The sequence below is a fragment of the Heteronotia binoei genome, chromosome 21 (genome assembly GCF_032191835.1).
Source record: "Heteronotia binoei isolate CCM8104 ecotype False Entrance Well chromosome 21, APGP_CSIRO_Hbin_v1, whole genome shotgun sequence".
NCBI lineage: Eukaryota > Metazoa > Chordata > Lepidosauria > Squamata > Gekkonidae > Heteronotia > Heteronotia binoei.
In genome coordinates, this window is record NC_083243.1 from 171,396,836 (window position 1) to 171,468,924 (window position 72,089).

A 72,089-nucleotide genomic window follows, 5' to 3' on the forward strand; every position below is an offset into this window, starting at 1 on the left:
AATATGTAAAGGTTAAACTGCACACAAAGGTCAGCCAGGTAATGGCTGGTCTGACTCACAAAAGGATCTATGGAATAAAAGGGAATTAAGAATGAAAGGGGTATATGTTCCTCTTCACCCCAATTCAGATGATTGCTTAACTGGGTGTTACAGGAACCTATCCTAGTTTTGAAATCACCTATTAGGAGCAGGGCAGCATCAGGAGCTTTTCCTGAGAGCCTATCTAAGTAAGCACTTAGTGACTTCCAAACAGACATAGATTTAGATACAGAAACATGAGGGGGCATGTAAACATTAATTAATAGAATTGGGGAGTCCTTGGTAGAAAGATAGAAAGCCTGAGCCAGAGGAGGGCAGAGATCTAATTGGGTAATCTGTAAATTGGATAGCTGATTGACTAGGCAGCACATGCCGGCTTTATAGCGGCCCTTAGTATTCATTTTCACAGCAGGTAGGGAGAAGGAAGAAAAACTATTAATCCAGATGTCTTTTGTTGACCAAGTTTCCTGTAATATAATAATGTCAAAGTCTTTCAAAAACCTCATTAGGTCAAAATAGTCACTTTTGCCCTCACAGCGTTAATGTTCCAGGAAATAAGGCGGACCGGCCTGTTCTGGGATTGCTTGTAATCCAATTTTAAAAAGTTTAGTCAATCTAATTCAGATTTCAGGTCCGTAGAAAAGTTGTCTGCAGGGCAGACACAACCGTTTTACACAGGTCTTGGAGATAAGCAATTTAATGAAATTGGTTGCGGCATCAGAAGGGATTGGGCTGGTTGATCATTTGTGGAATAATAATAATAATAATAATAATAATAATAATAATAATAATAATAATAATAATAATAATAATAATAATAATAATAATAATAATAACTTTTATTTGTATCCCGCCCTCCCCGCCTAGGCGGCTCAGGGCGGCTAACAACCTTTTATACATGTACAATAATAAATAAAAACTTTAAGTTTAACAATAAAAGCATTTAAACATTATAAAAACCAGTTAATAATTAAAAATACATAATTTAAATTAATTTAAGTTAATCTGGCAGCAGTGGTGGCATTCTGACGCTGATCTGCCAGTTTAAATAGTTCTATGATAATGTAGGTCCTTGAAACAGGACCATGCTGGCGGGTCCTTAATTCACAGTAATTCAGCAGCCGGTGTATGCTCGTTTGAAGAGGACAGTTCCGCAGGGCCCGCACCTCCTCCAGAAGCTGATTCCATAAGGCAGGGGCCGCAGCTGAGAAGGCCCGTGATCTGGTGTTCTGGAGCTTGACCTCTCTCAGCCCAGGGATAGTCATTTTATTTTTTCCGACTGACCTCAGTGCCCTCTGGGGTTCATATGAGGAGAGACGGTCCTTCAGGTAGGCTGGTCCTTGGCCATACAAGGCTTTAAAGGTAATAACCAACACTTTGTACTGGACTCGGTATGTAATTGGCAGCCAGTGCAGTTCGCGCAGCCCCGGCCATATGTGCTCCCATTTCGGGAGCCCTAACAGTAGCCTGGCCGCCGCGTTCTGCACTAGCTGCAACTTCCGGGTCCGGCACAAAGGTAGCCCCAAGTAGAGGGCATTGCAGTAGTCCAATCTTGAGGCGACCATTGCATGGATCACTGTTGCGAGGTCGCGACGCTCCAGGAAAGGGGCCAACTGCCTTGCCCGCTTCAGATGGAAGAATGCTGACTTGGCAGTGGCTGCTATCTGGGCCTCCATTGATAATGAAGGCTCCAGTAAAACACCCAGACTCTTTACCTGGCGCGCTGGTTTCAATGGCGCGCCATCGAAGGCTGGGAGAATCAGTTGGGGACTTGACAAAATCAGTTTTGGAGTTGTGGATTTGAGAGGCACACCCATGAGGTTGATCATGAAGAGGCTTCTTTTGACAATGAAGATCCATATCCACTGAAGGATTTAATTCCAAGGGGTCTACTGGAGCAAGTGGGGTTTTATGTGAGGCTGAGGCATCAGAGGACTGATGTTCCAGGATTTGGAGACCATTCAGTTGGTTCTTCACAGATTCTAGCCTAGCAATTATTGACTGCTGTTCCTTATGACACAGTTTCCCAAAGGAGCTGAGGAGATCTTCTTCAAGGTGTGCCGTCAGATGGTCAATTGTCAGTTTTTCAAAGTTTGGTGGAGATGAATCTATTCCATGTTCCAGCCGGGTACGCTGCAATTTATTTCCAACCTTTCTCCTCTAAGTGGCTTACATCATTCCCCTCTCCTTTGTTTCACACTCACAACAATCCCATGAGGTTGGTTAGGCTGAGGATGTGCGTTTGGCCCAAGGCCACCCACCTCACTTCCATGGTACAAATGGGAATGGAATCTGGGTCTCCCAGCTGGCTCATTCACGCAGACCACCATCTAGCCCACCATCTAGCCCTTTCCCTCCTTCACACAGAAGCCTGTGAGGTGACAGGGGAAACTTGTCTGTGCTGATGTGTTCATGCTGTTTGGCAGTGACTATGTGGGACCTGCACAACCACCTACAGCCATCCAAGGCATCCAAGAGTCCTCAGGGGTAGTGACAAATGGAGTGGGGAGGGAGTGGAGAAGGGAGGAGTGTGGAGCGTCTGTCATGTAGTCAAAACCAAACTGGCAGAGACACAGGTGCGGCACAACACAGACTTTATTGAACTACAAACCATAGTGAGGAGTGAAGACTCTGGACACTTCGTCCTTGTTGCCACAGGACTGAGGGTTCTTGGTATGGCATGCATCTCAGCAGGATGGCATTGCAGGTGGAACTTGGAAGGACTGGCCAGGTTTCATATGAACATATGAAGTTGCCTTACACCGAATCAAAGTAATATGATGGAAGTCCATCAAAGTAATATGATGGAAGGCTTAAAGATAGTGGCTAAACGTAAAAACTGTGTCGTAATAGGTGATTTTAACTACCCACAAATTGATTGGGTCAATATGTGTTCTGGTCAAGAGAAAGAGATTGAGTTTCTAGATGCTCTCAATGACTGTGCTATGGAGCAGATGGTCTCAGAACCTACCAGGGGTGGGGCGATCCTGGATTTGGTCCTAAGTAATAGCCAAGACTTGGTGAGAGATGTAAAAGTGATTGCACCGCTTGGGAGCAGTGACGATAATGTTATTGATTTCACCGTTTGTATAAATAGGGAGTTGCCCAAAAAGACGGCCACAACCACGTTTAACTTTAAAAGGGGTAAATTCTCTGAGATGAGGATGCATGTGAGGAGGAAACTGAAAGAAAAGGTAAATATGATCAAAACCCTTGGGGAAGCTTGGAGACTATTTAAAACTATAATCCTAGAAGCTCAGATAAAATACATACCACAAGTTAGGAAAGGCACAAACAGGCATAAGAAAAGGCCTGCATGGTTAACAAACAAAGTAATGGAAGCTGTAAAAGGTAACAAGGGGTACGGTCACACTCACCATTAAATCCATCTGCAACGCGCCTGTATTATAATCCACACAACCAATTTTCCGATCAGACAACAGCCAGGCTCCCGTTCTATCCCATGTGGGTCCTGTCGCTGGTTGATCAGATTGCTCTACCGGACCTTGTTTCATGAGACGTCAATCTGCATTAGCGCAGGTGCAGTGATGCCAGCTATCTGCAGCGCGTCGCTTTTGAATGGGTCAGATCACTAAAGTTTTGCTAGTCCGTTGGCACTACTTTTCCAGCACGAGCACTACACGTGCAGAAAAGAACCCAGGAATTCAAATCAGTTCACATCTACTTTCAAAAGTGATTTTTGTTTCTGGACATAAGGGCGGGTAAACGATTTATCGAGCCAACATTCGCTCGCTCATTCACTGGCACAGTGATATCACTTGCAGGGGCTTTGGGAGGGCAGCGGTGGTGCGCTTCTGACGAGTCACCAATGATGGAGTGTTCAAACAGAGAAACTCCGCTCAGGAACCGTCAGAAGGATTTTGTTCCTGATTTAAGGCAGTATCAAATTAGTCCGTGCCCCAGTCGTCTCAACACGGGACTCGAACGAGCTAACCACCATTCGCAGATGCTGACGTTTGGACAACTGCTTAAAATCCGACATGCTTCCAGACTCCACTCATGCTCGCAGCGGGATTTTATGAACGTCTGACCTCACCCAAGGACTCTTTTAAGTGGTGGAAAACCAGTCCAAGTGAGATTAGTAAAAGGGAACACAGGCTGTGGCAAATCAAATGCAAGACTGTGATCAGGCAGGCAAAAAGGGACTATGAGGAGCATATTGCAAAAAACATAAAGACCAACAATACAAATTTCTTCAAATATATTAGAAGTAGGAAGCCAGCCAGGGAGGCAGTGGGGCCCTTGGATGACCATGGGGTAAAAGGATTACTGAAGGAGGATAGGGAAATGGCTGAGAAGCTGAATGAATTTTTTGCCTCCGTCTTCACTGTAGAAGATGAGAACTTTTTGCCCGCCCCAGAGCCCTGCATTGGACCCTTGCCACTGGGCCCTCACCAAGGTCACCATGAGTGAACAGTCTGTTGAGTTGCCTGCAGTCTGAGGCCAGGGACACACACAAGCATCCAACGGCCAGGTACTCTCAGGGCTAGGTGAACCCACCATCTGTGAGATGGGTGCATGGGGCTGACACTGTAATGGGAGCAGCTATCTGTGCAGGTTCCTTCACAAACCCCAGAACCTTAATTAGAATGACCAATCACTCTGAAAACAGCCTTAGACAGCGGTTGTCCAGGATAATCAGAGATAAGGCCTTGTCCATTTGTCAAATGGTTCACCCCTCTCAGTAACTGTGCAAATATCTAGCTCCACTGTCACTGTTCAGAGGAGGGCTCAGAGGTGCAAAGGTAGAAAGCAAAAGATTGGGCAGGGGCAAGGAAGCCCCAGCTGCTCATCCGCCTGCCCATCGAGCTGCCACCCATGTACTGTTTGATGATGAATGGTCACACATTCATAGGGACACATGCCTCTAGTGGGCCATCAGGATGTTTGGGCCAAGAGCAACCCCCAACTCTATGGCATTATACCCCACTGAGGTAGGATTGCCAGGTTGCCCCAGGCCAGTGGGAGATGGGGGAATAAGATTGCCAGATCCAAGTTGAGAAACTCCTAAATATTTGGGGATAAAGCCTTAGGAGGACAGCGACATCAGTGGGGTACAATGCCAAAGAGTTGACCCTCCAAAACATCAATTTTTTCCAGGGGAACTTAAATTTAGTCTGGAGATGAGCCATAATTTTGGGGGGATATCCAGGTTTCACCTGGATGTTGGAATCCCTACAATGTATATGACAGATCATGAATAAAAATTTTCAGGAAATGACAGTTCAGGAGGGACATGGTCTAGACCATTTAAAAGAGTTATTAAGATTATAAATGGCCTTGGAGATGTCAAAAATGTTGGCATAAAGTACAACTATCTTGCTAGGAATGGATAAATGTCTCTGTGTTTTCTTATGGCTCAGTCAGTCAGTGATCACTGATGGAAGACAGCAGTCAGTACTACTGGCCAACTTTGATCTAAGCTTCTGGAATAGAGCTGGAGTACTGAAAGCCCCCTCCTCCTTTTTGACAGTATATGTCACGTTAAGGCTTCATAATACTGTGTAAGGATTATGTAACTCCCACTATATAGCTGTAACTAGAAGCATGCGAGCAACATGTGAAACTCATTAGCTAATTGAGCAAAGGGATTGGCTAATGGATGTATAACAACAGTGGCCACACTACTAACTCTTGTGGGTGAATATTGGAGGAGAGACGTGGAGAGGAGTTGGAGAGTGGCTTGTTATTCTGTTGGATTGATTGACTGTATTGGATTGATGGACTGGTAAATGACTATTCTTCTGGACTGTGATATTGTACCATTGAACTGGCTGGACTGAATGTGAGTGACCTGACCATTGGACTGACTTTGACTTATGCTTATTGCCTGAACCCTAATATACTTGTTGAACTGGCTGTTGTTGAGTTTGTCTTCACTAGAACTATAACTGGGGCTGGGCTGACCAGAGTGCTCTACACAAGGAACTTCCTACACTCTGACACTTTTTCAGAAGAACTTCTGGAGCAAGACAGCAATAGTTGCATCCTACTGGCACTTGCACTACCCCCTGGTTTTTCCCTTGAGGCAGTGGCACTGCTATAATTTTTAACGCCATCTTTTTAGGTTGACTGCTGTGTATTTACTAGTTTTAAACTTTTAATTCTGTATTATGAATTACTATGTAGTGCACAGCCTGAGCCCTGCTTTGGCAGGGGAGGGTGGTTAAAATGCAATGAATGCAGTTACCCTGACAAATGGGATTCTTACCATTTATTGATGGGGATTTGTTTTCCATGAATTATACTTACTTACTTACTTATTTATTTATTTATTTATTTATTTTTCACATTTATATCCTGCCCTCCCTGCCGAAGCAGGCTCAGGGCGGCTAACAACATCATAATATCAGCAGTAAAACAATCACAAATCAATTAAGAAGTTAAAACAGGTTACAATTTAAAATTATTAGTACAGTTTTAAAACAACAGTTTGGTGCTAACATCATGCCATTCTTCAGTGGTGTTGGGCATCTACACACTTTGGTTGAAGGCCATTTGAAATAATGTTGTTTTGCAGGCCTTGCAGAACTGGGGAAGGTCCCGCAAGGCTCTAACATCGTCCGGGAGTTGGTTCCACCAGTGCGGGGCCGCAATAGAGAAGGCTCTTTCTCTAGTAGCCTTCAATGTCACCTCCCTCGACCCAGGGATTACTAATAGGTTGTGCGATCCAGATCTAAGTACCCTCTGGGGAATATATGGGGAGAGACGGTCCCTAAGGTAGGCAGGTCCTTGGCCATTCAGGGCTTTAAAGGTAATAACCAGCATCTTGTAGCGAATCCGGAATACTATCAGCAGCCAGTGCAGTCTCCTCAGCCCCGGCTGTATATGGTCCCAACTAGGGAGGCCCAGTAACAGCCTGGCTGCTGCATTCTGCACCAGCTGCAGCTTCCGAATTTGAGACATGGGCAGCCCCATGTAGAGGGCATTACAGTAGTCTAATCTCGAGGTGACCGTCGCATGAATCACTGTTGCTAAATTGCTGTGCTCTGGGAAGGGGACCAACTATCATGCCCGCCTAAGGTGGAAAAAGGCGGATCTCTTGGGGGTGCTATCTGGGCCTCCATGGCCAATGTGGGCTCCAGTAGCACCCCCAAGCTCTTGACTTTGGGTGCTGATATCAGTGGTGCCCCATCAAAGGCTGGTAGAGGGATTTTCCTTCCCAGACCACCACAGCTCAGACAAAGGACTTACGTCTTCGTTGGATTCAGCTTCAGACGACTCAGCCTGAGCCACCCCGCCACGGCTTGTAACTCCAGGGCCAGATTTTCTGGAGCAGAGGCAGGCCGGCCATCCATCAGCAGATAGAGCTGGGTGTCATCAGCGTACTGATGGCAACCCAGTCCAAATCTCCGGACAATCTGGGCAAGGGGGCGCATATAGATATTAAACAACATTGGGGAAAGCACCACTCCCTGAGGCACCCATCACCAGGGGTCGTTTTGTAAAAAAATAGGTGGTAGAGTTCATTAACATAACTCATTAGCATATGCCACCACCACCCACCAGTCAAAAGCAACCCAACACAAGAAAGGAGAGCCCCAGGAGAATGAGGCTTGCTTGGGCTGGCTAGAGATCCAGCCAGCCCAAGCAGGCCTCGCTCACCTGGGGCTCTCCTTGGCCAACGCCCCCTCCCCCCACAGTCAAAAGGCTAGCAAGCTACCCGCCACCTGAAATCTCATAAGATGTGGAGAAAGAGTGGCATGGGCTTTAATCCCTGGAGAAGGGCGGCTGAGTATGTGGCAAAGCTCCTGGTGGCTGGCTGCCTGCCTGCTCTCCTAATTCAAGGATTGTTATGCAGCTGCACCTACTATTCAATGGACAAGGTAGATGGGGAGAGGAGGAGGGCGAACCCTCAGAAAGGTTCAGGAGCTGTGCTCCTGTGAGCTCCTGCTGAATTCAAGGCATGCCCATCGCCATGTAAAAGTCATACCGAACTTACTGCTGGAGTTTATATTTTCAAAAGCAGACCAACTACAGCAAGATTTTCTGTTCAGGAACTCTACGTGCAACCTGAAATTTGCTTTGCATTGTTTTTGCTAGTTTAACCTGAAAACATCATCTGTGTGTTATTTAAAAACTATTACAAACTGCATAATGAATTTTAGCCGCATGCTGTGACCTTTGTCTCTCTCTTCTTTTGAAAGAAAATAAATACAAAGAAGAGTTCTGGAAAACTGGAAAGTTTGTTCACTACTTTGTGACTTTTAATTTGACCTAATAAAATAGATTCCATTATTGTTGCTTTTAGATCTTATTTTCTAATGGACCAGTACAGCTACTGTATGGTTGGTTAGTTTCAGGTAGGTAGGCATGTTTGTCTGCAGTAGAAGTGCTCTGTATTGTTGGTTAGTATTCATAAGATTGTGTGCATGTAGAATTATTTCAGTCTTCAAATTTGATACTAGACTTCCTAATTTCAGGACATAAATATATATGTTCTTTGTTATTGCCTTTCTTCTCCCCATGTGGTGATTTTTCTGACAGCATGATGTATCAGAGGGTAGGACCCTCCAGCACATATGCCAATAGTAACACACCTGACAAGGTTGCTTGGCATCCACTTCTAGATCTCCATGCAAACAACTAAGGCACTAGAACACTGCTGGGGTCGGTGGTGTGGAAAATAGCAGCTGGCATGGTTTATAATAATAATAATATTTTATTTTTATCCCGCCCTCCCCACCTCGGCAGGCTCAGGGCGACTAACAACATTTCATAAAAACATACAATAATAATCAAAACAGTTAACTTTAACAATATAAAACAGTATAAGACATTAAACTTAACAATTTTAAAAACCAGTCAATACAGTTGATACAGTTAATAACTTCATCTTCATCTGCCAGTACTGATGGAAATTGACGCTAGTTCTACTAGTACCAGCAGTGCGGTGTAGATCTTTAAACCGCATTTGGCGGATCCCTGATTTACGGTCCTCTCTGGCAGTCTGAATGTGCAAGTCTAAAAAGGGAGGTCTTGCAGGCCCTGCGGAACTGATCAAGGTTCCGCAGGGCCCGCACCTCCTCAGGGAGTTGGTTCCAAAGGGCGGCGGCCGCTATTGAGAAGGCCCGTGCTCTGGTCTTTTGATATCTAATCTCTCTCGGCCCCGGGATAGTCATTAGATTTTTCCCGGTTGACCTCAGTGCTCTCTGGGGCTCATATGGGGAAAGACGGTCCCTCAGGTAGGCGGGTCCTCGGCCATATAAGGCTTTAAAGGTAATAACCAACACTTTGTACTGGACCCGGTATATAATCGGCAGCCAGTGCAGTTCACACAGCCCCGGCTGTATATGTTCCCATTTTGGGAACATATACAGCCTGGCCGCTGCGTTCTGCACTAGCTGCAGTTTCCGAGTCCGGCACAGAGGTAGCCCCAAGTAGAGGGCGTTACAGTAGTCCAATCTTGACTATGCCCATCATTACCTTCCAGAACTGCTCAGCAGTCAGCTGAGTCCAAGGTGAATCCATAATACTACCAGCACCTCTGGGACCTGTCTTGCTCAAAGTGTGTCTGACTGGCCAAGTATGACCCCACACTCTTATTTTGCCGGTGCACCAAAATCCTCATTGCATTTTTAGATACTTGTACAAAAAAAAGGGTTCCTTTATTCACTGGACTGAGGGGCTTCTAACATTACCTTGTAACAGGTAATGAAGAGAGGGCGGAACTGCTCAATTCCTACTTTTCCTCAGTCTCCTCTTCTGAGGGGAACGGTGCTCAACATGGCAAAAACAGAACATATAAGGAGGGTATGAAGTTCCAACCTAGGATCAGCATAGGGGTAGTACATAAACACCTAGTTTCTTTAAATGAAACTAAGTCCTCAGGGCCAGATGAATTGCATCCAAGGGTTCTAAAAGAGCTTGAGGATGTAATTTCTGAGCCTCTGGCTATTATTTTTGAAAATTCTTGGAGAACAGGAGAGGTGCCAGAAGACTGGAGGCGGGCAAATGTTGTCCCCATCTTCAAGAAGAGGAAAAAAGAGGATCCGGGTAACTACCAACCCGTCAGCTTGATGTCTATACCTGGAAAAGTTTTAGAACAAATCATCAAACAGTCAGTCCTGGAACATTTAGAAAGAATGGATGTGATTACTAAGAGCCAGCATGGTTTTCTCAAGAACAAGTCATGTCAGACTAACCTGATCTCTTTTTTTGAGAAAGTGACTACCTTGCTGGATCGGGGGAGTGCTGTAGACATTGTTTATCTTGATTCCAGTAAGGCTTTTGATAAGATTCCACATACTATCCTTGTTGACAAGTTGGTCAAATGTGGTTTGGTTAGGTGGATCTGTTATTGTTAGGTGGATGTGTAACTGGTTGACAGATTGCACCCAAAGAGTGCTTGTGAATGGTTCCTCATCCTCTTGGAGAGGAGTGACAAGTGGAGTGCCTCAAGGATCTGTCCTGGGACCTGTTTTGTTCAACATCTTTATCAATGATTTGGATGAAGGAATACAGGGAATGATTATTAAATTTGCAGATGATACTAAATTGGGAGGGGTTGTAAACACAGAAAAAGACAGAAACAGGATACAGAATGACCTTGATAGACTGGAAAACTGGGCTAAAATCAATAAAATGAATTTTAACAGGGATAAATGTAAAGTTCTGCATTTAGGTAGGAAAAATCCAATGCATGGTTATAGAATGGGGGAGACTTGTCTTAGCAGTACTATGTGCGAAAAGGATCTAGGGGTGTTAGTGGATCATATGCTGAACATGAGTCAACAGTGTGATGCGGTGGCTAAAAAGGTAAATGCAATTTTGGGCTGCATCAACAGAAGTATAGTGTCCAGATCACATGATGTGATGGTATCGCTTTACTCTGCTCTGGTAAGACCTCACCTGGAGTATTGTGTTCAGTTTTGGGCACCACATTTTAAGAAGGATATAGACAAGCTGGAGGTGATCTGGGCACCCTGCGGGTTCAATACAGAGGACTTAGTTTTTGGGGGTGCCCCAGCATGGATCCCAGCCTGGGTTACCCAAGTGTTGGGGTCAGTTATGTATGAGATCACCACATTGGCCAGTTACGGTCACACGAGGCCCCTGGGGATGAGATCAAGAATTACAGCCCCAATTACCTGCCAACCCTCTGGACTTCCCCATCGACCGAACCAGCCAAAGCAGAGGCCCTAGCTCCTGCTGTCCTGATCGAACCAGAGACCTCTGGGGACTCCAAACCACCAGCCGAAACCCCAGCACCACTGGCCCCTTCACTCACCGCGCAGGAAGTAGCGACCGCTCCTCATCCCACTCCTGAACTCAGGTGGTCGACGCGGGAGCACTGCAAGCCCACCTACCTGAGAGACTATGTTTGCTGAAGCTTGCGAACTGAGGGGGAGGGATGTTGTGTAAGTGGACCTGAATGAAGACTCTTGTGTGTGTGTGTTTCTGCCCAGCTCATTGGAGCCATAAGGACAGAGCTTGGGGACTCAGGAACAATGGACAGCAGGATACAAGTATCTGTTGCCCTGATCCAATCACGAGCCCCTGGCCTATTTGAATGATCCAATAACGTGCAAGAGCATGGGAATCCTGAGTTGTATATAGTTGGCCCCGTTGGCCCAGTTCTCCAGTCTTAGAGTGCAGCCCTTTACTAAGCTGTGATAATAAATAACAATAAAAAGCTATGTTCACTACCACCTCGCCTCTTCTTTGCATTGAACCCACTTTATTATAAGAAGATTAATATGTACACGGATGAAATATAAGAAATTGAAAATGTTCATAGTTAAATAAAAATATTGTTTCTTTTTCTGGTGGAAGCATCTATACAAAACCAATGTAACCCTGCAAGAAGAACAACCAAAATGAAGTACCTCAAGTATTCAGAATTACTTTGAGATCAAAAAATGCCCTTATGTCAAAACATACCACTGGGAGAAGACTTAATTGTCTTGTATGTGCATTAGGGATGTTTTTGACTGTCAGGGATTTGACTGTAATCTACTTAAACTGAATATAAGCTTTCATTAAATCATACATCATTTCACGAATGAAAATCGAAGCTTCTGAATATGTTCTCATTCTCTTGCAAGTAGGTTTTGTACCTTTAACTATTTCTCCAAGATCTGTCTCTTTTTCAGGTTTAGATAAATATTTTGTATAGTATATCTATACGTACACTTGTAGTAGATGTGGTAAAATGGTTCATTTAATCCATAGCTAAATCACAACTTCATTTATCACATACTTAAGAATCACAAATGCTTGATCTCTTCTTAGGTTTGTTCAAACCAAATGAAGGACACCAACTTCATATGTTGGCCCACCAGATGATCAATAAAATGTGTGTATTTGCTGCTTGCCTCAAAAAAGAGAGAAGCTGGCAAGCACATGAGATGATACACTATATGACATGGAAAGAGTCTGCATTCACTGTGGTGAAAGACAAGTTCTGTTGGCTTGCCCCATATTACAGTATCTCCCATCCTGCATTAATAATTGCTGTAGTCATCTGATGGCAGATTCATGTAGTACTTTTGATGTCTTTAAGATACACTTTAAGATAGGTGAAATTTGTTTTATTTCATCTGGTAATTATGCTTTAAGAAAGCTGCTTTATAAATGTTGCATATGTCGCTCCTTCATAGTAGTGTATGCTGAATATAGATCTCAGAAAATAAATAAATGTATAATCATGTGAGCACTTGCTGTCTGCAGTGCACATAGCAACAATATTTTTAACCAGATTTAGGGATGAAAAAATGTGCATTTGTGATTCATGTTGGGTTGCCAGGTCCTCCCTGGACACCAGGAAGGGATGGGGGTAAAATTGCCAGATCCAGATTGGGAAACATCTAGAGATTTGGGGGTGGAGCCTGTGGAAAACAGGGATCTTAGTGGGTATGATGCCCTTAGTGGGATACAATGGCCACTCTCCAAAGCAGCCATTTCCTCCAGGGGAACTGATCTCTATAATGTGGAGATGAGCTGTAATTGCAGGGGATCCCCAGGTCCCATCTGGAAACTGGCATCTCTAGATTCATGGTACTTACAATTCAATCATATGAGGAGTTACAGTCTTCTAAACCACTTCAATAACCTTAGAAGGGTGTAACTCTGCTTGGGTCTGAACTACTCTACCTATTTAGAAGGCTCAAAGTAACTTAAGTCTCCCAGAGGTGTTTCATTCAGATTCATGCCAACTATACTTTGCTACATTATTAAATATTCTCACATCATTTCTGAATAGTATTTTCAACTAAATGAGATTTATAAAAATATTTTTTGTAACCTGCTAATCAGATCTCAATGTTTGGACACAACTAAGAATTAAATTATAGTTTTATTCTACCCCAGTTTGTCTTTTTCATCATATTAATTATGGGTAGATGGTAGAGTCTTTATTGTTCTGTTATGGTTTTACTTTTAACTGCTTTGTAATTAAAAAAAATAGGGTTTGTAAAATCTTTCGAGCTCAAGTGCCGTGTTCTACTGGAGAAAGTTTTTCTTCCAGACGTTTCGTTCTCAGCTGTGGAGAACATCCTCAGTGGTGTTGCAGCCGGAGCAGGCGCTCTGACCTTCTTGGCTGCTGTGCATTGACTCAATGCACAGCAGCCAAGAAGGTCAGAGCACCTGCTCCGGCTGCAACGCCACTGAGGATGTTCTCCGCAGCTGAGAACGAAACGTCTGGAAGAAAAACTTTCTCCAGTAGAAACGGCACTTGAGCCCGAAAGATTCTACAAACCCTAATGATGTTACCAGCCGTGAAAACCTGAAATCTTTGATTAAAAAAAAATACTGTAACAGTATTGAGAACCCCAAAACTCAAATCTATTTCAGTGATTTTTGTTCACTTTTAGCTTTATTGAGAAAATGTGATTCAGTCAGTAAATACACAAACTTTAAATCAGGGATGTCAAACATGTGGCCCATGGGCCAAACTGCCCCGAGGGCTTCTACCAAGCCCGTGGGGCTCTCTTCCCCCCCCCCTCCTGTTCTCACCCTACAAAGCTCCAATGCTGGTGATGACATTCCCTGCTCCTTCTGCCTTCTCTTTGCAGAGGCTAAAGCAGGAGTGAAGTTGCAAAGAACATGTGGAATGGATTTCCCATTCTGGCCCATTGGCAGAGCAGACTGAAATGATAAGTCCACTCCACGTTTTTCTTGCAACTTTGTTTCAATGGAGAGGTTTAACTTCCCAGCATTCCTATGGCCAGCTGAAGCTTCCTGGAGTTGTGCGCCTACAAATCAAGCATCCATGCTCTAAGTCAACTTTGTCTCTTCTCAGTGGAGTGAGAACTAGTGCCTAGTGAGTACTCTAACTCGGGAACCCACAGCCAAAGAGGGATATTATACAGGAGAGCCATTACTAATCTTAGTAGACCCGGGGGGTGGGGAGAGGGGGGAAGCTTGCAATGCCTTGCCATTTCATGTTTTCCCAGGCTGAGAGCATTTTATTTCATTTTACTTTTCTGCTGTGTGATCCTTGTGGTTTTCCTTAATGTTTTATTTTTAAAATTACATTGTAAAATCCCACTATTCCCCTACTTTTCCATTTTAAACAAATTATTGCAAGAGTTTTAAGCATGTTTGTATTTTAAATTAAAAATAATATATTTAATTGTGTTTGCATGGATCCTTTATAAGTCTATGGTCGTTTTCGCACTCACCTCCAGCCGGCGCGACTCCCCTCTTCACCGCGCAGGATCTGCGCGGATTTCGCACTAAATGCCGCGGAGCAGCCTTTTGCGCCGGAAACTCCCGTCGCAAAAGCCGCTCAAACGTAAATCGCCAAAAAGCAGTTTGGCGTTTGCGCGGCTTTTGCGACGGGAGTTTCCAGCGCAAAAGGCTGCTCCGCGGCATTTAGTGCGAAATCCGCGCAGATCCTGCGCGGTGAAGAGGGGGGTTGCGCCAGCTGGAGGTGAGTGCGAAAACGACCTATATCTCCTCTATCTGGCATTACATTTTAGGACATGCATGGCTCAGCTCCACAAAGTCCCATTTCTGTCAGATCCAGCCCTCTTAACAAATGAGTTTGATACCCCCTGCTTTAAATAGTACAGGAATATATAAAGTACTGGTAGATTTTCTTGATAATCAGAAAATTGAACCCTACAGTGTTTCTGATAAGGTAAGGCCACAATTTCTGCTGATTTTCACCTGCTGCAGACCCGCACTTTAATTTTTAATTTAATTTAATTTGCAATTTATACCCCACCCTATCCTGCAAAGTGAGCTCAGGGTGGCTTACAATATTAAAACATTGCAATAACAATAAATAAAACATATCAAATTAAACACAATAAATTTAAAATATCTCATAAACATAATACATACAGATTAAAATAGAAGACCTTAACTCCAATAATAGTACAGCCTGAGGCCATAGTTCAGCAGTTGGTACAACTTCAGCTAATTAACACCACTTAGCACATCTTCAGGTCATTAGCACCACTTAAGGTTGTAACTCAGACCCTTGACCCAACTCAGGAACATGGATAGTAAAGTGCTGGGGGAAGGTTTCAGAGGACACCTGGTAGATTAAAAGCCTGGCAGAAGAGTTCTGTCTTACATGCCCTGCGAAACTTGGGTAAGTCCCACAAGGCCCAGATCTCCAATGGGAGCACATGCCACCAGGTAGGAGCTCAAATTGAAAAGGCCTTGGCCCTTGTTGGGGCCAAAGGGGCATCCTCAGGACCTTCATTCCCTGTACTACTCACGAGAGTGCAAGAGATTCCAGTAACAAAATTTTGGAAGGCTCACCAGGCAGCGGGAGAAGGAAATTCCCACTCCAAAAGCTCCTATGCCCTAGCGAATATCTGAGGATACAAGAAGCATAAAGCACACTCTTCTAAGCCCACTGATTTAGGATTGCACTGAAACTGATATTGAAATAATCGGAGTGCTTTAAATATTTGAACAACTTTAACAATGGCTTGGGGGACATCTTTCCAGTTCTTTAATGTCTCCAGTTTTAAAAGAAATTTTTTTGCAAATACATTGGGTGTGTTCTCACACACTAAATAGCACAGCAAAATCCATTTACAGACTCCATGTGAAAGCACCCATGGTTAATATAATTTGATACAGCATGAGCTGAAAATGATAATATAATCAGGCCCTGAGCCTGTCTTTGGCAGGGGAGGGCGGGATATAAAAATAAATTATTTATTATTATTATTATTATTATTGTTCTTTTTAATTTTTTAAAATTGATATTTCAGTTACGCAGTTAAACAGATTAAAATATATAGACATGGTTCTTGAGAGGTGGAAAACATTAGGCTAATATACATTTTCTGGAATTGTAAAAACATTCTGGAGATCTATTTGTGTTCTATTTATACCAAGCAGATGAATGTATATAAAATTTATTCTGTAATTTTGTTTCCATAATGGAAATGATAAGAATGATATAGAAACATCTACAAGATATTGGTAGCTGCAAGATGTCTTTTCCCCATTATTGGGGGGGGGGGGTTCATACTGCCTTAGATACCAGATTAATTTTACATAATATATAATACAGCACTTTGTCAAATGAAAGACTGGGGGGAGGAGTTTCTCACAGAAATTCCATCAAAAAAGGGGGGTTATTTAAACTGGCATACGTTGCAATAATATCCAATAGTAATTCTTGTATGTCTATGTGTATAACATTTTTAAGGGGCCTTCTTACATTCAGGATCATAAGCTCTTCAAGTTTAGTTCAGCTTTAGGGGATATGGTAAGAAGAGTGAAAGAGCGAAATGGGGTTGCAGAATAGTCAAGTCCACAAGCTATTGTGAAATAATGAGCTTTAACTACAATGAATTTAACAAAGTATCTTCTAGGTGAAAGGGGATATTGCCAAAAATTCTCAAGACTCCAGTAATAAGGACATCCCCTCTCAGGCCTCTGGCCGCCAAATCCTGAGTTTTGAAGAAGAATATAAGTCTGAATCACATTTCCCAAAGATCTGTATGAATAACCATATGTATTTATCCCAACAGGAAACATTAAACCAATGGCTAGAGATAATTACACAGTGGTGACCAACTTCATTCTATTTGGATTAACAGATCATCAGGAGATGCGCCCTCTGCTCTTTTCTGTGTTTTTCATAATCTATATTATCACTCTGTCAGGGAATATTGGAATGATTTTATTAATCTGGATTGATCCCCAGCTTCATACACCAATGTATTTTTTTCTTAGCAATCTGTCCCTTTTAGATGCTTGTTATTCCACCACCATCACACCAAATATGCTGGCCAACATCTTAGAGGACAACCAATCCATCTCGTATACTGCTTGTGTTGCACAATATTGTTTTTTTGCCATCTTTGCCACCACAGAATTCTTCCTCTTGGCTGCCATGGCATATGACCGATATGTGGCTATCCACAGTCCTTTGCTCTACATGACTATAATGACTAAGAGGGTCTGCACAACACTTGTAGCTGGATCATACTTTTGGGGCTTTGTGAATTCTCTCATTCACACAAGTGGACTGCTAACATTATCATTCTGTGGTTCTAATGTTCTCAACCATTTTTTCTGTGATCTCACCCCCCTCCTGAAACTATCCTGCAGTGATATCTACTTAAACGAGATGTTGATTTTCACATTTGGCAGCTTGTTTGAAATGAGCACCCTATTGATCATTATCATCTCTTATGTATTCATTATTTTAGCTGTGCTAAGGATTCACTCTGCTGAGGGGAGATACAAAGCCTTTTCTACTTGTGCCTCCCATCTCACAGCTGTGGCCATATACCATGGGACCATTCTCTTCATGTACTTCAGGCCACATTCTAGCTATTCACTTGACACAGACAAAATGGCCTCCGTGTTCTACACTGTGATAATACCCATGCTGAATCCTCTGATCTACAGTCTGAGGAACAAAGATGTTAAATGTGCTCTTAAAAAAGTGATAGGAAGAAAAGTGTTTTCTCGGTGAATGAATCTTACTCATATATATTTATTTAGATGATATCCATGCCACCTTTCCAATGCTGTTCTTGAAGTAGCGGCAAATCCAGTGTACACAGAGAAATGGATACTTTTTCCAGACAAAAGCAAGGCAGTACAGGACCAAACTGTTTTTAAGGGGGAAATCCTATTGGTATTCAGGAATCCCTTGGAATGGTTAGAATATACATTGAGACTAATACTTTCATTGCTAGTGGAAGCCAAGCCTCTTGACATCAAGGGTGGGGCACATTTTGCCCCCACCAGAAGAGTGGTGCTTGCTTCCCTGTTCCTTCAAGAGTGAATGTTAGTCATTGATGTATAGGACACATAGGAATGGGGTGAACTGCTTTAAGAGCACTTTTAGGTACAGTTTGAGGAACAGGAATGTGGAATTTGATTTCTAAAAGTGATTGAAAAGCATTTGCCAGCTGAATGCCTATCACAAAACATTCAAGAGGAATGGCCAATAAAAGATTTGAGCTTTTCTGAAACTTAATTCTTGGTCATTTGCCCTTCATACATAAACTTTATTGCATTAGCAACAAGAGCCATAGCAAGTAAACTTGAAAGTAAAAGAGCGTAATACAATAATCAAACCAGCAAAACAATTAAAAATTGGGTAATTCCAAAATGTAGAATACAAGAATAAACATCGTTACATCAGTAAAATTTATATATCAACAATGAAATTGTAATGAAATAGGTGCAAACTTTTAAAAAAAAACAATTTAACACAAGATTTGTCTTAATGTTCTGCTGAATAGTAGGACTAGTTTTCTTCGTAATGACTTCCACCCCTTTCCTTAAAACCATTGCAGATACTTCCTCTTCAGCCCACTCCTTACCTGCCTTCAAGTCTGTGGCACAGTCCACAGTGGGGTAGTATGCCATATGAAATAACATAGATGTTCTCAGGGCTTTTGTTCTGGAAAAAGAGGTGCTGGAACTCTCAAGAGGGAGATGAAAGAGAAACAAGAGTGCCCCTCCTGAACCTTTAAACATTTTTTGAGAATTTTGTTTCCACAAAGATGTTCCAAAACTCCATTCTGCTGTGTTCCCCCTGGAAAAAAAACGTCCTGGTTATTCTTTTGGACTTTGTCTTTAACCTGCATCCATTCAGCAGAAATGTGTGTGATATATGTGTATATATATGAGAGTGCATAAATTGACATGTCCTAGAAAACCTAACAGGGATGACACAATTTGAAGGAACTAATTGAAAATATGGGCTTCATTAAACGATAGTTATGAACTTCTACTTCTCATGGTTTTCGGTGAGAAAGTTAAGTACATGCTTAACCCCAAACAAATGGTAGCAGCAGTGCTTAGCTTTCTGTAGATTGTCCTCACTGTTTGTTTGTTTTTGTATACGAACTAAAAATTTTGCCATTAAAAATAATTAATTCTCTGGTTTCTAGAATACAAGAACAAAATTTCCCCCCTTGTTGACAGTACACAGTACACAAACCATTGAAAGATCTCCAGAGGAATTGGATTCATAGAATCATAGAGTTGGAAGGTACCTCCAGGGTCATCTAGTTCAACCCCCTGCGCAATGCAGGAAACCCACAAATACCTACCCCAAATTCACAGGATCTTCATAGCTGTCAGATGGCCTTCTAGCTTCTGTTTATAAAACTCCAAGGAAAGAGAGCCCACCACCTCCCGAGGAAGCCTGTTCCACTGAGAAATCGTTCTAATGGTCAGGAAGTTTTTCCTAATTTTGAGCCGGAAACTCTTTTGATTTAATTTCAACCGATTGGTTCTGGTCCTACCTTCTGGGGCCACAGAAAACAATTCCACACCATCCTCTATATGACAGCCCTTCAAGTACTTGAAGATGGTGATCATATCACCTCTCAGCCGCCTCCTCTCCAGGCTAAACATCCCCAGCTCCATCAACCTTTCCTCATGGGACTTGGTTTCCAGACCCCTCACCATCTTTGTCACCCTCCTCTGGACCTGTTCCAGCTTGTCTATATCCTGCTTAAAATGTGGTGCCCAAAACTGAACACAGTACTCCAGGTGAGGTCTTACCAGAACAGAGTAAAGCAATATTATCACATTACGTGATCTGGACACAATACTTCTGTTGATACAGCCCAAAATTGCATTTGCCTTTTTAGCCACCGCATCACACTGTTGACTCATGTTCAGCATATGATCTACTAACAGTGCAATCCTAAAGAGAGTTACACCAGTCTAAACCTATTAATTTTAATGGGCTTAGACTGGAGTAAGCCTCTTTAGGATTGTACTGTAAGACCCCTAGATCCTTCTCGCACATACTACTGCTAAGACAAGTCTCCCCCATCCTATAACTATGCATGGGATTTTTCTTACCGAAATGCAGAACTTTACATTTATCCCTATTAAAATTCATTTTATTGGTTTTAGCCCAGTTTTCCAGCCTGTCAAGATCACACTGTATCCTGTTTCTACCTTCTTCTGTGTTTGCAACCCCTCCCAATTTAGTATCATCTGTAAATTTAATAAGCATTCCCTCTATTCCTTCATCCAAATCATTGATAAAGATGTTGAACAAAACAGGTCCCAGGACAGATCCTTAAGACACGCCACTTGTCACTCCTCTCCATGAGGATGAGGAACCATTTACAAGCATTCTTTGGGTGCGATCTGTCAACCAGTTACAGATCCACCTAATGGTAACAGGATCCAAACCACATTTGACCAACTTGTCAACAAGGATAGTATGTGGAACCTTATCAAAAGCCTTACTGAAATCAAGATAGATGACATCTGCAGCACTCCCCTAATCCAGCAAGGTAGTCACTTTCTCAAACAAAGAGATCAGATTAGTTTGACCTGACTTGTTCTTGAGAAACCCATCACATCCATTCTTTCTAAATGTTCCAGGACCAACTGTTCGATGATTTGTTCGATGATTTGAATTCTTCCTTGTTGGTGAGAATCAGATCCAAGATAGCAGATCGCCTTGTTTCCTTCCTCACTTTCTGGAAAAGGAAGTTGTCAGCAAGACAAGTCAGGAATCTATTTGACTTTTCATTTTTAGCAGAGTTGGACTTCCAACAGATGTCCAGGTAACTGAAATCTCCTACGATCACTGTATCCCTTCTCTTGGAAAACTTTGCATTCTGTTGTAGGAGCATCTCATCCAAGTCCTCTGCCTGGCTTGGTGGTCTATAGCAGAACTCCACAATAATATCACTGTTTTTTCTTACTCCTTTTATTTTTACCCAGAGACTCTCAACTGAGCTGCCATGTTCAGATTCACATATTTCCTCACTAATATATACCTCCTTCACATATACTGCTACACCTTCGCTCTTTCTCATTTGCCTGTCCCTTTTAAATAAGTTGTACTCCTGAATCCTAATATTCCAGTTGTAAGTGTCATCCCACCAAGTTTCAGTAAGGCCTATTATGTCATAGTTGCCTTCCCGTATTAGGACTTCCAGTTCCTCTGTTTGTTTCCCATACTCTGTGCATTAGTGTAGAGACATCGGAATCAACGTTTTATGCATCCTGAGGTTTAGTTTCTGTACAAACCTGCAAATTCACATTACCTAGCATATGCGCCACTCTCTGCAAATCTTTAATGTTCTTATCCCCAGTTTCTGGCATCATACGAGGCTTTGAATTATTGTCTCACTACCCCATACAATTTAGTTTAAAGCCCTCCTTATTAGGTAAGCAAGGCGGTTACCAAACACCCTTTCCCCTACCACCTTAAAGTGCAAACCATCTCCTGATAGAAAACCACCATCTCAAAAGTGTAAGCCATGGTCCAGAAATCCGAATCTTTCCTGACGACACCATCGACGTAGCCAGTCATTTGTTTCAAGTATTCTTCTTTCTTGTCCTAAGTCATGGCCTTCAACAGGAAGAACTGACAAGAACACAACCTGTGCACCCAGCTCCTTCACCTTCTGACCCAGAGCCACATAATCTTTTCCACATAACGTTTAGGGTTATGACGTGCAGTATCGTTCATTCCTATATGGATCACCAAGAAAGGATAGTAATTCGTGGGCTTGACAAGTCTTCCAATCCTTTCTGTCTCATGCTGGATGCGGGCACCCGGCAGACAGCAGACCTCACGGGATGACAAGTCCGGTCGGCACACTTTGGGCTCCACCCCTCTGAACAAGGAGTCTCCAGTCACCACCACCTTCCTCTTCCTATATTGGGGAGCAGAAGCTCCAGGCTTCTTATCCACGGGATCCTAAGAAACTTTCTTCAAGCTTCGTGGAGGCTGGGGAAGTAGCCCTTGTTCCAGTGGTTCAGAATCAGTTACTGTGGGGAGATTATGGAACCTATTGCTGAGTAGCAGAGGCTCAGAACATCTCCTGATTTTCTTTCTCCTTCACGTTACATTTTTCCAGGAACCCTCCTCCTGTGTTGGGTTCTCTTCTAATTGCTGAGATACCACTTCCTCTCCCTCCTCTTGTCCTTTCAAGAGAGCCTCATGCGTTCTGTCAAGAAAATCTTCACCTTCCTTTATACACTGCAGTGTGGACAATCGTGCCTCCAGTCCCCATATCTTCTCCTCCAGCAGGGCCACTAACTTACACTTGCTGCAAGTGTAATTGCTGCTACTCTCAGGTAGAAATACAAACATCCCACAGTCATCACATGTCACTGCATCTGCTTTCTCACCAGCCATGCTGCTGCAATCCATTTCAAATTTGTCTGTATTTTGACTTCTCTTTAAATCCCACTACCAACTGCCACTTGAAACTACTTGTAAGTACCACCTTTCTACAGAACCCCCAGGCAAGACCCCCAAGCTAAGAGCCACAGACCAAAAGCTCACGCCTCTGGTAAGGAGGAGCCTTGCAAATTAAAGGCTCAAGCCCCCACCCACCTCTGACTCAACAGCCAGAGCAACAGCAGAGGGTGGGGCCAGCAATTACCGCCAGGCAAACAAGCTCTCCTCACTCAGCAACAGCTACACAAAAGCAATCAGAAACCCCTCTCCAGCAGGCACCAAGCACTCACACAGTTCTCTCCCACAGCAACCCTAGGTAATGCTCCCCTGCACTTTTAGAAAAGAAAAATCACACTCACTCACCTTACCAGAAGCTCTGTTCTAGCACTAGAAAGCACCTTCCTCTAATGGATTGTGTCGACTCCAGTTGTATATCATCAAACACTACTTTTTTCTTTGTATTTATGTATCCAAAGGCCATGGGACCTTTTATGTAGACATCTACATCAGCATACCCTGTAAGAAGAGCCCTGTAAACGCTTGGAGGATTGGTTACATCAGGGTGTGTGTGGCCTAATATGCAAATGAGTTTCTGCTACAAAAAAAGCCCTGAGAATGCCATTTCACATATGAAAATCTTTTCAGTACGTTTCAGAGAATTATCCTAAAGTATTGACTGAAACAGATAATGTTCTTCCAGGACTTATCAATCATCTTGTGATAAACTTCATGAACAAAAATTTGACTGGATTTTAATTACATAGACTACATAAAGAAGTTTAGAATCAAATCTGAATCTGGTTTGTTATTTGTGTGGTTTGTGCTCTAAAATTATGACTCGTCCTATAAAAAGAGGGGAAATGACTAAAACAGAACAACTGAATTACTTTTGAGATCAATTACTCCTCTGAAAACTGTACCACAGGGAGGAATATCAGTTGCCTTGATTGTGCAAACGGGATTTTCTTTACAACTTCATGTGATTTGAAGAATATAAACACTTTTAAAAGCCGTTCCATTATTCCATGAATGAGTTTTGAAGATACTAAAAGATAAAACTTTGAAAAAAAAAGTTGAAGGCTGCAATACACAAGTGTGTTCAGTTTTGCCCAAGACTTACGTTCTGTATAGACTGTTAAATCTCAAGTGTCACAATGCACTATCAATTACTATGGTCAGCAGAGGGAAGATATTATTTTTCATATCTCACATATAAATAGCATACAGAAAAGGAGCAGTTTGGAAGAGATTCCATTGGGCATTCATAATTCTTGACGCTTTTTTAAAAACATTCTCTCTCTTGAACCTTCAGATGTAGTGCATGTGATATGACATCAACGAGAAGGAAAAATATAAATTTCAAAAAAATAAATTCATGTCCATGCAACAGATCACTATCTGCATTGCATGCAGTCTTGTAATTTCCGTCAAGAATCAAGACAAAAACTGAACAGGTGTTTACTTATGGTCAGGGCCTTTTCTGTAGAGCTCATTTGCATATGGGACCTGTTTTGTTCAACATCTTTATCAATGATTTAGATGAAGGAATAGAGGGAATGCTTATTAAATTTACAGATGATACTAAATTGGGAGGGGTTGCAAACACAGAAGAAGGTAGAAACAGGATACAGTGTGATCTTGACAGGCTGGAAAACTGGGCTGAAACCAATAAAATGAATTTTAATAGGGATAAATGTAAAGTTCTGCATTTAGGTAGGAAAAATCCAATGCATGGTTATAGAATGGGGGAGACTTGTCTTAGCAGTAGTATGTGCAAAAAGGATCTAGGGGTCTTAGTGGATCGTACGCTGAACATAAGTCAACAGTGTGATGCGGTGGCTAAAAAGGCAAATGCAATTCTGGGCTGTATCAACAGAAGTATAGTGACCAGATCACGTGATGTGACTTAGGGGGAGGCGTTTGGGAGTTTCCTGCATTGTGCAGGGGGTTGGACTAGATGACCCTAGAGGTCCCTTCCAATTCTATGATTCTATATTAGGCCACACACCCTGCCATCACAGCTAGGCAATCAATCCAGCAAATTCAGGCATAGGAGACACAAGAATCATAGAGTTGGAAGGGACCTCCAGGGTCACCTAGTCCAACCCCCTGCCCAATGCAGGAAACTTACAAATACCTCCCCCTAAATTCACAGGATCTTCATTGCTGTCAGATGGCCATCCAGCCTCTGTTTAAAAACCTCCAAGGAAGGAGAGCTCACCACCTCCCAAGGAAGCCTGTTCCACTGAGGAACCGCTCTAACAGTCAGGAAGTTCTTCCTAATGTTGAGACAGAAACTCTTTTGATTTAATTTCAACCCATTGGTTCTGGTCCTACCTTCTGGGGCCACAGAAAACAATTCCACACCATCCTTTATATGACAGTCCTTCAAGTACTTGAAGAAAGACATTCATGATGAGTGACACTGGCATTTGAATGTCCCACCTCTGTAAATTGAACCAAAGAACCTTGTCCCACATCTGTAAATTGGACCAAAGAGTCAGAATATACACTCCACATGAAAATGCCGCTCCGCTGCTTTTCTATGGCATATCTTCAGACCAGATCTCTGCGAGCAAACATAAGCCTGGAGAAATCTGCTCTGCCCCTTCCACTTTCCGAAATACCTCTCCCAGCATCCTGTCTCACAGAGTGGCCAACCAGTTCCTCTGGAGGACCAACAACAGGGCAGAGAGGCCAAGGCCTTCCCCTGAGAAGAACATCAGAAGAGTCCTGGACCAGTAGTTCATTTAGCCCAGCATCCTGTCTCTCTCAGCAGCCAAACAATTCCTCTGGATGCTCAACAACAAGGCAGAGAAGCTGAAGCCTTCATAAGAACATCAGAAGAGCCCTGCTAGATCAGACTAGTGGTCCATCTGGCACAGCATCTCCATCTCACAAGTGGCCAGCTAGGTCCTCTGGAGGGCCAACAACAGGGCATAGAGGCTAAGGCCTTTCCCTGATGTTGCCTCCCAGCATTATGATTCAGAGGTTGACTGCCTCCAAACATGGAGGTTCCATTTAGTCACCATGACTAGTAGCCAGGGCTTTTTTTGAGCAGAAATGCACAGGAACGCAATTCCAGCTGGCTTGGTGTCAGGGGGTCTGGCCTAATAAGCAAATGAGTTGCTGCTGGGCTTTTTCTACAAAAAAGCCCTGTGTGAAACAATGACGATGTCAGGGGTGTGTGGCCTGATATGCAAATGAGCTCCTGCTGGGCTTTTTCTACAAAAAAGGCCCTGCTAGTAGCCATTGACAGACCTGCATGAATCTCTCTAATTCCTTTTTCAAAGCCATTAAAAAGGACATTTGCCCTGACTAGCCTGATCGTGTCCGATTTTGAAAGCTATATTTGCGGCTGTCATATATCTACCACGTATAAATAAATCTGTATAAAACTTTAAAAGAAATCTTGGAAGCTAAGCAGGGTTGGCCCTGGTTAGGACTTGGATGGGAGACCACGAAGGGAGTCCAGGGTTGCTACGCAGAGGCAGGCAATGGCAAAGCATCTCTGTTCCTCTCTTGCCTTGAAAGAGACACTCCCAGGAGGAGGGAGGAAGGAGGCAGACCTTTGTATGCAGCTATTGAGCCACAAGTGCAAAACAGAACTCCCCTAAGCAGAAGCAGTCTACCTTCAAATGCCAGCTGCCAGGGACAGGTGTTAGCTGACAGCTGTTGTCTGCCAACTCTTTCCTTCAGAGACCGCATCTAGCTGATCGGTGTCAAGACAGGATGCTGGACTTGCTGGATTGCCAGTCGCGGTCAGTCGGGTCCTGGCAAACAAGCCTCACAGTTTTAAATATATTCTGAACTGCACTTCCTGGAGGCCAGATTGTGGGGGGAGCATTCCTCCAGACTTCAGTAATAAGGGGACCTCTGTGCCATCTTCCCTGCAGGGCATCTTCCCTATGCCCTTGGTGCCCAGGCAAGGGGTGAGGGTGAAGCAGCAGCCGGGGTGACCAGGCAGACGAAGGAGGGATGGCCATTCCTTACCTGGGCAGAAGAGCAGGCAAGCCAAGAGGAGGCCACCAGCCAGCCCCAGCCCCATTGGTTAGTCTGCTGCTGCTTCTCTGTTGTGCTCCAAGGTGGGAGGAGATGGACGGCAGCTTCTGTGGCAGAAGGGCTGCAGAGGGGAAGGGATAAGGTGTGCCATGACTACTGACAGGCTGCCTTTCCCCAGCCACAGTGGCTCAGCAAGGGCTGGCGATGCCAGAGAGAGAGAGTCACATGCGGCAGAGTGGGCAGTGGCAGGCCCAGTTTCTCCCAGGAGGGCATGCTTGTGTTTCTCACTCTTTTCACAAGTCCATTGGAGGCTGGAAACAGCAGAGAAGATGGAGGACACAATGGGTGTAAAGTAATGTTCTGGGAGCACACGGCTGTCTTCTTCTTATGGAGCCCTGGCTAACCCAGCCAGAGTGGTGCTCCAATGCGCTCTGGCTCAAAAAAAACCCTGCTTGTGGTAGTTAAGTAAATAAATACGATGCTCTTTCTTTTTCAAAGACTATGCAGTTTAGAGCTCCCAGATGTGTCTCATTCAAGCCCAAGGAGGCACAATTGGTATAAGTGGGGAAAACCTTAACAAAATTTGGCAAAATCAATTTTTTAACATTCCATGATTGTGGACATACAGAGCATGATCCACAAGAAAAATGCCCACTGGTCCCTTTTTTTGCAGTATTTGTGCCAACTTTATGTTGAGTCCAGAATTTGTCAGATCAGACTAAGAATTTCTGAACATAAATCACATTTTAAACGTGGTAGTTTGGAAGCTTCTGTAGTACATCATTTTTCTATAAGAGGGCATGCATGTAATTATTTTAAAAGTGTTGCTTTAGAACAATTGGAAACTCAGATGTATAGAAAGAGCTATTGAAAAGAGAAATCAATTAGATATTCCACCTAGGTATGCTGGAACCCAACAGACTTAACCAGTTTGTTGATTACTCTTGTTATTTATGAAAATGTGCATAAAATAACAAGCTTGTTAATGGTAGATTTCCCTTTAACCTGTATGTCTGAGTGAATGGACAACTGTAACTGATTTACAACTAACTATATTTGAATCGTTTTTATTTTGGTTTTGTACACCTGAGAGAACAAAATACTTTGGAAGGTGAGTTCCTAGACAAATGATCTTTGGATAGTTTGAATTCTGTACTAAAGTCTTGAGGGTAAGTTTTTTATTGCATTAAAATTGTTTGCTGTTCAATAGGTCAGTTTGGATACTCTCAAGGTGTACGTAGATCTCTAGAGATGCCAAAAATAAGGTCAGTTGCCCTAGAAGTGGACATTTCACAGGCTCCAGCTGATGGAAGCTTGACTGTTGGAAATGTCAGAAAGTGAATTCAGACACTGCATTCTGGACTTTTGCTGGGATTTTCAGCAACTGGAGTTTTAATTGCTTCTCTGCTATCACGAAAGCAGTGGATTCTCACCACACTCTCACACTTTCCTGGAGGATGCTTCTGTCCTTGACCCATTTCAGTCCGGCTTTCGCCCGGGACATGGGACGGAGACAGTGTTGGTTGCCCTAGTGGATGACCTTCAACGGCATCTGGATCGGGGTGGCTCGGCGGTGCTGATGTTGTTAGACCTGTCGGCTGCGTTCGACACGGTCGACCATCGGCTACTGAAAGGTTGCCTTGGCGATGCGGGGATTCAGGGGTTGGCCTTACAGTGGCTTTCCTCTTTCCTGGAAGGTCAGGGACAAAGGGTCGCAGTTGGGGGGGAGCTATCCCGGAGGTGCACACTCGATTGTGGTGTGCCCCAAGGGGCGGTTCTCTCCCCGATGTTATTTAACATCTATATGCGGCCTCTTGCCCAGATTGCCCGAAGGTACGGGCTGGGGTGTCACCAGTACGCTGATGACACCCAGCTCTATCTACTGATGGACGGCCAGCCGGTCTGCGCCCCGGAAAATCTAGATCGGGCACTATATGCCGTGGCTGAGTGGCTCAGACTGAGCGGGCTGAAGCTTAATCCTGCGAAGACAGAGGTCCTTTGTCTGGGTCGCCGCGGCCCGGGAGGCGGAATCCCCCTACCAGTTTTTGACGGTGCGCCGCTGACAGCAGCGGACAGGGTCAGGAGCTTGGGGGTGCTATTGGAGCCTTCCTTAAAGATGGAGGCTCAGATAGCAGCCGCTGCCAAGTCCGCGTTTTTTCACCTTAGGCGGGCAAGGCAGTTGGCCCCCTTCCTGGAGCGCGACGACCTAGCAACAGTGATCCATGCTACGGTCACCTCGAGGTTGGACTACTGTAATGCCCTTTACATGGGGCTGCCCCTGTCCCGAACTCGGAAATTGCAGCTGGTGCAGAATGCCGCGGCCCGGCTGTTACTGGGTCTCCCAAAGTGGGGACACATTCAGCCGGGTCTTCGGACCCTGCACTGGCTTCCAGTGATATACCAAGTCCAGTACAAGGTGCTGGTTATTACCTTTAAAGCCCTATATGGCCTGGGACCTGTCTACCTGAAGGACCGTCTTTCCCCACATGTTCCCCAGAGAGTACTGAGGTCGGGAACACAAAATCTCCTTACTATTCCTGGGCCAAAAGAAGCCCGCTTAAAATCCACCAGAGAAAGGGCCTTCTCTGTTATGGCCCCTACATGGTAGAATCAGCTGCCGGAGGAGGTGAGGGCCCTGCGGGACCTTGTTCAGTTCCGCAGGGCCTGTAAGACGACCCTCTTCTGGCTAGCTTACACCTAGCTAAGATTAGAACTCAATGTAGCTTGCCAGATTTCCTCTTATATATATTTGGAATATTTATTAATTTTTAAGGTTTTATCTGTTTTAAATGTTTAATTGTTACATGTTTAAATATCGTTTAATTTTTATGTCGGATCAATTGTTGGAAGCCGCCCTGAGCCACTTGTGGGAAGGGCGGGATATAAATTCTAAATAAATAAATAAATTTGAATATTTATCACAGTAACGTGTCGTTTAAGAATTACAAGGCATTCTATTTTTCATAATAATTTATTGTTTTTGTGAGGGCTCATTTTGTAGAAAAATAGGTGGTGGGGCTCATCCAGGGATTGTTATGCAGCTGCACCTACTATTCAATGGACAAGGTAGGTAGGTAGGAGGAGGAGTTCAGGAGCTGTTGAATTCAAGGCCTGGTTTTTGTGTCTTTAGTCACAGTTTCTTCTTGCAGTTATATACCTTATTCATTGGCTGTGATTCCTCTTTGATCTTGTACAATACTTGTTAAGCTTTTCAGGCTTCTAGGAGTTATGGAAAGCATGCAAAACTCCCAATTAAATCAATCAAGCAGTGGATGTCATGTTGGTATTTGCCAGTGTGTTATGTTCCAGTGTTTACAGTTAACTGTAGATGACTAGGATTTAGCAGCGCCATTATGCAATCTGGTTTAAATGAATACATTCTCATGTATCATACTGGAAAAATAATATGTCTATCTGACATACTAAAGACAGCACTAATCAAAATAATGACCATGATGCACTTTGCTTATTTAAATCAAAACAATTGGGGAAAGTAGTTTAATTGTTTCCATTCAAAAAAGAGACAATGCATAGGTATGCCTGAACTTTTTTATTGTTTTAACCAATTTATTGATAGCATATGGTTACAGAACTTAATTTCCCTTCGTTGCTTCAATACTAACCCATATGACTTTTCAATCCCCCCTCCCTCCAATATAGACTTCCCCGAGGTTATAGATTCTAATTCAATACTAAAGATACATCTGACTAATCAAAATTCGTTATATAAATATTTTCCCCCCCTTCTTGCTTCTTCGTTTTTTCCCCCCCCCCCATTATTAGGTATGCATGAACTTTTAAAATCTCAAAGCTTTTTCCAAAGTTCCCTAAAGAGTTCTAATTATCTTCTCTGAGACTCTGAGAAATGACTTACTTTGGGGATTCGAAGATCATTTAAAGAAATAAAACTTCCCTTTCACACCCAAAACCATTTCCTATGTGATCAAGTCATCTCTCCTCCACTGTGATGTAATGCATTTTTCCAGAATATTTGGAAATGTAGATTGCCTTCATTCATTACATAATTCATTCATTATGTGGGAAATCATCTGATTTTCAGTTTGTGTGTTTCTAAGGTACTGTAAAAATGTATGCAAAAATATATGCATTTAACTTGTTGCATGTTTTCTATTTTAGGATGAATGAAAACACTCATGGGATTGCTATATAATCTGAAAAAATTAATGTCTCTGCCAGGAACAACTAGTATTATTCATTTAGAGATACTTCCCTGGCATGGCAGATAAGATTAGTGTTTCAAGAGCAGAGCCACAATTTCCAAACCCTGTTCACTGAAACAATGAGAATGAAAAGGTTTCAGCAGAAAGAAGAATGGAAGGCACTTGCAGGTATCCAATAAAATCCATGATGAATATGAAGGAAATATTTGTCCCCACAATCATTTACCACTAGAGTTGTATAGGATGATGAAAACGATGGGTTGGTTCCTATTACTCTGTTCTGTCAATGATGGTGTTTTCCTCTGATACAGCAACATCAAAAGGTCTTGTACAATGCTAATAGCAGAACAGAATGAAGGGTCCAACCCAACATTTATACCAAGCCTTGCCGCAAGCAAGTGCAAAGAGAAACTGAAGTTAAAAGAAAACAGGATAGTGACATCTTAAAGATTAACAAGATTAGTCCTTACAAAAATTAGTGGTTTAGGCATCATGGATTCCTGTTTCATTTTGCAGCTGCAGACTAACATGGCCACCCATCTGTGGTCAATACCCTTTTTAAGCTTTTTTTTTTTTTTTTGAGAAAAACAGACAGATGGCACCAAGTCTCGTTGCTCTTTCAAAAAAACCTCCACCACCAGACAGGCTGAGAATATCCCTCTGTCTGCAGAGATACTTAAGTTAAACTGACTTTCCTACAGCCCTATCTTTCAGGAATAATCACTCCCAACAGCTCCTTTTGTGCAAAATCTTGAGCATGTTAGCCTCCTGACTGTTTACAGCACTTTACATAGAGGAATACCTTCTTTGCCCATCTCAGAATCTGGGGCACCAATCAGATCTGATGAGTGTACCCTTTCATTCTGTTCATCAGGTGCACTGGCATATCAGTACAATCCAATGGCTTTGAAAAATTATACCATGGTATCTGAATTCATCCTTCTTGGATTAACAGATCGTCTGGATCTTCAGGTCCCTCTCTTTGTCTTATTTCTAGTAATTTATGTTCTGACATTGGCTGGGAATGTGGGAATGATTGTATTGATCAGGATCAGTCCTCAGCTCCATACCCCCATGTATTTCTTTATCAGCAATCTGTCTTTGGTTGATCTCTGCTATTCTTCCATCTTTGCTCCAAGGCTGCTAATGAATTTTGCTCAGTCAAAAATAATTTCTTATGCTGGCTGCATCACCCAACATTGTTTTTTTGTTGTGTTTGTGACTACTGAAGGATTCTTACTAGCTGCAATGGCATATGACCGCTATGTAGCCATTTGCAGTCCACTGCTCTATACTGCTATTATGACCAAAAGAGTTTGCATTCATCTCCTAGGAGGGTCATATTTGGGGGGGCTATTGAATTCATTCACACACACATCTGGCTTATTGATATTATCATTCTGTGTTCCTAACACAGTCAATCACTTTTTCTGTGATACACCAGCTATGCTGCAAGCTGCATGCTCTGATATCCACATCAATGAACTTCTGTTGGTCATCTTCTCTGGGGTAATTGCTCTTTCTACATTCCTGATCATCATAATCTCCTATCTATGCATCCTCACCACAGTCCTAAAGATCCACTCTTCTGAGAGCAGATACAAAGCCTTCTCAACCTGTGCTTCCCACCTGACAGCTGTAACCTTGTTCTATGGACCAGTAAGTTTAAGTCATTTGCAGCCTGCTTCCATGTACTCTCAGGAGCAAGAAAAAATCTCAGCTGTGTTCTATACTTTGGTAGTCCCTATGCTGAACCCACTGATTTACAGCTTGAGGAATAAAGAAGTAAAGAATGCTTTAAAGAAAGTAATCAGCAGTTAAAATTGATAATGCATTCTTGTTTTTTCAGGATGGTCCATATATATTTTATAATGAAGGAGAGACCAAAAAAAGAGTATTGTTTTAGATTGCTTGGTGTACAAAACTGCTGCAAAAAATAAAGAAAATTTTAAAGCAGATGGTGTGGAAAATTTCATGCTTCATGTTGTACTACTAGCAGATGTCTTATATAATTTGACTGCTGTATAGGGAAGAAGAATGCTCCTCTGCAGTATAGTCACCTCTGATGTGATAATTGTCATCCTTTTTGTAAGAAAAAAATGAGTCTAATCTTTCTGATTGCAGAGAAGCCGCTAATAATATTTAACATTGCATTAAGAAAGGCATTTTACTCTATGCTATATTTTTGTAAAAATAAAAACTCTACATTTTTGTAAGAAATGAACAGAAAATATTCAAAATTACCATGTAAGAAATGAGCAGGAAGTATTCAAAATTACAAAATTGTAAGAAATGAACAGGGAATATTCAAAATATTCAAAATTACTGTTACCAGCTATTCCAATATGAAACAGGGAGATACAGTTTAACTATATCCTACTGTTTTATATACTATGGTGACAGTTTTAAACAGGCCTACTCAGAAGTAAGTGAAATGTTATTCAATGAGGCTCATGTCCTTTCCAACAAAATCAGAGGGGTGAGTAGAATGGTGACAGACCCTAATACATCCTAAATGATGAACCATGCAACAAACAATCAAGTTGTAATGATTTTCATGTTCTATTTTTCAAAATAGCCTTTCTTTTGTTTATCTTGTCTTTCTAAATTTTCTGTATGATTCTACTAGGTATGAAATAAAATCCCTACACTTTTATTGTATCAACAACCATTATCTTAATTTCTTTTATAACACAAAGGTACAAAGGTAAGCGTTCACAGATCATTGATTTTCTCAATACTCTTTAAGACTTCACACAAATGTTATAAACATTATTGCATAGCATGACTAGGTTTTATTCTGTTTTAAAATCTTATTTTCACTATCTTTATCACTTGCATCAACCGGCTGCTGCTTTCTTTACTAGCTGTTGTTACCAGGTCATCAGCAAGGGGCAGCCTAATGTAAAGCACATTATAGTAATCCAGCTGTGAGGTTACAAAATCATGGATCAATAAAGCCAGATTAAGTTGCCTTAAGAAAAGAACAGATGGTGAACTTGCGACAATGAGGAGAAGGAACTCTTGTTAAAATTGCCTGAGCATGCCAGTCCTAATGATCAGTAAGATGAACTTATAGGAAGCCACCAGTTCCAGTGCAAGGAGTCCAAGTCCACATATGCACTGACTGCTCTTCCAACAAGTATTTCCCATGTTCAACAAAAATCTAACACTGCAGGGCTGTTTCTAGAACCTCTTGGAGGTACAAACAAATTCCATGCAATTATGTGCATTGTGGCAGCCCAGAGCCTCTGCCACAAATTTTTATTTATCTACAATCCTGTAACATCTGTGACTATGCCACATATACTGCCTGCCTCATTAGAATGGCAATTCATTCCACTCTGAACATATTTGAAGCCTCTGACAGTGTTCAAAAACAACCCTACAGAGCATGTTAGACTAATTCTAATGAGAAATTATCAAGGCATGTATGAATTATCCCTGGTTCATACATTTAGCACTAAGCAAGTGTTGTGTAACAGCAGTGCAAGCTACTCCCCTCTACCTTGCAAACAGGTTCTAGTATGAATCATATCTTCTTTGCAAATGGTTGAATAAACAGAGACCATATTGCCTATCCTCCCCCCAAATGAAACTCTACCCAAATTATGGGACACATAAACTTATCTACAAGCATGGGTTGCATTGAACTTGCAAAGTAGGCTTCCCAACTCCCCCCCCCCCCCGCCCTGCCGGGGGACCCCTGAATTAGCAGCCTCATCCCCCGCTCTCCAAAAATGTGGAAGTGGGAAGTGGGGGGGGTGGGGAAACGGCACGGTGTTTCTTTCCTTGTCTGCCTTCCTCCCTCTCAGGCTTTAGGCTTCTCCCTTCCTCCAGGTCACAAAGACCCGCCCACCGCCAGCTTGCTATTCGCTCCAGTCCGGCCTCCCTTCGCGAGGTGCATGCTGAGACTCGTAGTCCTTGCGTCCTCTCCGGCTGCCACAGGCATCTCCTTGGGGAGTCTGGCCGGAGGGGGGAGCTCCACCCCCAGAGGACCATGTGCGTTTCTACCTCTGGAGGCTTCAGTCGCTGATTGAAAGGCTTCCTCTTGGGATGGGGTGTCTGTGTTACTTTGAAGAAGTTGGCAGCAACTCGTAAGTAGAGAGGCCAATCCCCCTTCAGTGTTGCCAGAAATGGGGGGGGGGGGGGAGAGTCTGCTGAGTACTTCATTATTCTCTATGTGGAGATCGATTCTCATAGGGTATAATGGGGAATTGATCTGGAGGTTTCGGGGGCTCTGGGGGTGCTGTTTTTTGAGGTAGAGGCACCAAATTTTCAGTATAGTATCTAGTGACTCTCCCCAAAGTATCCCCCAAGTTTCAAAATGATTGGACCATGGGGTCCAATTCTATGAGCCCCAAAAGAAGGTGCCCCTATCCTTCATTATTTCCTATGGAAGGAAGACATTTAAAAAGGTGTGCGGTCTCTTTAAATGTGATGGCCAGAACTCCCTTGGAGTTCAATTATGCTTGTCACACCCTTGTTCCTGGCTCCGCCCTGATGTCTCCTGGCTCCACCCCCAAAGTCCCCAGATATTTCTTGAAATGGACTTGGCAACCCTATTGCAAAGCAAGCTTCTTAACATGGCAAAACCACCCCAGCTCAGTCAGGTTTGGAAGCTTCCAGACCCTAACTGTCACGGCTCACATGCCAGAGAATAGAGGGGATGGAAGAGTATACTCCCACCCATGACTATGAAGCCTTAAGGCTAGTCATAGGCTCCCCTGACCCTAAAAAGGCCTCCAACTGGGCCCCCCAGACTGCTATTGCTGAAACCCCTTCAACCTGTGCTTTTCCTGCCATCCCAGTTAGGGCCTAACCAGCGGTACCAGGCCTATTTGTGCCTCACCCCCTCTGACCATGTGAAGCAGGCGAAAGAAGCCCCCCCCCCCCCCCCGCCAATTTGAGCAAGGCCCAAAAAGTTCCTGCTCAGCCCCATAACAGATGATTATCTAATCCCACATGGTCTTAACAAGAAGGTGGACAGGTCATGCTGGACCAGATTGATCAGGGGGCTGGCAGCTTGATCAGGGGGCTGCCACATCCCCCTCCAGATTGATTAACTCCCCCACACTGAGCCTGTATAGGCTTTCCCCACCCCTTGTGATTCCATCCAAGGGAATAGGAAGTGGGCAACTGCAGCGGCTGCTTGATCAACCTCCACTGGTATTAGCATGATTTCCCCCTCAGAAAAGTGAAGTGACAAGAATCACTCAAACTGGTATGACCAGCCATTCACATTTGTCCCAATCCTTACCGGAGGCTATCAGAATGGCAATTCTTTTGAGTGCTGCCTCCATCTCAATGCACAAGCTAAAACTTAGTTAATCCATCAGTATGAGATGATCCCATGGCTTAATTTCAGCTGCTATTGTAACCCATTATCTATTTTAATATCAGGGCTTAGCCCTGATATATTTAAATAGCAAGACCCTAAGTATTCATCAACTAGCTCCAATAGATATGGTCTAGAAAGATGGGGTTCCAGTTAGGAAACATAATGTCCAAGCAGAGCTGAGTACTAGCATATCTCACTAACATGACAATGATTTCTCTATTTGATTTTTATGTATGTATTATTCAATTTTATATTCCACCTTCCCTGCAAGCTGTCTTAGGGTGGATCAGAACACAAGTAAGATAAAAGATCAATAAAAATAACAATTTGAAAACCAGTAAAAAAATATAAATTAACAGAACACAGGGTTTCCAGCTGGAATCATTGGTCTCCATACTTCATAAACTTGGCTATGTAAGATAGTACTTCAATATCAGTAGTATCAGCAAGTGTCAGCAAAAGAGGGCTAAGGTCTTTTGGGATGCCAGGCTACCTCAACCATAGGCCTGGTGGAACAGCTTAGTTTCACTGGCCTGCAGAAAATAAATCCCGCAGGACCCTGATCTCTGGTGGGAGCATGTTCCACCAAGTTGGGGCCAAGGCAGAAAAAGCCCTGGCCCTGGTCAAGGCTAAGCAGACATCCTTTGGACCAGGGGCAACCAGGAGATATTGTTCCATAGAGTGCAAGGCCCTCTGGGGCACATATGGGGTGAGGCAGTCCCTCAGGTATGTCAGTCCCAGACCATACAAGACTTTAAAGGTTAATACCAGTACCTTGAAGCAGTTCCAGTACTCGACTGGTAGCCAGTGCAATTGGCAGAGCACCAGCCAAATGTGCACCTGCACAGGCAACAACATCAACAGGTGCACCACTGCATTTTGCACCAACTGGAGTTTCTAGATATGTCACAAGGGCAAGCCCACATAAAGTGAGTTATAGCTATCGAGTCTGGAAGTGACCATTGCATGGGTCACTGTAGCCAAGTCCTGCAGGAAGAAGTAAGGCATCAGTTGTCTAATCTTCTGAAGGTGATAAAAGGAAGATTTGGCCACCATGGCATCTTGAGCCTCCATAGAAAGTGAGGCATCCAGGACCACCCCCAGTATTCTCACCTTCTGGGAAGGCAGAAGTACAGCATCATCCAGGGTGGGTAGCCTGATTCCTGATCAACCTCCCTGAATCAGGTACAGGACCTCCATCTTCACTGGATTCAGCTTCAGCCAGCTTTGCTGCAGCCACTCAGCCATGGCCTCCAAAGTGCTGGCCAAAGACTCTGGGATGGGGACCAGGTAAAGATGGGTGTCATCTGCATACTGATGACAACCCAGACCAACCCCCCAGACCAACTGGGAGAGGGGTTGCATATAGATGTTAACAGGGCTATTTTTGAGCAGGAATGCACAGGAACACAGTTCCGACTGGCTTAGTGACAGGGAGTGTGGCATAATAATAATAATAATAATAATAATAATAATAATAATAATAATAATAATAATAATAATAATAATAATAAACTTTTATTTATACCCCGCCCTCCCCGCCTAGGCAGGCTCAGGGCGGCTAACAGGACATGGTAGAAACCATGATACAAATAAACAATAGATAATACAGTTAATAATTTAAAGAATAAAACCAATAAAACAGTAAGACATTAAAATACAGTCGAATGGCATATAAGATGGCTCGGTATTATTGATTTTATCAAGAGTTCTGTCTTAAAAAGCTAGCCGGAAGAGGGCAGTTTTGCAGGCCCTACGGAACTGGTTAAGATCCCGTAGGGCCCGCACCTCTTCCGGCAATTGGTTCCACCATTGGGGGGCCTTTGTAGAGAACGCCTGTTCTCTGGTAGCTTTTAATTTAGTTTCTTTTGGCCCAGGGATTTCAAGATTTTTTGAGCTTGATCGCAGTGCTCTCTGGGGAACGTATGGAGAGAGGCGGTCCCTAAGGTAGGCAGGTCCTCGACCATATAGGGCTTTAAAGGTAATGACCAGCACCTTGTAACGAACCCAGTAAACAATTGGCAGCCAGTGCAACTCCCGCAGCCCAGACTGCACATGTTCCCACCGAGGCAGTCCCAGTAGCAGCCTGGCTGCTGCATTTTGCACTAGCTGCAGTTTCCGGGTTCGGTACAGGGGCAGCCCCATGTAGCAAATGTACAAATGAATTTCTGCTGGGCATTTTCTACAAAAAAAGCCCTGTGTGAAACCATGGTGATGTCAGGGTGTGTGGCCTAATATTCAAATGAGTTCCTGCTGGGCTTTTTCTACAAAAAAGCCCTGGATGTTAAACAACATTGGGGAGAGAACCGCCTCCTGTGGTACCCCACATTCCATTGGAAATCAAGGGATACTTTCACCAAGCACCACCTTCTGTTCCTGATCACAGAAAGAGGAGGGAAACCACTGTAAGGCAGACCCCACCCCAACTTCTGTATCAGCAAGGCAGTGGGCCAGAAGATTATAATTGACCATGTTGAACACTTTTGTTAGATCTAAGAGTAACAGCAATACTGACTTGCCTTGATCCAGTTGTTTCTAGAGGTCACCCATGAGAATGACTAGCATAGTCTCCATCCCATGGCCAGGGCAGAAACTGGACTGGAATGGATCTAGGATAGATGCATCATCCAGGAAAGTCTGGAGTTGCTCAGCTGCTGTTCTCTCAACTACCTTATACCCAAAAACTGAAAATTAGAAACTGGGCGGTAGTTGGCTAGGACTGTCAGGTCCAGTGTTGGTTTCTTCAAGAGCAGACGAACCACTGCCTCCTTTAGCCCTGCTGGAAAGGTCCCCAAGGAAAGGGACAAGTTGATGATCTCACTCAGGGGACCTGAATACCATCCCCACAGGCTTTAACCAGCCAGGAGGGACATGGGTCCAAGAGGCAAGTGGTTGACCTCACAGCTGCCAGAATCCTGTTGACATCCTCCTGAAAGAGTTGGCTGAAGTGATCTAATATTACACCAGAAGATGGACAAGGGTCTTCCAGTTCCCTTACTGTATCAACTGTGGTCAGGAGGTCCTGGCAGATCTACAAGACTTTCCCGGCATGAACGCGATTTCTATGAATAATGCGTACCCCCTCCCCCTCATACAGGATCTCTTAGGGGAGGGGTCCCAAGGGAAAATCTTCATGAAACTTGACCTCAGAGATGCTTACTTCTGGGTGTGCATCAAGGAGGGGGATGAGTGGAAAATGGCCTTCAACACACCCCTGGGCCAATACAAGTACTTGGTCATGCTGTTCAGCCTTAAAGGGACACCAGGGGTATTCATGAACTTAATCAATGAAGTGTTGCATAAATACCTATATAAGGGCGTGGTCTGTTACCTGGATGACATTTGATATACTCGCAATACCTGCCCTCACACACCCAGTTGGTAAGGGAGGTGCTGCAAACACTGCACGAGCACAAATTATTTGCCAAACTGTCCACAAGACAAAGCTTGACTTTTTGGGATACCGCATTTCCATGGGGGGCCTGGGAATGGATCCTACCAAGATACAAGCCATGGTGGAGTGGGAGCCTTCTCAAACTCATAAACAACTCCAGAGTTTCCTCGGGTTTGCAAATTTTTATAGAGGGTTCATCAATAACTTTGCCGAGATCAGCCTACCCCTCACATAACTGTTGAAAACCAAGGGGAAGGGGCCACAAGTCACTAAGGGTAGCTCTAGCCTCCTGTTGACGGGGAGTGTCAAAAGGCGTTTGATGAACTTAAGGCCCAGTTCACCTCTAAGCCCTGCCTAATACACCCCGATGAAAACAAAAGGTTTGTGGTCCAATGTGACGTGAGAGACATCGCCCCCACAGCTGTGTTACTCCAGGAGGAGCCAGATGGCCAGTTGCACCCCGGTGCATACTTGTCTCAAAATTTCAGCCTGACTGAACGTAACTGGTCGATGTGGGACAAGAAAGCCTCCGCCATCAAACTGGCCCTAGAAAAATGGAGACACTACCTAGAAGGGGCGCGGGAACCATTTGAACTCTGGACAGATCATAAAAACTTAGCTGCCCTCATTGCCACCTGCAACCTCAACAATAAGCAAGTAAAGTGGGTGGGGCTATTTTGGCAGTTCAATTTCAAGCTGGGGCACATCCCCGGAAAACTGAACTTTTGGGCAGATGCGTTGTCCTGCCTCCCTCAACACGATAGCAAGAGGGAGGAGATTATCGACTCTTTGTTCATGCCCTCCCAACTGAGCACATTGGTAACCATGCATGCGCAGAGCCAAAAGGAAAGGGATCCCCCTGATGGGTTCCTAACCAAACTGAAACAAGCTTTCCTCGACAGTCCCCCAGAGGAGGATTTACAATTAACAAAAAGTGGATGATGGGTTTTGGCGCCAAAGGGAGAAACTCTACGTGCCCCCCTCTTTATGTAAGCGAGTGATCTAGAGGGTGCACGACTCCAAACTGGGGGGGGGGCATTTTGGGTTTGTAAAGATAGTGCATTTGATTCAGAAACAATTCTGGTGGCCAGGGTTACACAAGGATGTGGGAGAATATACAACAGGGTGCCCCACCTGTATCATGGCGAAAAAGGGGGGTTGCCACCAGGGCACTTACAACCTCTTCCCCCCACCTCGGCCCCCTGGGAATGCATATCCATGGACTTCATAACTGACTTACCTCCCTCGATGGGGAAGACAGTGATCTGGGTGGTAGTGGACACTTTTTCTAAGCAGGCTCACTTCGTGCCATGTAAGCAACTCCCCATGGCAAAGCAGCTGGCTCAGTTGTTTATCCAGCACATCTTTCAGCTACACGCCTTCCCCGCTAAGGTGGTCTCCAACTGCAGCCCACAATTCATTGCCAAATTTTGGTCGCACCTCTGTGAACTAGCAGGAATGGAGCAAGGGCTCAGCTCCACCTACCACCCACAGACAGACAGACAGACGGAACACACCAACGTGGTGCTTGAACAGGTCTTACATTGCTATACATCCTTCCAACAGGACAATTGGGTGACTCTTCTACCCTTTGCAGAGTATGCTTACAACAACAGTGTGCATAGCGCCACTAAAGTGAGCCCCTTCCAAGCGGTGTATGGATATGAAAGCAAACCGTTCCCTGAACTTGCCCCCCCCCTCGTCAGCCCCCGCAGACTTTACTGAATGGTGGCAAGGGATAGCAGGAGGTTGGGAGATTATTAATAAGCAACTATAGAGGGCACAAGAAGCCTACAAAACCCAATATGATAAAAAAAAAACACTCTGAACTTTGGGACTTAGCAGTATGAGACAAGATGTACATTTCGACCAAACACTTGCCTAATGCACAAAACTGTAAAAAATTGGGGATGAAATATTTGTGACCCAGCGGCAAGTGGAGGAGCAGGAAATCAAACCCGGTTCTCTCAGATAAGAGTCCACGCGCTTGTCCACTACACCAAACTGGCTTCATTGCCATCTCATAGACCTTCATAAACATTCTATAAGTTATTAATGCCACTCCATCACAAGTACACCTCCACACTTGTGGAATCCACATCCAAATGAAGTCAGTCATATATAGTCTTAAAGGAGGAGGACTCCATTATATCATTAATCTCCAGTACAACAGAAGTGATATTCACTATTAGAAAGCAGTCTCAATATTGGCACAAACTCTTCAGTATTCATACAAGGATGATGAGTGGAGTCATCATTCAAAAAGTAGTCAGCCTCAAAGGTAAATTATCCTTTACATGTTCACTACATGGAAAACCATGTTTCGCATAAATTGCTTTTTCCTAATAGTGAATATAACTTCTGTTGTACTGGAGATTAAGGATATAGTGAAGCCCTTCTCCTTTAAAGATATATCTAACTGACTTCGTTTGGATGTGGATTCTGCTTTCAGCATTTGGAAGACAATAGAGCACTTTGTGCCAATACTAAAACATTTCTTTGCTTTCAGAAATTGTGTATTGTAGAGGAATCCCACCTTTTTGTGAAAATAGGGCATTGTATGCTTTTTTTGTATGTATTATTGTCCGCCAAGATTAATAACTGTTTGCTTAAGTCTAGATGAAATCTGACACAATATAAGAGAAACAACTTTACTCTAAAGAAGGGGCTGTGATTTTCTCTAAGACAATCTAAAGCAGTATTCTGAGCCAAAATGAAGTCCTCTCTATGGTCGTCTGATTTTTGTCAGAAGTACATTTGTTTATTATCCCTCATCCATTCCAGAACTGTCTCCAGGCACCAACTGACAGTTTCTACAGCCTCCCTAGGCACATCTCATCTGCATATCAGTGTGAATTGCAACTCAAATCTCTGGATGATTTGCATGGACCTCTGCCAGCAATTGCATATAGATATTAAAAAGCATTTGGGTCAAGATGTAGGCCAGAGGCCAGGGGACTGAACAGCAATCCTCTAGCACTATGTTCTGAAAATTACAATTTTATTATTACGTTTATTTTATTACATTTGATTTATATCCCGCCCTCTCCGCAAGCGGACTCAGGGCGGCTCACAATATCTACACAATTAAACCAGTACAATATATAAAACCATAATTTAACATTTTCAGTTTAAAAAACATATTACAATTAAAATTATTAAAACCATTTTAAAGTGCTGAATCCCTACATTACAGCGGCATCAGAATTCCAAACAGTGATCACCGGTGTTCTGTGTGATGTCCGGTGGCAGCCATCTTTGTCAAGCATCGAAGGCCTGCTTGAACAATGAGGTAAGATCAAAATTACTGCAGAACAGGGCTTTCTTGTGTGGCCACAAGAGGGCACTCCCTATGGGGTTCAGCCAGATTAACCCACACAGGACAGGTCAGTGGCCGTCTGAATCCAGCCTTTGAGTGACAAACCAGGCTTTATCAATGCATAGCATAATAATAGGCAGGGCTTTTTTTGTAGCAGGAACTCCTTTGCATATTAGGCCACACACCCATGATGTAGCTAATCCTCCTAGAATTTACAATAGACCCTGTACTAAGAGCCCTGTAAGCTCTTGGAGGATTGGCTATATCAGGGGTGTGTGGCCTAATTTGCAAAGGAGTTCCTGCTACAAAAAAAGTCCTCTTAATAGGCTGTCCTAAATAAAAAGGGGGGGGCTGGTGGACTGGGTCAAGGAGTCAGTAAATGTTCCCCTGAGAGATGGGGCATCCAACCTGTGCTGAAGTGGGTAGGGGTGCATCCATTCCAAAAGAAACTTTCTCTGTACTCAGGAGAGCTGGGTAACTCTTGACTGCTGTTAGATCTGTCAGCTGCATTTGACACAGTTGACCATCAGCTACTGACCCACCATCTCGCCAACGCAGGAATTCAGGGGTTGGCCTAACAATGTCTTTCCTCTTTCCTTCAAGGCTGAAGGAAAACAAAGGGTGGTGATTGGGGGGCAGTCATCCCAGAGGCACCCATTTAATTATGGTGTGTCACAATGAGTGGTGCTTTCCCCGATGTTGTTTAACATTTATATGCGCCCCCTTGCTCAGATTGCCCAGAGGTATGCCATCAGTATGTGGATGACACCCAGCTCTATCTACTGATGGATGACTGGTCTGACTGTGTCCCAGAAAATTGGACCTGGAGTTGCAAGCTATGGCAGGATGGCTCAGGCTGAGTCGTCTGAAGCTGAATCCAATGAAGACAGAGGTCCTTTGCCTGAGTCATGGTGGTCCTGGCAGGGAAATCCCCCTACTGGCTTTTGATGGTATGCCACTTACAATGGTGCCCAGGGTCAGAAGCTTGGGGGTGCTACTAGAGCCTTCCCTGACAATGGAGGCCCAGATAGCAGCCACTGTCAAAGCCACCTTTTACCATCTTAGGTGGGTAAGACAGTTGGTTCCCTGCCTCGAGCGCAGCGACCTGGCAACTGTGTTCCATGCTACGGTCACCTTGAGATTGAACTACTGTAATGCCCTCAACATGGAGCTGCCCCTGTCCCAAATCCAGAAACTGCAACTGATGCAGAACGCAGCAGCCAGGCTGCTATTGGGGCTCTCCAAGCGGGAGCACATACAGTCTGGACTGTGGATGCTGCACTGGCTGTCGGTGGCATACTGGATTTGCTACAAGGTGCTGGTTATTATCTTTAAAGCCCTATATGGCCAAGGACCTGCCTACCTTAGGGACTGTCTCTCCCCACATGTTCCCCAGAGGGTACTTAGATCAGGAACACAAAATCTATTGTTGATCCCCAGGCCGAGGAAGGCAAGACTGAAAACAACTAGAGAAAGAGCCTTCTCCATCGCTGCCCCCGACTGGTGGAACCAACTGCCTGAGAAGGTCAGAGCCTGGTGGGACCTTACCCGCTTCCACAAGGCTTGCAAAATAAGATTATTTCAGTTAGCTTTTAACTGAATGACAACCACTGCTGCAATATTAGATCCAATTGGATGTCCAAGAACACTGAATGCCATCTTTAAATCATATGGAATTAGCACCAAATTGTTTAAACTGTTTTTAAAAAAAGTAATAATGTTTAATTTAACTGTTTTATGAGCCGCCCTGAGCCTGCTTCAGCAGGGAGAGCGGGATATAAATCAAATAAACTTAACTAAACTAAACTATTGCTGAGTCTCAAAAGTACCATTCTTGAGCAAGGTGATTGAATGAATGGTGGCTGGGCAACTTCAAGGATTCCTGAATGAAATTGATTGTTTGGATCAATAACAATTTGTTTTCAGGCCTGGTTATCAGAGTGAAATGCTCTTAGCTGGAGAATGACTTGCGACAGGTGATGGACATAGGGGAGTGCAACCCTTTTGACATTCCTAGCCTTCTCAGCAGTTTTTTGATACCATTACTGATAATATTATCCAGACTGCCATTTGAGTTTGGGGAAGGTGAAGGCCACACCCTAAATGTAATAATTATTAGGGCTGATAAAACTCATAGGCCCTAAATTACAGGCTAACTAAGAAAACAGGCTAAGAGCTTCAGCTCTTTTCTTTAGCTTACAAATAAACACACAGGTCTGATTTACCCTAAGGCCGAGGAAAATACCTTAAGGCTCTGCTAGGACACAACATAACAGTTATAGATAATTAGATGCTGAAGAGGCTGGGTCTATGAGAATACAGATTGCCATTTGGATAGATTTGTGGCCAGGAGGCGCTGCCTGCCTCTAGGGGTACCTCACTCGAGCTAAGGGGACCCCAAGCTATACAAAATAGAGTCTGACCAGAAACAGGCCAAGAAATACTTCATTCAAAATGAAGTAGAGCAGAGAGTTTGTTCTAGTCCCACCTAAAGGTTCCCTCCACACATGGCCCTTTTCCCTGCCCAAACGTAGTGAATAATAACGATGGGGACTGCTGATAAGTATTGCTCACACCCTATTCCTTAGCTACTGATCGATGGCCTCTCCCTTCAGCCCATTATTCCCACCTAGATGCTTCTATTCATCCGTATGATAATGCCTATCCTGTCTTTGTTAACCATACTGAGTTCTTTCCTCAGTGTCGAACCCAAACGGTACTAAACTATCTAGTTACACCCTGGCCCACCCGTTTAGTGAATATATCTATTATTCTCAAATAGGATTCGTTTCAGTGTGACCATCACCAGGCCATTAAGGACTCTATAGTCACTAAAGGGTCCTCCACCCCTCAGAACTCTATATAACCTGGGTAAACCCCCCATTTTGGTGAGCATTCTGTAGGTCACCATTTGCAGTCTGTACCCCCCATTACTCCTGTAATTGGGTCTATAGGGCTTGCTTCGCTGGTCATGCCCTTCTCTTCGATTTTCCTGCTGAACGGATGTCTACTCTTCTGGATCAGGTGACATAATCCTCTACAATGATCCCTAAATTCTCTATCAATAACCTCTACTCTTCCTAGCTTCTTGACTGTCTGTATTGTGTAGTTGTGTGTGTAAATGTATTCTTTTTACACATTTTAAGTAAGCATTATCTGTTTGCCGGGAGTATTACCTCCGTATTATTGAAGAAAAGATCCTTTGCTCCTAATTTGCTTTACCTAGTCTCCATATTGCTAATTTCCCCATTCTTAAAGAAGACTCAAAGCATTTCCTGTAATAAAGTGGTGTTCGAATGCAGACACTTCCTGAATGTCTGGATTACACGAGTGCACACGTGTCTTTCAGCTCTCAGAATGTAGAGGGAAGATTTTCAGCAGAACAACTCCATAATTTGGCCGTAAAAACTGATATAAAAAGAGTGTGTTTGTGTGTGTGGCTTTAGCTGAGCAGTCTATCTTTGTAGGTTGGCTTCTCCCATTTCACCTCATTCAGGCATATTAGGAAGATGCCCCGGCTATTCCACGAGGATTATGGTCTGCCCCAATCTGTGAGTATAGTCTGATTACAAGTGGCTAATATCTCGTAGCCCTGGCTGCCCTGAGGTAAGATAGTATGTATAGTGAAGCAGGGTCAAAAATAATGATAAAAAGGATATGCTGTTGTACATTATTGTATTGTTATGTATAGAAACTGCATTTTGTTTTGTTTTGTTGATGTATTTCATGGTTTTTTTCTTCTTTTTCTGGAGAAAATAAAAAGATGATTAAAAAAAAAAAGGAAAATAGCACCAACACATGTAGGCATATATAAAAGATCTTAAAAGAAGCACTTAGCCCCATTCCCCTGCCCACTGTTTTAAAAGGCAAGATAAAGAAAATTTCACAATAGTGTAGCAATGAGTCCTCTGAGAGTCGCTCACACTGAAGCAAGAGGTCAGAGTGAGCGGCTCGCCCTCTTTTGATGTTTTAGGATTAGACATTTCTCCCTGGACTGTGGAGTCTGGTACCCCTCCCAGCCGAAAAACCTTCCCAGCTCTCTTTTAGTGTTTAGAACTTGCATAGTGCACACCTGAGCTGGCGCGCAGTCACATAGCGTTAGGTTGTTGTTAAAATTGTTCCCTCATACCCCCCCCCCCCACCATCGGAGCTAGCGCATAGTCAGAAAGATGACCCTCCCTTAGGATTGACTAGGAAAATTGTTGTTTAGAGCAAAATTTGAAGTTTTGTGAAATCCCTGCTGGAGCTGATGCAAAGTTGGAAAGGCAGTGGAAGGTTTTGAGCAGCATTCATCACATTGAAGGCAGAGTGTAGCCAGAAAGGTGATGAGACATTGTGCAGAAGCTTGAATGGTAGATAGGAATAAGTTTTAGATTTTAGGGTTTTGCATAGAAATAGTGTATAGACTAAGACATAGGTTAGATAGCGTTAAGTTTTGTGGATAAGGTTTGGGTTAAGATAAGTTCAGTGCAGTGAGTGTGTTTGTAGTGTGTGAAGATGAGTCAGAAACCAGAATTAGACAAATTTGGGAAATGGTTGGCAAAACACAGAAAGAACACTTGGGAAGTCGGATCCTTCAAGGGTTCCGATCACCTCCAGTCCTTTAGGGATGCTTTTCAGAATTCATGTGAGAAAGGAAAGATGGCACAGTCCAAGAAGCATAAGCTGGCCACTTGGGGCATGTTTATTGCTCTCCAGGATGCCACCTCAGTTATTACCAAAATGCTTGCACAAAATGGGGTACTGAACTCCAGCCTTGCACAGCTAGAAAAAGAAACGAACAGCTTGTTAGAGGAAAATGACAAAGTAAAAGTGTAATGCAGACGCAATACCTGGCCATGTTAGAAGAAAAGGACAAGGAACGTGCCTTAATGCAAGAACAGTATCTAGCTATGTTGGAAGAGAAAGAGAAAGAATTGCTGGCATTAAGTGAAGAGAAGGAGAGAGAGTTGTCTGTGTTAAGGGAAGAAAAGGGTAGAGCATTGGCAACATTGTGGGATGAGAAAGAAAGAGAAGCGACTGAGCTGAGAGAAGAAAGAGACAGGGAGAAAAATATGCTGAAGGAGGAGAAGAGTCGAGAGAGCTAGTGATGTTTTGGGAAACCAAAGAGAAGGAAATAGTGGCTGTAAAATACAAATACCTAGCAGAAATGAAAGGAATGGGCAAGGAAATATGGGGGTATATAATGGGGGGGATTCCCACTTTCCCATGAATATTAATGACGGGTGGGAAATCTTCTGACATTGTTGAAATTTGTAACACAATGAAGAAAAAATTCAAAAATGTGGTTATTCATTATATTAAATATCTTTACCCATAACATTTAGAACTGTAATGATTTCACACTAACTGCAATGATTTCCACTAAGTTGCCTGAATAGAAATGTAGATTTATTTTTATGACTCCTCATTCATGGAAATTAATTATGTATGTTTATTGATAACATCACCACATCTTATTAACAGGAACTTAAAATTCTGGTTTGTTCTTTGATAAATAGATATGCTTGTATAACTACCCCTATTCTCTCCATTGTCTTTCATGGCCTTTTTTCGTATACTCATAATAATGGGCACTTAGGAAATATTTTTTTTCTCCAGTGACCTCTTCAGTGCATTTTTCACCTCTGTATTCCTCAAACTGTAGATCAAGGGGTTCAGCATGGGAATCATCAACGTGTAGAATATAGAGGCCATTTTGTCTTGGTCCGTGGAGTACTGGGATTTAGGTCGCATATACATGAAGAGGAGTGTTCCATGAAACATAGTGACTGCTGTGAGGTGGGAGGCACAAGTTGAGAAAGCTTTGAACCTCCCTGTGGCAGAATTGATTTGTATGATGGCAGTGACAATATAGAAGTAGGACATAAGAATTATTAAGGTCGAGACAAGGATGATTGTGGTAGCTAAAATGAATATTATTACTTCACTGATGTAAGTACTTGAGCAGGAGAGTCTGACCATTGGAGGAATATCACAGAAAAAATGGTTAATTATATTTGGCCCACAAAATGACAGCTGGAAAATACTTGCTGTTTCTGCCATTGCATTCACCAAGCCAACAACATAGGACCCTGCTACCAGCTGGACACAGACTCTGTGGGACATGACTGTCATATAGAGCAGAGGGTTGCAGATAGCCACATAGCGGTCATATGCCATTGCAGCCAAGAGATAGCACTCAGTAGCTGCAAATAATGTATAGAAAAACAATTGTGCTGCACAGGATGGAAACAAAATTACCTTTTTTACCGCTAAAAAATTTGCAAGCATTTTAGGGGATACTACAGAGGAATAGCAGGCATCCAAGAAAGACAAGTGACTGAGGAAGTAGTACATGGGTGTGTGAAATCGGGAATCAGTTCTGATTAATGTAATCATTCCAAAATTCCCCACTAAGGTCATAATGTAAACAATAAGGAACACAATGAAGAGAGGGACTTGGAGCTCTGACCGGTCAGTGATTCCCATCAGTATAAACTCCTTCAGACCTTGCACAGAATGATTATGATCACACATTTCTTCAGGGTTTCTGTTGGAATAAATACAGATATACATTCAAGGCAAATGAAAGATAAGCAAAAAAGAAAAAAGTTAGAATCCAATGGCACCTTTAAGACCAACAATTTTTTTTATTCAGGGTGTAAGCTTTCAAGTGCATGCACACTTTGTCAGACAATGAATGAGATACAGTGAACAGTGCTATATATAGGCAGTGGGCAGTGTGCCTATATATAGTAAATAGTGAAATTGTTTTTAACAGACTGAAAGGATAACAAGTTTGGTCTGGACATTATCTGCATGAGTTCAGTTGTGTGAGAAAACATCAAAGGCAATAAACATGTCAGAATTGGAGAATTTTGAACCCATGCAGATAATATCCAGACCAAACTTGTGTACCACTATACAATATACAATGGCTATACCACTTATTTCAAAATCACCTACCATATTTTTGGACCATTAGACGCACCGGACCATAAGACGCACCTTCGTCTACGTGTGAAAGAGGTATTAGCCATCTTCCGCTGTCCACGCCTCCCAGCACAGCTGTCGGGGATGCCATTGCAGCTTTCGAGCCGCCTCGGCCGGGGGCCGCACAGCCGGAGCCAGGCACGCAGGCGCGGAGGAAGCACGCCAGTGCCCGCGAAGCGCTGGGTTTGTGGTGGGGGCAGAGGGAGCAATCCCAGCGCTTGTCTCCCAGGGGCGTCAGAGCTGCACAGCCGGAGCCAGGCACGCAGGCGCGGGGGAAGCACGCCGGTGCCCACAAAGTGCTGGGTTTGCAGTGGGGGCAGAGGGAGCAATCCCAGCGCTTGTCTCCCGGGGGCGTCAGAGCCGCACAGCCAGAGCCAGGCACGCAGGCGCGGGGGAAGCATGCCGGTGCCCGCGAAGCACTGGGTTTGCGGTGGGGGCAGAGGGAGCTATCCCAGCGCTTGTCTCCCGGGGGCGTCAGAGCCGCACAGCCAGAGTGAGGCACGCAGGCGTGGGGGAAGCATGCCGGTGCCCGCGAAGCGCTGGGTTTGCGGTGGGGGCAGAGGGAGCTATCCCAGCGCTTGTCTCCCAGGGGCGTCAGAGCCGCACAGCCGGAGCCAGGCACGCAGGCGCGGGGGAAGCACGCCGGTGCCCACAAAGTGCTGGGTTTGCAGTGGGGGCAGAGGGAGCAATCCCAGCGCTTGTCTCCCGGGGGCGTCAGAGCCGCACAGCCAGAGCGAGGCACGCAGGCGCGGAGGAAGCACGCCGGTGCCCGCGAAGCGCTGGGTTTGTGTTGGGGGCAGAGGGAGCAATCCCAGCGCTTGTCTCCCAGGGGCGTCAGAGCCGCACAGCCGGAGCCAGGCACGCAGGCGCGGGGGAAGCACGCCGGTGCCCACAAAGTGCTGGGTTTGCAGTGGGGGCAGAGGGAGCAATCCCAGCGCTTGTCTCCCGGGGGCGTCAGAGCCGCACAGCCAGAGCCAGGCACGCAGGCGCAGGGGAAGCATGCCGGTGCCCGCGAAGCACTGGGTTTGCGGTGGGAGCAGAGGGAGCTATCCCAGCGCTTGTCTCCCGGGGGCGTCAGAGCCGCACAGCCAGAGCGAGGCACGCAGGCGTGGGGGAAGCATGCCAGTGCCCGCGAAGCGCTGGGTTTGCGGTGGGGGCAGAGGGAGCTATCCCAGCGCTTGTCTCCCGGGGGCTGCAGGCCCCCTCCCCCCGCCTCATCTCCTTTTTTTCAGTATTCGCTCCATAAGACGCACGCACTCCCCCCACACTTTTTTGGGGGGGGGAAGTGCATCTTATGGTCCGGTATATTATTCTTGTATTGTAGCAGCCAGACAGTACAATTGCCATGTGTCTCAATTTAGAGCCTGATATATGCTGATGAATCTATAGGTTCCCTTCATTTTCAGAAATTAAACCTGAAACAAGGTTTGCAGAATTGATGATGCTCCTTCTTTAAATGTTTTGCTTAAATATTGAAAACCAATTAATTAAATAAAGAAATACTAAGCACTAGCACATGCATGAAGCTGCATACCTCGATACTCAGCTTCATATGATGTTGATTGCTGGAAACTATACAGGTTCCAGGAGAATTATTTGTGTTTGTTTAATCTTGCATAATTCCCAGTCATTCTCTTCCACCTTACTTGTAGAAGAGAATAACCGTTTTTGCACACAGCTTACCTCGCAGTCACAATCCTGTTCCCTCTACAGCGTCTGTCGGATTTCCCACCATCTGCGCTGGAGTTACAGGAAGTGCCGCGGCTTTTGTGCAGCAAACGTAAACTGTGTTTTAGCGTTTGCTTATATTTGATTGATTTGATTATACTGTTTTCTTCTCCTTCACTTGCAAGTATTATAAAGGACAGGTGAATGCTGTGTGTGGGTGTGGGTGGGGAACCAGTTCCCAGATCTTATAAACAAGACACAGAACTGGATCCAGACTAAATTTTCTACTAACTGAAGGGGGTGGGGTAATTTTCACCAATTCTCACTTCCTGCTCTAGACTTGCTTACCAGGTTTTTGCTTGGGGATCTTCCATCCCCCAGTGATGTTTCGGGTGAGATCAGCAGGATGCTGCAGAAGAAGGGGAGGCAGGAACATTATTTTCCACTGAAAATTGGTAGCAAAAAGAAATAATTTTTAAAACAACTGCAATAGTATGTTTACCAAAAAAAAAAAAAGTAAGTAAGTAAGTAAGTAAAATTTTATTTGTATCCCGCCCTCCTTCGCCAAAGCAGGCTCAGGGCGGCTAACAACATCCATAAGCAAATACAATAAATAAAAAACATTAAATTACATTTTTTAAAAACCAGTTAGTACTTAATTAAAACATTACTAAATCTAACATTAACATTGTTGTTGGACGCTATCCCTGTCAGTTGACATAATAATAACAGGGTCCCTGAACCAGATCGTTTTGGCATTTTCCTTGTTACAACTATAATTCAGCAATTCATGAACGCCAGCTTGAAGAGGCTGGTCTTGCAGGCCCTGCAGAACTGATCAAGGCTCCGCAGGGCCCGCACCTCCTCTGGGAGCTGATTCCAAAGGTATGGGGCCGCGGTAGAAAAGGCCCGAGCGCGGGTATTCTGAAGTTTGACTTCTTTTGGCTCAGGGATGGTCAGTTTGTTTTTCCCTACTGACCTCAGTGCTCTCTGGGGCTCGTACGGGGAGAGACGGTCCCTTAGGTAAGTCGGTCCTCGGCTGTATAGGGCTTTAAAGGTAATGACCAGCATTTTGTACTGGACCCGGTATACAATCAGCAGCCAGTGCAGTCCACGTAGCCCCAGCCATATATGCTCCCACCTTGGGAGACCTAGCAACAGCCTGGCCGCCGCATTCTGCACTAGCTGCAATCTCCGGGTCCGGCACAAAGGCAGCCCCATGTAGAGGGCGTTACAGTAGTCCAATCTTGAGGTGACTGTCGCGTGGATCACTGTTGCTAGGTCCCGATGCTCTAGGAAAGAGGCCAGCTGCCTCGCCCGCCTCAGATGAAAGAATGCTGACTTGGCAGTGGCTGTTATCTGGGCCTCCATTGATAGTGAAGGCTCCAGTAAAACACCCAAGCTCTTTACCTGCTGCGCCGCCTTCACCATCAAAGGCCGGGAGAGATATTTCCTTCCCCAGAGCGCCACGACCCACACAGAGAACCTCGGTCTTCGCTGGGTACAACTTCAGCCCACTCAGCCTAAGCCACGTAGCAACAGCCTGTAGAGCCCGGTCCAGATTCCCCGGGACAGAGGCGGGCCGGCCTTCCATTAGCAGATAGAGCTGGGTGTCATCTGTGTATTGATGGCAACCCAGCCCAAACCTCCGGGCAATCTGGGCAAGGGGGCGCATATAGATGTTAAATAACATCGGGGAGAGAACAGCTCCCTGAGGCACCCCACACTCTAGTGTGCGCCTCTGGGACCGCTCATCCCCAATCGCTACCCTTTGTCCCCGACCCAAGTGAGACGTATGAAGCACACCTAAGATATGCTTAACTGGTAAAATGCTAGGGAAACTCCAACTATCAGTTTCTAAAATCATTACCACTTTTTTCAGTATTCCTTTTGATGGCTGCTCATATGTCCCATTTAAGGTACAAACATCAAATCAAGACGATGGACAGCTGATATTTTGACAAGTGTAAATATTAATCTTTTTGATATATATTGCTACTGGCGCTCAATTCTATGAAGTTCCAAATTATACTGTATATCCTGTGTTCAGTGGGACATACTCTCAAGTAAGTATGCTTAATATTGCAGCCTTAGTTTTTCCTCCAGCATTAGCTAATTCTATGAACACTTCCAAGCTTTATAAACTTGGACTAAACAAAACAAAAAACATATTATAGACTGGGCCTGCTACCACCCAACTGGGAAGAGACCCACTGTCTTTTCTCTGCACTTCTCCCAGAAACTAGAATGCATGTTTTATCCTGCAGCTGCTAGTATCATAGATTAAAATTAATGAATGTTCAATAACCAACTGTTCCTCCACTTGTCAACAAAAGACCTCCACCTGGTAAAAGGCTACCTCTGAATTTCATTTCCCACCTCCTGATCTTATAGATCTTAATTATGTTTTTTTTTTGTTTCTGAAGTGTAAGTGATAGGGTTGCTAAGTCCAATTCAAGAAATATCTTATGGCCTCTGGGAGAGCATTCCACAGCATTGGTGCTGCCACTGAGAAAGCCCTAGCCCATGCAGAACTTAATCTGGCCTCCCTTGGTCTGGGGACGGATAGCAGAATTTGAGCTCTTGAATGCAGTGCTCTCTGGGGAACATATGGGGAAAGGTGGTCCCATAGATAGACAGGTCCTCAGCCATAGAGGGCTTTAAAGGTCAATACCAGCACTTTGAAACTGACTCAGTACACTATAGGCAATCAGTGCAACTCTCTCAGCACTGGTTGAATGTGCTCCCACATCCCAGCTAGTACTGAGTAAGAAAGACCAGTTATTTGACTCACTGTAGGATAACGTCATGTGTTCAGATGCTGTTAGCCACTTGGAAGACCTTTTAGTTTGGTAGATTTTGAAAGCAATCCTAAACACATCTACTCAAAATTTAACTATGGTCTATTCAATGGACTTACCCCCAGGAAGGTGTTTTTAGGATTGTGCTGGAAAGAAATCAAAGAAGTAATTTTCTTTCAGATTATGCCATGTATTTAAAGTTTGCACTAGATATGGTGACATTTATGTATTTTTAAAAGTCAGCTTAGCTATCCAGATAAAAGATTTCGACAGAATATGAGCCTAGCTGAGACAAAGCTAGGCTGAAAATACTTACCTGCAAAGAGAAAGGACTGTCATTCTTGTGTTCTGACAAAAAAAAAAATCCATTATATATAGCATACATAGACAGTACTAATAATTGGTTCAGTGGGAACTGAGAATTCAGTCTGCAGTATAATATCAGCTGAAGCCCAGATGGATTTATTAAAATGTTCTTAATCTCCTCCAGGTCCAAACCCAGTAGACTTGTTGTTTACAAAAGATTTGTTGAGGCCCAATGGATTTGCCTGTTCATTATATCAACTAGTCTACAGTGAAATATCATAAAATAACAAAAATGCCAAACTTCTAGTGTTTGTCGCAATGAAATGGTCACACCACAATGTTTAATACAAGTTTTGGCCAGGCCTTTTTCTTCCAAAAAAAGCCCTGGTTTTAGATGTCTTAAATGCATGTTTTAGGTCTTTCATATGTATATTTCAAATTAATATTACATTATTGTTAACTAATTGTTAACAATGAAATAGTATAGGAAGGTATGAATTGGTAATAAATTATTTCTTTTTAAAAACTGGTTAAGAGTACCAGTTTCCTTGCTACCAGTCCTATGTCTGGTAGCAAGGAATTGTTCAGACAGTGACATGTCTCTATACTCAGACTTCAAAAAAAGCTGACAGTTACAATAACTCCATGGCAGTACCAAAAGGGAACAGAATTTTATTTGCACGTAAGCCACACCTTGTATGGAGCCTTCTAGGTCATAACCATCCACAGCCAGCAACCAACAATTCAAGCAAAAGCTATAACTAAATAAAAGGCTTTTTACTTTAAGGGATCATGTTAAAACAACTATACAATGAGGAAACTTCAACAAATTCACAACTGTCCAGGATATAACACCCCTTTTTTTCTAAGACACAATCAGCAGTGTCATTTCAGAGGTTGTTTGTAATAAATTTTAACACACATAGCCCTGGGGATCCTGCTTCCTAGTAGGGTTACCATTTCCCAGTTTGGGCACTGGATCCTCTGATTTGGAGCCCTTTCTCCCACTTCAGGGCTATCATAAAGCAAGGGGGGGGGTGGCTGCTGGGCTCTCCTTTATACCCTATGTAAGACTGGCTCTCATAGGGTATAATGGATAATTGATCCGTGAGTATCTGGGGCTTGGGGGGGGGCTGTTTTTTGAGGTTGATGCACCAGATTTTCAGCATAGCTGTTGGTGCTTCTCCTCAAAACTCCCCCAAATTTCAAAAAGATTGGACCAATGTTATGAGCCACAGAAGAAAGTGCCCCCATCCTCCATTACTTCCAAAAGACATTTGAAAGGAATGTAGTCCCTTTAAATGTGACAGCAGCTCACTGTCAAGCATGGCTAATTCCTATCGATAATTGATTGCTTTAGGGTCCTGTCAAAGTCTAGTCTGGGAATTTTTATGGAGGACCCAAGTCTCTGAATTTGTTTACATTTCAATAAGTTGTATACTACATACAATAAGTTGTATACTACATACTATTCTGGTTAGGTTTTTCAATGGATATATTTGTATGTTAGCTCCAGATTTAGAGGAAATATATTACTGGCTTTGAAGAAGAATTACATTTGAAATGGAATCTCACCAGTATTCCATGGTTATTGCTATTTTTGCCGTCTGTTTGTGTCTACAGGCTGCTTAAGTATTTTCTGGCAAACTAGTGCATATCCGATGAAAGCCTTTACCAGTTGGAAATCAACATACTTTTTTTCTCAAAAACATTTGCTACATAATATTTTAAATAAAACAAGTACAAAGCCATTTGTTCCAAGTTTAGCACTTAAGGACTTATAACACCAATCCATTGTGCAAATGTTGGAAAGCCACATCAGATAATTACTGAACATCGACCTGCTTTCAAAATCGTCAAATGTCACTGTTTTTGACATCTGTCTACAGCTACTGGCTGTTTGAGTATCATCCTGAACCTGGCTTATAGCCATTGCAAGCGTCCATTGTTTTGAAGTCAACTTGCCTTCATGATCTTCTAGCATCTTTGGAAAAATCACTTAAAGAGATATTTTGGTGGACCATGGAGTACAAGGAGAATGTCCATATGATTATATGAATATTGGACTTACTTTCTGGTGAATTATTGTATTTAGACTTATGTAGTCTTTGGTAACATTGTTTTGATTTGTGCTTATTTGTGCTTTGCATAATTTGTTTATCAGAATATAACCAGAGTGGTGTTTATCGTGGTGTGTTTGCCCTTAATTTAACTTAACAATACAAACCCAGCCACCATACCAAGCCACAGGCCAGACCTTTCATTCTGGAAATACCAAGGTGAGATTCACATAGCTGAGTCAAAACCTGCTTTCTCTGTTTCCAAGTTTCCCCTACATGAGGCATCCCACATTAAATCCCAATCATTCTAAAAAAAAAAAATGGTTGTAAAGCTTCATCCTAGATTTTCTCTGACCACCCATTCTGTATTCATCCTACAGTAGGTGCCATCTCCATACCTCTGCATGTTTTCCTTCTGATGCACTCAGTTGTCACAGGAGAGCCACTGAGCAATCACACAACTAAGATCAGATCTCCTAAGTCTGGTACTTATGTAGGAGAGTCAGGCAATGGCAATCTATTGCATGCAACAACATCTAAGTGCTGGCCACCTGCTGAGAATCTGATCTCATATTGATAGGAAGCTAATGTTAGGGCTCACCACTGTATCCTACTTGAGGCCATTGGAGGTACAGGTATATGTTCATCCAAAAGTGTGAGCAGTGGTTTATGGTCGGTAAGAATGGTGAAGACATGGCCATACAAACAGTGATAGAATTTTTAGATTCCGAAAGTGACCTCCAAGGCCTCTTTGTCAAGCTGGGAATAATTCCTTTCTGCTGGAACCACAGTACAGGATGCAAATTCAATTGATTTCTCTGAGATGTCTGGGTATAAATGGGACAAAACTGTTCCATACTGGGAGGCATCACAAGCCAGAACCATTGATAATCAAGGATCAAAATGCGTTAGCACCATTGAAGATTGCAGCAGAATCTTTGAGGTTTGAAATGCTACTTCTTGAGCTGTCTCCCATTTCCATGAAATAGTCTACTTTAATAAACTGTGCAATGAGGCCAATCTTGTAGACAGTCCAGGCAAAAACCCATGATAATAGTTCAAAAGGCACATATATGTTTTAATTCTTAAACACATGTAGGTTGTGGCTTCAACAATAGCCCTTACCTTGTCATATACTGGAGGGATCCCTTCTGCATTAATAATATGCTCCAAATATTATCCTGAGATCAGAAAAGAACATTTACTCTTCTGTAGTTTGAGTCCTGAATTTTTGGAGTCTCTCCAATAGCACCTTCAGTATATTTAAATGACTTTCTTGATCTACACCAGATATCAGATTATCATCGAGATAGACTAAAACATTCGGGATCCCTTGTAACATCCCCTCCATGAAACATTGAAATATTCCAGGAGCAGAAGACACCCCAAATGAAAAGCATGTATACCTAAATTACCCATGATGAGTGTTAATTGTAAGCAAATCCTTAGACTTTCCATCAAAAATCAGTCATTGATAAGCATAACTAAGATCTAGGGTGTGGTCAGATGGGCAGGTTGCCGGTTGTCAATCAGACAGTGCCCCCTAAGCTGGCATCATACCACCACAGGCCCATGGTTGGTTGTTCACATAACTAACATGCTGTAACCATGGACCTGCAGTTGGGTTGGCTTATTATTTTTTTAAGTTCAGCTGTGCTTGTGCAGAAGCAGACAAGCACTGCTGGCTGGTTCTATGGGGGGTGCTAAAGTACACATCAGAGTGGGATTGACAAAAAAAGAATACACTGGAAATGAAGTTGAATGATCACACTGCTCATGTGTTTCCATGGTATGTCTGGATGATCAGACACCTGGAAACCCATCTGGAAGCACTTCATGTAGGTAGCCACTAGAATTTGTCAAAGGCTATTTAATTCTCTTGGGAATCATTTTAGTGCAAGGCAGGGATGAGTAGGGCACAGGAGCCACATGTACATGTTTGATCATGCCCATTTGATCTGGAGAGGAGGAGTGGGCATGTCAGCTCAAATTGCTCATGTGATCACACCCCTAATTTGGAAATGCAGTCCCTCCCACTAAGGATGCAAATAAGCCTTCAATTTTAGGAAGAGGGTAATGATCCAGCTTTGCAACTCTGTTGATTGTGACTTTATAACCTCCACAAATTGCACCAATCCATTTGCCCTAACTTCAAGTACAATTGCGTTGGCCCAGCATGAAAATTGGACTGGTTCCAAAATACCATCCTTCTCCAGGCACTGCAGTTCTGCTTCCGCTTTACTGCACATATGACACAGAACAGGGTCTGAAAACATATGAGCCATGAGCTCTGGACTGAAGATCTCTTTTATTTTTTCAACATTTCCTCCAGAGTCTGGGAGTGGAGTAAAAAAAAAAGTTCTGCCAATCCAATTTCAATTCATGTAGCTAATTCCAGCCCATCAACATGGCCCTTTTCCTTGTATCACTCGCAGAAATAAATAATTGTACTGTATTTTGTATGTCACTGATAGAAATGCCCTGCCTGGCTTGGGAATACCTTCTACTGTATGAGTTTGAATCCACATACCCACTGATTATAAAGGTGGTAGTCTGGCTAGGACCCACAAGTTATTTTGTTTTTCAAATTATTATTGAGTTTAGGCAGGGGTCATTTTGTAGAAAAATAGGTGGTGGAGCTCATCCAGGGATTGTTATACAGCTGCACATACTATTCAATGGACACGGAGGTGGAACTCTCAAAAGAAGGAGGTGGAACTCTCAGAAAGGTTCAGAAGCTGCGCTCCTGTGAGCTCCCACTGAATCCAAGGCCTGAGTTTAGGTATAAGAAGAAGGAGCAATGCGGGAATACAGAAGCAAAAAGGGGGGGAGGGGCAAAGTAGAAAGACAAAAGACAGAAAAAGCAGCAAATATATCAGTTACATTTCCACCACAGAACAAAATACCAAATTCCTTCTACCTGCAAGTATTTGAGTTTTAACCAAATATTGCCATTAAATTCTACAGTCTTATTATATCATTTTATACTTTCATACAATTCTAATACTTATGGTATAAATCTAAGCTGTTTATCTTTGATACATACAAACGAGAAAAGCAAAGAAACAAACCAGATAACAGAACTAACTGGTTAATTTTGACAATATTAAGAATAAGCATAAATAGGAAATATGAACATACACTCTTTATCCATAATGCTAACTTATTTGCTTCCAGCAGAGGAAAAAAACCCAAAGAACACATTACTTTGTCTATTTCAATATAAACAAATTTTAAAATTAAAAATCAGGAGCAGATCTTTAGGATTATAAAATACCTATGTTGTCTACCTTATTGTAAGTTGACCCAAATCAAATATTTGTCTGTTGAATATTTAAAATTATTTATTAACTTTTGGACACTATATCTCCTGCTTTCATTTTACTGTAAGAAGTTTGCTAAACAGTAACAGCCTCATCTCTCATGCTTATTTATTGTTGTCTAAGGAGACAATCATACAATTGCTATACCCCAATCTCTACTACATTGCTCTATTTAGATTGAAAAATATAGGATCCATAGGTAAAAATAACAAAAGTTAGAAAAAACATCAGAATTCTAAAGATCCCACTTTCAATTTAAAAAGTCACATATCAGTTCCCTTTTATTATATCAATGTTAACCAGATACAAAAAACAGTTTATAATCCCTTCTTCTTAAAAGCCTTCCAAATTTTAATCTCCTTGGTATAATCTGCATCTTCTCCCCTTGATACATTCATCTGTTCTTCTGAAAACGATAAGGCTCACACAGTCACTTCCTCTTGTAAAAGCTTTAATGTCGTGATTTCCGTCTCTCCTTTGAAACTGCATGTGTCGTCTTCATTTTGATTTCTTTCAGCACATTTCCCAACAGTTGTTTATCCACTTCCCCTGACTCATTAGACTTCTCTGGGATCTCTTTACCACTCTGCTCATGTAGATTTTCAATTTCCCTGTATTTCAAACTAAAGTTTTCCACCCGCTTTTTTATCAACTCTGCTAACAGACCGATTCCTTGCTGTAAAGAGAATATGGTAGCCATAACATATTTTTTATCAACTGCTTCAGTTTGCAACATCATCTTCTCCACAATATAGTTCAGTCTGAAAACCAAAGTTAAAGAATAGCTCAAAATCCCAGTTAATCTATCCTTCCAAATCTTTTCCAGCCGTGTGCTCTTCTCTTACATTCTAATTACAATCATTTCAGTCCCGATCAACCATCAGATGAGTTTCTCTTAAAGATGTATTTAACTTTTATTCAGACCATATTGTAATAAGGTGATGTTCCAATTATAGTTTTTTTAATTGTAAACCAGATCAGTTCGGATATCTATTTTTAGTCCAATTCAAATTATTGAAAAAGAAAAAAAAAGATGACAGTATTCATAAGTTTGTTCTTTGTCTTTTTGAAGCCTCCCTTGCAGGGAAGGGGTAAAGTATCCTCCTCTCCCCTCTTTTTTGAACAGTCACAATTGGTTTTATGGTAGAAAATCCATTATTGGTAGTATTAAAAAGTAGACTTACTTGCATGGTTGAATTTCACTGAATAAGGTAAAAGAGCAATGCATTGGAAGGTTGCTAAAAGAAAAAAGCAGTCCGGCATTCACTTTTTGCTGCCATCATGGCAACCATAGCGGTGGAGCATCGGAGTGAACAGGAGAGACAGGGGCCAGCCGCCACCAATTCCCCGACTCCTGTAAAGCTCCCTGCTGTCAGGAGACCCCTTCCTGGGTCTCCCTTGAAGTGCTACGGCTGTGGCACTCCTTCTACCACCCAATTCAGGGGGCTGCCGAAGACGAGCTCCATGGGCCGCCGCCACAGACGAGGCGCCAAAACCCAGAAGCTTGGGCCCACAAGTTATTAAAAGTGTCCTCACCTCTTATGAAAATTCTTCTCCAGTGCCCACTTTCACACTCAGGGTATGATTTGCAATAGTTACTTGGGCTTCAACTGGTAGTAAGCAATGATCACTCAAGGTATCACTCCATCACTGACATCTTCACCGTCTTCGTTGTTGAGGTCCACTAAGTTGGAATTTCTCTCTTGATACCACTGTGTCAGTCAATGGTTAGGCGATGGCAGCTGCAAGATACACCAATGTACTAAATGTCCCCTGCATGGCTCTGGATAGAAAACTCTTGCTGCCTACCCTAGGGGAGAACAAGAGTCTGTACTTTTGGTGCCAGTTCAGATTTACATGCTAGCACAAAATTCAATTCTGCTGCATTCTATTTTCCACTCCACTGCAACTCCTAGACTTGCTAAACAGCCAGTTCTGTAGCCACAGCAATGTCCACTGATGCTTTAAAAACAAGGTACTCCCCCTCCCCCAGCAACAGACTGCATCATATTGCCTGATTAAGTATGCCCACAATAAGCCTGTCATGCATCATCCAATCTACAGAAGGTCTAAAACCACAGAATTCAGCCAAAGGGTGCAGCTCCACCAAAAATTCAGATATAGTTTCAGTAGGTTTCTGTTGGTGACTAAAGTTAAGGGACTGAACCACTGCTGAAGTCTATGGGCTTACATGTTGTTGTACCAGAGAGCAGAATTCTTTCAAAGTTTTCTCACCTGTCTTTTGAGGTGCCACCAGTTTTCTTAAGAGGGTATATGTCTTTTGCCCGCAGTCCAAAATATAGATTACTACAGGTCTGCATTTTCAGAAATGTTCCAGCCTCTCAACATATACAGAGCAATCCCTCACTTACTCCATCACATTCTGGCATGGCACCATATATCGGCATGGTCATTGTAGTTTTATCCTTGTTGCTGGTATAATAACTCTACAGCACCCAGTACCAAAAGATAACAGGACTTTATCTGAACATACTCCAGCTTTGTCTGCACCCTGCTAAGCCATAACCATCCATAGCCAGCAACCAACAACACAAATGAAAAATGAAACTAAAGGAATCATGCTAAAATACTATAAGATAATGTCAACAAATTCACAATGGCTCACAATGTAACAATAGTCAAGGGTGCAGTTTAAAGAAAAGCTCTTAGTACTGGCAGCAGAAAAAAAAAACAGAGATAGATGGTAAGGTAGGGATAATGAAGCTCCCTACCTGGATCCACCAGGCAAGCAAGCAGTACCACAGTGAGGCACTGCTGTCCCATCTGACTATATATGATGGTAAAAAATAGTGGAATAAGGCTGTTTCATAGTCTCCGTCCTGTATTAGGACTTCCAGTTCCTCCTGTTTGTTTCCCATACTCTGTGTATTAGTGTAGAGACATCAGAATCCATGTTTTATGCATCCCGAGGATTTAGTTTCCGTTCATACCTGCAAGTTAACATTACCTAGTGTATGCACCACTCTATGCAAATCATTAGTGTTCTTATCCCCAGTTTCTGGCATCATATGAGACTTTAAATTATTGTCTTGCTCCCCTATACAATTTAATTTAAAGCCCTCCTTATTAGGTTAGCAAGGCTGTTACCAAACACCCTTTTCCCTACCACCATAAGGTACAAACCATCTGATAGAAGAGCATCATCTCAAAAGCGTAAGCCATGGTCCAGAAATCCGAATCTTTCCTGACAACACCATTGAATGAGTAATATCGAGACCCCTATTGCAATAGTGGGACTTAGTACTCTAAAGCTGACCCCACATAATTATACCTATTTGTTTCTGAGTCAAAAACTTCAGATATATGGGGCTGAAGACACATTAACAGAAGAGTGTCCAGTCCAAGACCCTCAGAAATCTGTTTTTAAGAGACTGGATGGCCTAGCAAAAGCATTAATTATAGAGTCACTTACCCGATATGAGGGTCAGAGGATTGAGTTTAAAACAGAAAAAGAATTCTTTTTGAAAGTTCTGATGTTTTTTGTGGTTTTTTTGTGAGTTTACTGCTCCTATATGAGCTGGGAATTCAGAGTCTATTAAGTTCTGGAAACACTGCTACTGGGTGCTGGTAGAAATCCAAGAAGCTGTCAAGATTTTTGGGAGAGTTTTTCCTATTTTTGTGGATTACATTGGAGACTACTGTTCTGTCATGTGCATGCATGGCTGAAAAGGATTTTAATCTCATATGTTCCTATTTACAACCATGAACAACGGGGAAGAAGCAGTAGCTGCAAGCTCATCTGTAAATCCTGGTGTTGTGAGTAATATTGGGAACCCCTACTACAACAGTGAGACTTAAGAACATATGAGAAGCCACGTTAGATCAGGCCAATGGCCCATCCAATCCAACACTCTGTGTCACACAGTGGCCAAAAAAAATAATTATATATATATAATTATACACACACACACACACACACACTGTGGCTAATAGCCACTGATGGACCTCTGCTCTATATTTTTATCTAAACCCCTCTTGAAGGTGGCTATGCTTGTGGCTGCCACCACCTCCTGTGGCAGTGAATTCCACATGTTAATCACCCTTTGGGTGAAGAAATACTTCCTTTTATCCATTTTAACCTGTCTGCTCAGCAATTTCATCGAATACCCATGAGTTCTTGTATTGTGAGAAAGGGAGAAAAGTACTTCTTTCTCTACTTTCCCCATCCCATGCATTATCTTGTAAACCTCTATCATGTCACCCCGCAGTCGAAGTTTCTCCAAGCTAAAGAGTCCCAAGCGTTTCAACCTTTCTTCATAGGGAAAGTGTTCCAGCCCTTTAATCATTCTATTTAATCATTCCCTTTTCTGGACTTTCTCCAATGCTATAATATCCTTTTTGAGGTGCGGTGACCAGAATTGCACACAGTATTCCAACTGAGATCGCACCATCGATTTATACAGGGGCATTATGATACTGGCTGATTTGTTTTCAATTCCCTTCCTAATAATTCCGAGCATGGCATTGGCCTTTTTTATTGCAAACGCACACTGTCTTGACATTTTCAGTGGGTTATCTACCACGACCCCAAGATTTCTCTCTTGGTCAGTCTCTGCCAGTTCACATCCCATCAACTTGTATTTGTAGCTGGGATTCTTGGCCCCAATGTGCATTACTTTGCACTTGGCCACATTGAACCGCATCTGCCACGTTGACGCCCACTCACCCAGCTTCAACAGATCCCTTTGGAGTTCCTCACAATCCTCTCTGGTTCTCATCACCCTGAAAATTTAATGTCATCTGCAAATTTGGCCACTTCATTGCTCACTCCCAACTCTAAATAATTTATGAACAAGTTAAAGAACATGGGACCCAGTACCAAGCCCTGCGGCACCCCACTGCTTACTGTCCTCCACTGCGAAGACTGCCCATTTATACTCACTCTCTGCTTTCTATTACTCAGCCAGTTTTTGCTCCACAAGAGGACCTGTTGTTTTACTCCATGACTCTCAAGTTTTCTAAGGAGCCTTTGATGAGGAACTTTATCAAAAGCTTTCTGGAAGTCAAGGTAAACAACATCTATCAGGTCTCCTTTGTCCATATGTTTGTTCACCCCCTCAAAGAAATGTAACAGGTTAGAGAGGCAAGATCTTCCCTTACAGAACCCATGCTGAGTCTTCCTCAATAACCTGTGTTCATCAGTGTGCCTACTCATTCTGTCCTTGATAATGGTTTCTACCAACTTTCCCGGTATTGAAGTCAGACTGACTGGCCTGTAATTTCCCAGATCTCCTCTGGAACCCTTTTTAAAGATGGATGTGACATTTGCTACCTTCCAGTCCTCAGGAACGGAGGCAGATTTCAATGAAAGATTACAGATTTTTGTTAGAAGATCCACAAGTTCAACTTTGAGTTCTTTCAGAACTTTCTTCTCCCTTTTTTTTTTCATTTGCCAGGCCAAGTATTTTCCAGGTTTATTTGCTCCTTCAAAAGATTTCTGTTGAAGTCTTTTTAAATTCCATTCCACTGTTTTATTTAAGATATGCTCAATTGACTTTGTAGTATTGTTATCTCCCTTATCATTTTCTTTTTCCCAGGCCTCTTTTTAAGCTCCTTCTCCTTCTTTCCAATCTCTTTTTGTAAGTCCATCATTTGTTTGTTTTTGGCTCTTTTGTCTTTATTATTAAATGTAATTAGGATGCCCCTCATTACCGCTTTGTATGCATCCCACACCATTTGAAATTGAATGTCCTCATTTTCATTTATTTGAAAAAAAAGATTTAGTCTCCTTTTCCAGAGACTCTACTACTACCTTTTTCTGCAGCAGATCTTCATTTATCTTCATTTATCTGCCATCTTAAAGTCTCTTTCATGGGTTTTTCAGACCACAGTAATGGATTATGGTCTGCCCCTATTTTAGGAAGAATTTCTATTTTTTTTGTTATAAATCCCAGATTTTTTGTAATCCATAACATATCAATTCTTGAAAAAGTATTATGTATTGCTGAAAAGAAAGTGTAGTCACGTTCTTTGGGGTTAAATTCCCTCCATACATCTTCCAGATTTTCTTGTTTGACCAATTCAAAAAATGACTTTGGCAGTTTTCCTTTATTATTTTTTCCCCCAGATCTGTCCAAAGTATTTTTAAGCATTCCATTAAAATCTCCCATTAACATAATTTGCTCATATGTCACTTGATCTAATTGTTGCATAATATCCTTGAAAAAAGAATCTTTTGCTCCATTTGGGGCATACAGTCCCAATAACAAAGTTCTTTTATAATTCAACATCACTTCCACCGCAATGAATCTACCATCATCGTCTTTAAAAATCAGTTTTGTGTCTAATTCTTGTTTAACATAAAAAAAACCACACCCTTTTTTTTCTCCTTGGCCAATGAGCAAAATTCCACACCAAGTTGTTTATTCCACAAAAATTTATAATCCATTTGTTTGATGTGTACTTCTTGTAGGCAAATTATATTACATTTTTGTTTCCCAATCCAGTGAAAAGTTGCCCTTCTTTTTTGTGGTGAATTAAGTCATTTACATTCCAAGATAATAATTTGTAATCCATCATGGTTTTCTAATTTTAATCTGTACCCCCAAATTCTTTGTGTTCCTCCAAAAACTTTGTCATATCTTGAGTGCTTGTAATGGTAAATCTCTTTCCTTTATATTCAAAACTTAGACCCTCTGGAAGTATCCATCTGTATCTCATTTCACTTTCTCTCAGCTTGTCGGTCAATTTTTTATACAGTCTTCTGTCATTTATAACTTTCCTTGGCAGTTCTTTCATGATTCTTACTCTACTGTCATCCACCTCCAATGTATTTTCAAATTGTTTACTTAGAATTTTTCCCACCATATCTCTTGTCACAAATTTCACTACTGCATTCCTTGGTAGTTTATTTTTTCTTGCATAGTCTGAATTGACCCTGAAGATGTAGTCATAAAAATAATTGGTTTCATCAGGGTCATCTCCCAAAACTCTACAATGATTCTTATTATATATGTCCTTAAATCAGTCCCATCGGATTCAGGCACCCCTCTCAAACGTATCTGATTTTCCATTAATTTGCCATCTTGTAGTACTGCTTTCTCCTGTATTTTTTTAATAGTGGAATCCACTGTGTCTATTCTTACATCATGGTCTTTCACCTTTTCTTCAGCCGTCTGCACTTTCTTTAACACTTCTTGAGAATCTTTTCTGAGAACTTCTATATCTTGTTTTAATTCCTTTTTACATTCAGTTATAGAATCTTTTATCACTTTAGCCAATCTTGTCTCCATGTCTTCCATTTGTTCTTGCAGTGTGGACATTTTTGCTTCCTCAAGTGACCTAGCCCTTGTACAAATCTGCTTTGCTCCTGATGGGTAGACATCACTGCCTACCCATTATAAAAATAGGCATCAAAGTTGACGTCACGAAATCAATTTTTATATATGCAGTCTTGTAGACTGGAGCATGCCCTTTCAAATGAGCTCAAAATCGCCATTCCCAGAGGCTCCTAAATTGAAATATTAATTTTTTAAGATTTTATTTTCTCCAAAATGGCGCCCGCAGCTTTTCTGCCCCCCTTTTTAAAAATATATATATATTTTCTTCTAGAATGTTTCAAAATTAGTTCAAATGATATAATCCAATAAATTTAATCTTCTAACGATGATATTTGCCGGCTCTGCTAATTTTTAAAGTCCTGTTGTCTTTTAAAAAAAAATTAAACTTTTGACCTTCTTTCAATGGCTGCCGATGTTTCTCTATGATTACAGTCCTAGAGAGGACTAGGAGGCTTGCAGTTTTCCCTTCTCTTGATGGCTGCTTCCTTCCTTTCTTGCCACGAAGTCTCATTTTCTATGGTTAAGAAGTCTTGCGATACTTCTATGATGCCACTTCCTGTGACATCTTTCTGGTCAGCAGTTCTGTTTTGAAGGGGTTAACGCCCGACCACAGGTATGCATAACAATACTTATTCTTCCTCTTTTAACCTTATTTCTCTAGTTTTTTTAGTCCCAAATTTAACCCCTCCTTTGTCTTCTTTGCTTTAAGATAATATAGATGAATCCAGACCTTTGTTTTTACTTCAAATAAGTCTTATTTTAGTCCCAGAGTGGTAGATAAAGAACTTTACCTTTAAAAATTGTGATCCTTTTGAGCACCATTCTCTTCCAGAGTAGATGTTAATTAGTCCCAAAGAAGCTTTGGATCATGATGAATTTAAGCCAATTTAATGACCCCAGAAGTCTCTGTAGACATTGGAATGCAATTCTTCTCTGGGGAATCTTCAAAGCCAAAAAGGAACCCCACTGGGATACCTCATCAGCCAAAGTAAATCCCCTCAGAATTTTATAAGCATGTCTTGGCCAACTCCCTGTCTGGAAGATGTAGGCTGCAGGTGTTAAAAACCACCTTCTCCGCCCAGAACAGAGACTCTAGTCTGCTCCTCTGCTGAGAAGCACCTCATTCCTCCATGACTCAAAACTGGAAGCTTGTGAGAAACCCCTGAGGATTGGAACACCAGAATTAAAGAGGTGGAGATTTTAATTGACAATGTGCAGTTAAGCTGATTGCATCCATGCTGTCTATGCAGGATATTCACAACCACATGGCAAAGTATACAAAAATTCGTGCTAGTTGGCAAAGCAAAAAATATGTCTTCAAATTTATCAAATAAATAGCATTGTCAAGAGTGAAAGAGATAGTGGTGATACCAAGTGGTGCAATCACTTCTACATCTCTCACCAGATAATGCTCAAGACCTGGTGAGAGATGCAAAAAGTGATTAATCAGACAATGCCTGATGAAACTGATGGATTACCTTCTATTGTCAGCCTAGAAAAGATAAAAGCCTTACTCTTCTCAGGTTCCACTTTATCCCTTACACATTCATATTAATCCAAAACAGGGCTTTTTTGGGTAGAAAAAGCCCAGCAGGAACTCAGAAAGGTGTAGTAGATATAACTTACCTGCTTACCATCTTCTTCTCACTTTGACCCAGAGAGAACTCCTTTATTCTGGGTTATACCTCTGAAGACACCAGTCACAGTTGCTGGTGAAACATCAGGTCTCTCAATTCCAAGACCACGGCCATACAGCCCAGAAAAACTACAACAGCTAAGAAAAGCTTTCTCCTTCAAATTTAAGAAATATCAAACATGTACAAAATGAATTCTTAATCACAAATATGATCATCAGTGTACATAAAATTAAGCACTTCCATCTAGTGTAGCCATTACCATCACCCAACATCCCATTGCTAGTTGCTGCCACTGCCATTGTCTCACAGAAAGGAGAAGAACCTAATTTGTAAGGTTGGGCATGAACTAGTGTACAAACTAAAGTCTATGACTAATTTTGTCCAGTTCATTGTTTTCAAAGTGAAGTTCATGGCAGGTCAACTGGAATGAACTTTCCATAAACTTTAAAGCTGTTTATAGAGGTTTGTGCTGGTTTGTGAATGGATACATTTCCAGACAGACTTTATCTACTCAGTCTAAATGTTTACCAAACTTCAAAGCAATGACTGGGGGTGTAACTTGAAGGGCGTGTAGAGAAGCATCTGAGGAAAGTCCACTGTTATTTTGATGTCTCTAGCTTGCATAGAACCTCTCATAACCTCTCTCATTCAGTGCACTCCTGAACCTGCACCTGTGAAAATGACATTCAGTCAAGTACAATTTCAGGAGAGTATAGAACACATCCTGTGCGAGCTAGAGTCACCAAGCTCACAGGTGATCTCAGGCAGATTCCCTTCTACCTGTCCTCCATGTTTGGTGAGGATTGGATTATGGATTCTGAATGATGGCCTCCCAAAGAAGGTACCCCTAGGAAAGTGATTTCTGGGGAAATGATGACAGGCTGTCATTTTCCCCAGAAAGCACTTTCCTGTGGTCACCTTCTTTGGTAAATCCAATCATCATCAAACTTGGAAGGTAGACAGAGGGGAGTCAGCCAGAAATCTGTGAGTTTGGTGTTTCTAGCTTGTAAAGGATCCATTCTAGTGGATCCCAAACATCATAAATCGAACCAGTTCACTTGGCTGCTAAAAGTTCATGACAGTTCGTGGTTTGTGAACTGGATGCGCCACCAGCTATAAACTGAACCAAACTGCATTTTCCCAGTTCATGTCCATCCCTGCTCATTTGTTTGTTACAAATAAATCACCATTCAGAATAACATCAGTTGCACTCCAGTGGTGATGAAAGTGGATGCTTCCTTTAGATTATAAACACAGAACCTTAACACCTCTAGGAAAATCTTTTCAGGGTGAGCATTTTAACTAAGGCCCTTTTAACATCCTTATTCCTCAAACTATAAATAATTGGATTTAACATGGGAGTGATGATCCCATAGAGCATGGAAACAATCCTATCATGATTGGGTGAATAGGCTGAAGTTGGTCGTCCATAGGTGAACATCGTGGTTCCATAGAATAAACAAACTACAGTCAAGTGGGACCCACAAGTGGAAAACACTTTCTGTCTGCCCTCTGTGGATGGCTTACGCAAAATAGTAGAAATTATATAGATATAAGAAATCACCGTGATCAGAAATGCACTGCCACCTAAGATACCAGCCACAAGGAGAAGGACTAGTTCAGGGAGGTATATAGAAGAGCAAGAAAGGGCAAGCACTGGAGGAATATCACAGTAGTACTGGTCAATTTTATTGGGCCCACAAAAAGATAGTGTGAAGGCTAAGGAAGTATGAACCAAGGAGTTGATAATGCCAGTTACCCAGGTTCCAGCAGCCAGCTTACCACTCAATTGTTTACTCATGATCGTTGCATACTGCAAAGGACTACATATGGCAACATAGCGGTCATATGCCATCACTGCTAGCAGAAAAATTTCAGTGCCCACCATATCTATGAGAAAGAATAGCTGCACTGCACAGCCAGCAAATGAGATAGTCTTGTCCTCTGACAAGAAAATGTGCAGCATTTTTGGTACTGTGACAGTTGGACAAAGAACATCCAGCAAAGATAAATTACTGAGGAAGAAGTACATGGGAGTCTGGAGGCGAACATCTGTCCATATTGCCATGAGGATAGCACCATTTCCAGCTAAAGTAGTCAAATAGATCAGCAGAATAATTACAAAGAATGAAATCCGTACTTCTAGGAGATCAGACATTTCTGTAAAGTAGAAGTTTTTCACTACTGATATATTGGCTGTGTCCATGCTCTTGCCAACAAGATGGATCATTTGAAATATCTGAAAAACAGAGAAGACAAACCACCACTTTTGAAAATAGGGTTGTCATTGAATACAGATTTATTGATTAATGGTCTAAGGAACAATCCAGTATGTGCCCTGCAGGCAACTTTCCCATGCAGTTAGCATTCTGTAGACTGAGAGGAATGGTGGGACAGAACTCCGCATCTGGCACAGTGTGCATGATGGGGGCAGAGTTGATTCAACAGGATAATGTTTCACATATAATAAATGCACATAATATATATGCTTTTTGAAGATTTTTCCTCAAGGTGAGAATCTTTAAAATGAATGAACCAAAGCCAGGGTCCAAACTCACCACAGGTCTTGTTCACAGCCCTGCAAAGCAGGGGGAGTCAAGGAAGGTGACAGTGACCAGTGGCGGTAACATATGGCTAGATGGAGTTGGGTGTATAGACAGGTGAGGGGCGGGCAGCTACAAGGACGCAAATCTCAGGCCAACCCCTATTTTACTGCTGGGCCTATTAGGCATACAAAAAGCAACAGAGAAACATGGATATAAAAGCAAATGTGTAAAGAAAATTCCATGAAAATATCTTATGAATAACGTTATTATGATGTTATTGTTAAAACTAATCTCTAATACAAAGCTCTAAAGTGCTACCAAAAGAATACCTAAGTGCTTAATAGAGAACTCTATCCATACTATATATCTTAGAAACTTTTACATTAAGTTGCTTAATAGAATAAGATATTAGAAAAATTAATGATTGATCACTTTACAATAAAACATAGAGGTCCCTGTTCTTAAAACATACAATATTTTTATAAGATGCAATCTGATTGAGGTTCCTTTAATTTGTGAATAATATACGTTAGCTTCATTCTTATAGTGTCTTAATGCTCAGACTTCAG

General features: G+C 42.7%; 3 protein-coding genes across 4 annotated transcripts; 1 reads left to right on the forward strand and 2 right to left on the reverse strand.

Annotated features, from left to right (window-relative positions):
* The first annotated feature begins 17,020 nt into the window (after positions 1–17,020).
* Positions 17,021–32,688, forward strand: LOC132589243 (olfactory receptor 5J3-like). Its single transcript, XM_060261938.1, has 2 exons — positions 17,021–17,609; positions 31,748–32,688. Exons 1-2 carry the CDS (start codon positions 17,021–17,023, stop codon positions 32,668–32,670), a joined length of 1,512 nt encoding a protein of 503 aa, XP_060117921.1. The 3' UTR covers positions 32,671–32,688.
* A 15,792-nt stretch (positions 32,689–48,480) lies between these two features.
* Positions 48,481–57,444, reverse strand: LOC132589777 (olfactory receptor 5AR1-like). Of its 2 annotated transcripts, none has more exons than XM_060262510.1 (2): positions 57,412–57,444; positions 48,481–49,383 (listed from the first exon to the last, which is right to left on the reverse strand). In XM_060262510.1, exons 1-2 carry the CDS (start codon positions 57,412–57,414, stop codon positions 48,481–48,483), a joined length of 906 nt encoding a protein of 301 aa, XP_060118493.1. In that variant the 5' UTR covers positions 57,415–57,444. The 2 variants fall into 2 exon arrangements, with proteins under 2 accessions (XP_060118493.1, XP_060118492.1); XM_060262509.1 differs by lacking the exon at positions 57,412–57,444 and adding an exon at positions 49,904–49,925 and having other exon boundaries at positions 48,481–49,394.
* A 12,800-nt stretch (positions 57,445–70,244) lies between these two features.
* On the reverse strand, positions 70,245–71,180 carry LOC132588957 (olfactory receptor 5V1-like). The gene has a single exon (XM_060261446.1). It carries the CDS (start codon positions 71,178–71,180, stop codon positions 70,245–70,247), a length of 936 nt encoding a protein of 311 aa, XP_060117429.1.
* Positions 71,181–72,089: the final 909 nt, after the last annotated feature.

Bases quoted from the DNA above. Each gene is read 5' to 3' on its own strand.
- LOC132588957 (XM_060261446.1), bottom strand. From the start codon at position 71,180: ATGGACACAGCCAATATATCAGTAGTGAAAAACTTCTACTTTACAGAA.
- LOC132589777 (XM_060262509.1), bottom strand. From the start codon at position 49,925: ATGGCTAATACCTCTTTCACAC. The intron at 49,395-49,903 runs GTAGACGAAGGT...ATTCTGTGCAAG, and splicing joins GGCTAATACCTCTTTCACAC to GTCTGAAGGAGTTTATACTG.
- LOC132589243 (XM_060261938.1), top strand. From the start codon at position 17,021: ATGGCTAGAGATAATTACACAGTGGTGACCAACTTCATTCTATTTGGA. The intron at 17,610-31,747 runs TGTTGATTTTCA...ATCAGTACAATC, and splicing joins TGATATCTACTTAAACGAGA to CAATGGCTTTGAAAAATTAT.